Raw genomic sequence first — 72,089 nt, forward strand, 5'->3', positions numbered from 1 at the left:
AAAACCAAGATGTGCACTTTCAGGACCAAGCCCTTCTTCAGATAACACTCACAGTTCAACATCATTATTTTAAGTAAAACATAAACCAATCAAGATTCAGTATTGCACCCTCCTTCATTTCAATACCAGTTTTAAAGGTACAAACCCATTTAAACCAGGGGTTTTATACACTGCTAATTCTATTATCCGCTTTGTTTCATTAAATTCTGTGTGATTAATCATGTGCATGTGCATAATCTTTAGCACCATAAATTTAAAAGTGTGATCTGAATATTATGAAATGTGCTGATGGAGTGCTGGTTGACAGCTGAAGATGATAGCTGGTTTATGTTTTATTTAAAATAATGATGTTGAACTGTGACTGTTATCTGAAGAAGAGCTTGGTCCAGAAAGTGCTCATCTTGGTTTTACTTTTAAAACAAAATACTTGGAGTTGGTCATCCTGGTGGTTACTGCCTTATTTTCATTTTCTTTTGCATTTGAATTGGCGGGCAGTTAACCATTTGTAGAGGATTTGCAGTCGTTTCATTTGGTACCACTGAGAATGATGTCATGAATAGTATCCTACCACCACTGAGAATGATGGTATAAGCAGTGTCCTACCACCACTGAAAATGATGTCGTAATATAAGAAAAAGATGATTGATCTTAGTAATTACCTTAATTATTTTTGTCTAATGAAGCTCAATGTGTGTTAGCTTGGAAGGAGATGGCAAACAGTCTTAAATGTTTCACAAAGGATGGCCTACACCTATCTCCTCAAGGTTTTTGCATATTGGCTAAGACTTTCCTTACCCCCAAACTGTCTTTTTTTGGGCTGCTTCAGTCTACTCAGACTACTGACCTAGTAAATACAGATTCTAATATGGCAAGGATCTTAAGTAATGGATATTTGCATTGTCACTAAAATCTGATACTGGCACAGTGACAGCATTCCCTCCTTAACAGGCTTCTCTGTCAATGATTGTTTAGGCCTGTAAGTGTAGACAGCAGTAAATCTGGTGGTGGTTTGTCTGTCTTTACCTGAAAGAGCATCACCTCTGGGATAATCAACCAAAATAAGGACCTTGAATTCCTTCTTAGCCTAATATGGGTGACCAAGACCTCATACCATCTCCTGGCAAACTGTAGAAACCTGTTCATGATGCCTGCAAACAATGAAATATAGCTTTGTAAACTATATCCCCACTCCATTAACTCAAACACCACAGAGGACTTAAACTATCCCACCATACACTGGCACACCTACATGTCTATAAATAAATATGCCCAGTGCTTCCTTGACTTCATCATTGCAAGCTCTCTCAATCAAATAGTACCTTTTCGTACTGTAGACATTGATGTACATAATTTGTCTTCACAAGCACAGCCCCTGCATGGTTCTTGACCATTGTTATACCATCATTGGTCATATCAGATCACCATGCTGTTTTATTCACATATAGTCCCATTGCAGACCAACAGCTAACCCAGCCATCTTTAGAGATTTCTGCAAAGCCCCCTCCCTCATGCTTGATGATGGCTTGAGACAATTCAACAGTTCCCCGCTCTGCATTTATGCTATATCAAATAAAGGTTATACTCCCATCTCAGATCTTATATAGAGGATTATATTCTTATTCACCCAAATCCCAGGATTTATCTCCCTAAAAAAGCTCATGTATGAATACTGCATGTTGCACAGAGCATCTAAACACCCTGTCTATATTCTCAGTCTCCTGTAGACTCCCACAGAGTGATGCCTGACTGGTCTATAAAAATGTAAATGACCCGGTCCTTCTTGATATACTGCATAGATTCATAGGTGTGCATTATTCTAATGACCACAAGGTCCTTTATAAGTCTAGTTATGCATCCCAAATCTCTAACAGGTTCTGTTATCCTTGATAAGTGTAAGCAGGGGATTGGGGGATGAAACATTCACAGGCTGCCTGTGTCCATTAGAGACATAAGTGCCAAACCAGGGATGAATTTCCTTTTCCCCGTCAAATTCTTCAAGTTATACTTTATTTTTATTTTATTTTATTTTATTTTACATTTGTTGACCAGGCTAGTCTAGCTGGATATGTGTCCATTTTCAGTAGAGGCCCGGGGAGAAAAGCTCCAAGAGTTATAAAATACTAAAAACAGAGATTGACAATACAAATACAAGGATTTTACATCAGGACTAGTTAATACATGTATTACATAAATATAATCAGAGCAAAAACATAAGTATAATAAACAAATGATTTTAAAAGATTTTTTTTTTTTTATCAAAAGAGAATAAACATATGACTGTGTACAATATTTTATAAAGGGGGAGCTACGAGGCTATAGACAAAGGTAAATGCAGGAATTATAGGGAAAGAAAGGTTAAAGAGGTAGAAGTAGAGTTAAGCTGGGTAGGTGCAGGAGCACAGCCAGTGTTTATTAAGATGAATTTTCAGCTGTTTTTTAAAACTTGGGAGAGAAGACAAAGTTGAGATATCAGAAGGTAATTTGTTCCACATTTTTCCAACAGAATTGGAAAAGAGACAGTCACCTGCAGAGTTATTGGGTTTGGTTGAATTAATCAGTAGTTTATTGGAAGAGCGTAGATGTTTCAGATTATTGTATGGTGAAATGAGGTTAGAGAGTATAGGTGTTTTAGTTGGTTGGTATAGTATCTTGTGAGCTATTAAGAGCTGTTGAAGTATGAGTTGGTTCTGAAGTTCAAGCCAACCTTGTTTTCTTAGGTTGAGGCAGTGGTGAGTTCTAAATGGGGAGCTGCTGCAAATTGAGCAATGTTATGGTAAGATATTGTTAGTTTCTTGAGGTTGTTTTTGCAGAGATTAGTGTATATGGGGGAAGCATATAGAAGAGTAGAGATAAGGTGAGATCTGGCTAAGGTTGTCCTTGCTTCGGGTGTGAGGAAGGGTTTAATTCTGTAAAGGGATCCAATTTTTTTATTAACTATTTTTATTGTGTTGTTGATGTGAGTCTCAAAGTTGAGATTATTGTCAATAGTTATTCCTAAAAGTTTAGTAGTTGAAACTGGTGAGATGAGAGTACTATCAGTGGAAGTAAGAGTGAGGTTTAGTGGGGTAGATCTACGGGATGGTAAAAATAATAGCAGTTTCATTTTCTTGGGGTTGAGTAGTAGGCAAAGATCGGAGAACCATTGTTCAACAGTGGTAAAAGCTTTTTGGGTTATTAACTGTAGTTCAGTTTGAGACTTAGCAGTGCAGATAATAGCAGAATCATTGGCATATTGTATACAGGTGGTATATGGGATAGCTGATTGGAGGTCATTAATAAAGATGGAAAATAGAAGGGGGCCCTAAGATAGAGCTTTGTGGTACACCTAAAGAGATGGGGAGGAGACTGGATAGTGCATTTTTCCAGAGAACTGCCTGTTGCCGGTTTTCTAGGTAAGATGTGAACCAAGTTAAGGAAGGAAGGTCAAGTGAGAGAGATTTTAGTATGTGCAGAAGAAGTTTATGGTTAACCATGTCGAAAGCTTTAGATAAGTCAATGAAGACTGATGATGATAGATTATTATTATTACAGTTATAGTTGATTGAGTTGGTAAAGGAGAGTAGAGCTGTGGTAGTACTGTGGGAAGGTCTGAATCCATGCTGACAGTTAGCAAGTAGGTTGTTGTGCAGAAGGTGATTAAGAAGTTGCTTATGGATACATTTTTCCATAATTTTAGCTATAGGTGATAGGAGTGCTATGGGATGAAAGTTAGAGAAGTCATTTGACTTACCTCCTTTGTGTAGAGGGATGATGTGTGATATCTTCCAGATAGAGGGAAAAAGTCCTTCCTTTATGGATCTATTTATCAGAATAGAGATGGGATAGGCAATGGCTTTGGCTCCTATTTGCAAGAATTCTGCAGGAAGTTTATCTGCAGAAGGAGTGGTAGGTTTTAGTTTTTGGAGCAGTGATAAGATAAAGGAAGTAGATACAGGTTGTAAGTGAAATGAAGGAGGTAGATTTAAAGTAGGTGAGAATAGCTTGGAGGTGTCGGGTGTTAGGTGACTAGCAATAGTTTGAATAGTATTAGTGAAGAAGGAATTAAAGTCATTGGCTGTTTGTATGGGGTTTTCTGGGTTACAGTCCTGAAGGTTAGGTGTTATGGATTGGCCTGGGGATAAAAGATTTCTTTTTGGAGGTTTGTTGTAATTGAAGGTAATAATTCATTTTGTCTATTAGGATGGCTTGTTTTGTACTATTTCTAAGTTCTCTGAAGTTTTGATGGTCAGTTGGATTCTTCGTGGTACGCCATTTGGTCCAAGATTTGTTTCTGAGGATGATTTTTTGCCTAGTATTGTTGGTCAGCCAGGGTGCTGCTTTAGCTTTGGTTCTAATAGTGCAATTAGGAGCATAATGGTCAAGGATAGATAAGAATGTTGAATTAAAGTATTCTACCACTTCATTTAGAGGGATATATTTTAGTGGGGACCAATTACATTGTAATAATTCAGCTAGAAAATCTTCAGAGTTAAAATGCTTTTTTGAACATAGTGTTCTGTATATGGTAGGTAAAATTAGGTTGGTTTTATGCCTAATGACATAAGTAGGTGAGTGGTCGCTTAGATTATCTGGGAGCGTACCTGATTGGTAGGTTTGTTGAGGAGTATTAGTAAGAATCTAATATGGTATAATTTTTGTTGGTTTTATTTATTCTAGTAGGACTGTTTATGAGTTGGGTAAAGCCATGGAGGTTTATATGGGAGGTAGGATTATTACTATTACAGGAATACCAATCAATGTTGAAATCGCCTAGGAGTAGTGTTTCTTGAGGGAAGTAGTTGTAGAGTGAACTTAGAATGCATTTCAGTGTGTTAATGTTATTTCCTGGGGGAAGGTAAACACATATGATATTTATGGCCTTAGTAGAGTTGATTTGAAGTTTAGAGCTGAGTATTTCTGCATGATTATGAAGGCAAAGAGTCTGATCTATAATACTAATTTGGATTTGTGCTTTATAGAGAATTGCAACCCCTCCACCCTTTTTTGTAGTGCGATCAAGTCTAATGATGTTATATCCGGCTGGGGTAATTTCATTGTCTTTAATGGAGGGCTTTAGCCATGTTTCAGTTAAGCATAAAATATCAAATTGATATGTTTCTAGAAGGGCATGAACCTGAGTAGTTTTGTTACAAATACTTCGTATACTTCGTATACTTGAACTGGGTTAGGGAGGAAATTTGCTTCACATGGAGGAGGAGCCTCTTCCAGAGAATGGGGTAGTCTCTGGGATACATACCTGTCTCTCCAGCAGGTCCTTTTTATATCACAGGCAAGGTTTAAGTCTTTAGAATGGGTGGAGAAGCTCAAGTGCATTCTACTGTTTGACCGTCCTTGAGTAATATTTATTTTTGATGTAAATCAAGACACCTCCATTTTTAGTCCCTGTCTGTGTAGTAGCTGGTCAAAATGTGTTGAAGACATTGTAGCCTTGCACTGCTAGTGTGTTTTCTGTAGATTTAAACCATGTCTCAGTGACAGCACAGACATCATCATTCTCTAGGGTAACCTAGGGTCACTCACCTGTCCCAACCCGCTCCGTTCGCCCTGCGGGCTCACTCCGCTCCCCTCCCTACCCCCAATTCCCACCCACCCCCAGGGGTCCTCAATTTATTTTCACTAACCACACCCCCATTTTACCTATACCAATCAATTAGTTCTCCTTATTACCACTCCCCACCAAACTTATTCAATTACCTCTCCTAGCCATATCATATATCCACCCCACCTTTACAGTTTCAACTACCCAGCTGCTATTACTACATACCCCTATCTATCTTCACATCTTATACCAAGATCATGGCCAATGTTTCCTACCTAACTCAACTAAAATTCATAGCCTTTGTTTCGCTCCTACCTCCTCTAATAACTATCTACACATTAACCTCTTATGAACAACCACTTCAACCAAACCTTCTACTGCCCTCCAGGCCACACCACTACTATCTATCTCTCTTTACAGCTTTAACACCACAATTTGTCCCTGCTACCTGCAAGCCAAATATCACAGATTAACCCATATAAAATATAGTACTCTCCATGCAAGAAAAACACTTTTTTATTTCCTTAAATTTAACAACCCCACATATAAAATACTCCACCTAGCCCTGCTAGATGGAGACATTCATCCTAATCCTGGCCCAAACAATATTCCTGACACTGAACAAATCACCTCTAACATAACTCTTGCATATACGCTTAATAAGCCTCCAAACTCTCTTTCAATAGCACACCTTAACATTCGAAGCATTAAAAACAAGACTGCCCATCTTCATGCCCTACTAGAATTCTACCAATTTGATTTCCTATGTCTATCAGAAACATGGCTAAAACCATCCATTAATGACAATGAACTTACCCCACCTGCCTACAGTATCCTAAGAATGGACCGTATTAACAAAAAGGGAGGGGGTGTTGCAGTCCTCTATAAAAATAATCTACAAGTCACCACATCTAACATAAATCTACCTATATTTAATAACTCTGAAATCCTTGTCACTAAACTTCAAATCAACAAATTCAAATCCATTAACATCGCTTGTATTTATCTTCCCCCTGGTAATAACATTAATACCCTTGAAAGCATTCTTAACTGGATATCTATCAATCTTCCACAAGAAACTTTAGTACTTGGGGACTTTAACATTGACTGGAAGTCCTGCAGTACCCCTCATCCTACCACCCACATTAATCTTTATGGCTTCTCACAAGTCATTATCTCCCCTAGAAGAATTAATAAAACCAACAACAAAGAAAGTACATTAGATTGGATTCTTACAAACACTCCACATCTCACATACAAAGCAGGAACCCTCCCTGATGATCTCAGTGATCACTCACTCACTTATATCATCAGACACAAAACTAACATACCTAACCCTACTACTTATCGTACAATCCGGACTAAAAAATTCTTCAACCCTGAACTTTTCCAGCTAGTACTCAAACACTGCGATTGGTCACCACTAAAACACTCCCCCTAGATAAAGCAGTTGACTACTTTAATTCCACATTCTTATCCATCCTTGACCAACATGCCCCTGTACGCTCTATTAGAAGTAACCCTAAACCTGCCCTATGGCTCACCAAAGCAACTAGACAGAAAATTCTCCTCAGAAACAAATCTTGGTCAAAATGGCACACTACCAGGAATTCAACAGACCACCAAACCTTTAGACAACTTAGAAATACTACTAAAAAAAATCTATCCTGCTAGATAAAAAAAACTTTTATATCCAACTACAACAAACTAACCAAAGGAATCCACAAAAATTGTGGTCCAGCATCAACAAACTCCTACACCCAGGTCAAACTATTACACCTATCCCACAAGGCTCCAATCAAGATAATCCAACACAAACTGCCAATGCCTTTAATTCTTTCTTTACAGATACCATTCAAACACTAGCTAAGCAATTATCTCCAACTTCCCCTAATCTAACCACCTCTCCAACTTACTCAATTCCATTATTTCAGCTAAAACCTGTTCCTACATCCTTCATTTGCTCTCTTCTAGAAATACTGAAACCTACTACCCCCTCTGCTGACCATCTACCTGCTGAATACCTGCAAAAAGGTGCCGAAGCCATAGCCCTCCCCATTTTGATACTTATAAACAGAACTATAACCGAAGGAAATATCCCATCTATCTGGAAAATCTCACACATCATCCCCCTTCATAAAGGTGGTAACTCCATTGACATTTCAAACTATAGACCAATAGCCTTACTCTCTCCACTGGCAAAAATAATGGAAAAATGTGTCCATAAGCAACTGCTCACCCATCTAATTGATAATAACTTACTTGCCAACTATCAACATGGATTTAGAACTAACCACAGCACCACCACAGCCCTACTCTCCTTCACAGACTGTATAAATTCTAACCGTAATAACAATACCCTTTCCTCTTCTGTCTTCATTGATTTATCTAAGGTGTTTGATATGGTTAACCACCAGCTCCTTATTGAAATACTTAAATATCTTTCTCTTGATACTTTAGCATTACAATGGTTCAAATCCTACTTAGAGAATAGACAACAAGCAGTACTATGGGAAAGCAACCTATCTTCTCACCTCCCCATTTCCCTTGGTGTCCCCCAGGGCTCCATTTTAGGATCATTGTTATTTTCCATTTTTATTAATGACCTCCACCTAGCAATTCCACATGCAACCTGCATTCAATATGCAGATGACTCCACCATTATTTGCTCAGCTAATACTCCTACCGAGCTACAATCCCTTACACAAAATGCATTTAATACAGTTGAACAATGGTTTTTAAACTGTTGCCTTCTACTTAACCATAAAAAAACTAAACTCCTACTTTTTACTCCTACTCGTAGGTCTGCCCCTCTTCACTTCACTCTTACATCCAACAATGGGACTCTCATATCTCCTGACACAACCACCAAACTTCTTGGAATAACCATAGATAATAATCTAAACTTCGACACTCATACTAACATCACTATAAAAACAGTAAATAATAAACTGGGATCCCTTTACAGAATCAAACCCTTCCTTACTCCTTCAACCAAAATCGCTATAGCTAGAACTCATTTAATCACTACTTTACTCTATGCTTCACCCATATACACCAATCTCTCAAAAAACAACCTAAACAAACTTGCTACTACCTATCACAGCATTGCTAGATTTGCCACAGGATCTCCTTTTAGAACACATCACTGCAACAACCTAAAACAACTAGGATGGCTAGAGTTTCATAACCAGATACTATCTCAACAACTCATTATTATCCATAAGAGCTTGTACTACCCCACCTATACACCTATACTGACTACTCTCATTACCCCCTACAACAATCTTAAGAACCTACGCTCCTCTGATAAGCCACTTATTACTATCAACAAATCCAACAACTCAGCTGGAGATTCACTGTTCTCTAACTCTGTAGGCAAACACTGGAACAGGCTTCCCTCTGAACTCCTATCTCTGTCCTCCATAAGACTCTTTAAACTGAAAATAAAACAATTTCTCAGTACTCACTGGCTTTGCCCTTGTACTAACCCTGACTAACTGTCTTATCTTCTATTTCCTATGTCTTCTCTGCTCCTAACAAGAGTATATTCTACCTACTTACATCCTCTTGCTGCTTCCTATATATCTTTATTTCACTGTATCATATGATACATTTGTATAATTAATCAACTGTTTATACTTTTTTATCCTGCTTGCAATTGAAAACAACTATTTTGTTTCTATATTTATTGCATTGCATATCACCTCATCATGAGCTAGGTATGCTTGTAATGACAACTGTAGCTAATCTGTATGTCTGTAATCTGTTTAGACCCTTTTTAACTACTGTTATAATTCTTTGAATTTGTGATAATTATTAGAGTTATATATTGTGTCTGTGTATGGCTGTAACTGTTTAGAGCTATTTTACTAATGTTATACTTCTTTGAACTTGTGATTATTTTTTACTGTATAAAATTGTCTGTGTTGGAGCTTTTCTCCCCAGGCCTCTACTGAAAATGGATTTTATTCCAGTTAGGCTAGCCCGGTCAACAAATGCAAAATAAAATAAATAAATAAAATAAAGGGAGCTTGTAGGGAGTGGAGTTTCTTGTTTAGAATCCTAGCTTTGAACAGTAACACCTTTAAATTTTCTTGGTTTTGATTTGCTATATCAGAAATACTTTCAGATTGACATTGCCGAAAAAAGACACTATGGGGTAAGACATTATTTTATTTAATATTTTAAAGCCTAGAGGGGAGATGTGCAGACCATCCCTGGCAAAGCAACATGGTCTGTTGACCATTTCCCCCTTAGAATGATATCAGAAACTAAGCCACTTATTAAAGTCAGTCATGTTTATTTCTTATTATGACATCAGTCTTGGAGAAAGTAAAATACTGCTCAATTCTAGGCTAATGAGCTGCCTGGGACACATATTCCAAGAGCTCCATGATTTCACTCTTAATAGGGTCTAGAGAGGTACATCTCAGGTAATTTACACCCACATGAACTATGACCGAGTCATACTGATACTTGCTGTCCAGTAACCTGAGAGCATGCATAATGTGGCGGATCCCGGACTTGATAAGCAACTGACCGTGACTTTCTACTTAGTTAGCCTAGTAAAATGGACATTAGTATATCTTACAATGGAATCTCCAATGACCAGAATGTTGGATTGTGTGGTAGCTTGTCTTATATGCTTAGAGTAGAGGGTCCATGAGAATTTGTCTGTATGTGTTGATGTGGGTGTTGCTTTGAAAGAGTACATTTACGGCTGCTGAGGGTACTTGTTATGTGTATTTCATCTAGGAGGTCTTTGGGGTTTAGGAAGGTTACATTTAAGTGCCTCAGCATATGTGGGTCTATGTGTCTGCTTTGAACTGTGTGTGATGGGTGAAGTGTGTGTACTACTGACAACCTAATTGACATTAGGAGTGCTTTATGTGAGAACTTTGCTTCCAGTTACATTGTATAAATAGATCTCTGACATACCATATCAGTTTGTTTGAGAATTGGCTGATTGTCAACAAACATGAGGCAATTTCTACATTGCCTCAGGATGCCCATATTTACCAAGCTGGTAAAGGAGATAGTGGGAAAGTTCATTTCCATGATAACATATCATTTTTTATTGATTAGACAGTGGCAGTGAGAAATTAAAGTAGTGTTAGAAGTATCTGGCTTGCAGCTCTAGGGGCAGAGCTTGTCACTGCAAACTAGGTTTACTGTGTGCAACTAGGTATCAGTGAAATTTCAAGGGTGTTTTTACAGGAAAAATGCCAACTCAAGGTGTCTGCTTCTGCAGAGGGCACTGCCAAGCACTTGAGGGGAAACTAATAAGTAGACCCTGATGATTTATGGATGAAGTATTTAGGAAGATATTCGGAAGTTAGGTTAAACAGCAGTTAATCAAGCAGTACTTACTGAAAAGAAAGAATTAGCTTTATCAGGAATGATGAAAAGAGGGGATTCTCCTTACTGACTACTGCAAGTCTCATTACAACTTCACAGTGCAGGGATACGAAATGTCCCTTTACTTTTTCTCTCACCAGAAGCAAAATAATGGCACCAGTCCTAAGATGAGAGGTAGGCCACAGGCTCTTTGGTGATTAACAGTCTTGTCCCAGATGCCTGGGGTCTGTAGGCTTGTTGTAGCCTTTTCCTAGCAGATGCCTTAAATAGCAACCAGATCAATCAGGAAGGTTCAACACAAACACTCACTGCCAATCAGAAACAGTCAGGAAATAATGTCCTCTGATCCTTGTTTCACCAGGAGCAAAATATTAGCACAGATTCCAAGCTGGCACCTATGAAGCAGTTATCAGGCTTTCTGCTGATCAGCAGTATCCAGATAATGCCTGTATGCTCCTTCTCTCACCAGGATCAAAATAGAAGCACTGATCCCAAGATGACTATTAAGAGGCAGAATGTGGGATATCCAATAATCGGTGGTCCTGGACTAAATGTTACAGATTTTAAAGGTAAGATGGAAAAATGGATTCATTTTATGACCTGTGGTGTGCACTAAGCAGTTAGATATGAAAGGGTTAACTTAAGCATATGAAAGAGGGTTAACTTAAACTTTAACAATCTAAGTTGAGAGTCACTAATTTTAAAAGAACAAAATAAATTGGAAGGGGTTGGAAACTTTGCATTCTTGCTCTATGGAATACAGCGGGATGGCCAATGAATTTAAATAGCTGAAGGGGAGTGAGATCACAAAATGATAATTTTATGCTTACTCATAATAGTCAATGAAAGAGGAGAAAGAAGGAAATATGTGATCAAATTAACATAAGATGCAGGTAACTAGAAAAACAGTTGAGTTTGATAATACGACAGCACCAAGGTGGGATGGTGGGAAAAAAAAATAATTTCTGTGTTACTCACAAGAGACATAGATATGGGCTCTTTCCTAGTTTAAATATGCTACTAAAAGCAGAATAAAAGTAAAACAGAGTGTAAAGAAACTACACTACAATATACAAAATAGAAGAAGACAATGAAGCAATAAAAAATGCAAGAAAGCAAAAACAAACTAACTTTTCCTTTACAGCAATATATGGCAGAGTCTGAGTGAACATTTCCTGTAAAAAAAAAAAAAAACATATCCACAAAACATAAGATGAAAAGACCTAAATCTATACTGCAACATAAATAGGACTTGTTAGCATGATATAAAGAATTCTCCATCTCTGCAGCAAACTCTCATTTTCCGTAAAGTAAAGGAATCTTTCATCTTAAATCTTACTTAAATGACTGAATGGCAATCTGCAAATTTGCCCTAGGTCTAGCCCCCCCCCCCCTATTCCTTAGAGACTGGGTGAATAACTAGTTGGATGCAAAAGTGGGGCTGCAGTGACTAGGCTTCAAAACTTTTAAATGGTTCATTATCTTGAAGCAACCTATGAACCTATTATAGGTTCATAGGTTGCTTCAAGATATGAAGCAACCTATGAACCTATTATCAAGCGGACCTTTTGTACACAAAAGTGCAATTTCTGTTAAAATCATCTAGCAATGCTACACAATGCTACTATGGTGAATGCAAAAAAAAAATGGTCATTAACATATGATCAGTCCCATCTGCCGCCCGATAGTACATGTGACAATCTGACAAGTTTTCTGTTTATGCATTGGCATGCTGTTACATGTGTTACCAATGTGGATGAGAGCTGGACCACCTCCACCATACTACTCCACATGGTGTGACACACTATTACATTTAGCTAAAACTCAAATGTGGTGTTGTTAAAAGTGAGTACGTTACAGCATTAAAGGCATAGGTGGTACTACACTGAGGTAAGCTGGAGGCACACACTTCAGTTGTGAAATGCTGTGCCATGGTGAGTGTCCCAGTAAAATACAATGATGTGTTTTTTCTTTTCCTGTGTCCAATCCCAATAAGCAATTCTAGCAGCAGTATATGGTTTGCTAGCCCATTTGTTATGACTATACAGACTAAGCTCATGCAATTTGTTGCTTTAGCAACCAATCATAATGATTTCCCAACAATCTCTACCCAAGTAGTTTTATGACTAGAGATTACCTGCGGCTGTAAGCATATGATCTTCAGAGATGGTTTTTACTTTGCAGATATGTGCTTTATTTTCAATTTTGGCAGGAAGCCAAAAAGAACTGTGGGCAATGGTGACAGTAGTTACTGCTCACAATAGAAAGAATAGAGTTTTTTGTGACTGCCATGTGTGCTGGTAGAGGTCTCATACCTCTTAACTTCTCTGCTTGAGAATTTTGGACAAAAAAAAAATATATATTGAAGGGAGTGGGACAATTTTAAGTATTACTCTGATTCACTTAAAATGTTAATGGCAAACATTACATCAGCATGCATTTTCTGAACAACAATGAGTATAGAACTCTAACAAATTACATTATTGACATACCTCTCAACTTTGCTGCCCAATAATTCTGGATAAAGCAAAAAATAATGGGGAAATAAATGCCCAAAAATCAGGGACAATTTTTAAATATTATAGTAATTCACTTAAAAAGCTAATAAAACATGTTTTAAATCAGCATACATCCCTTGAACAATAAGAGATATGAAGTTCTAATCTATAGTAATATTGATTGTATTCCTCAGTAGTTTACCACAAAAATCAGGGAGATAGGGAAAAATCTGAGGCAAATCAAGAGTGTTCTGCAAAATCAAGGAGAGTTGAGTGGTATACTGAATGACTATAAGTCTCAGTGATGTATCAGAAATGCTTCCCCTTTGTCACCTCCTCTAGGCAAGTGTAATATGCCTTGTATCAGTAATCAAAATCCATCCTTCCTGCATGCAATAGCTTAACATGCAATCCTATTGTGCTCACTGCACGAGATTTTGTAACATTTCTTACATGTCCCTAAATCCCTTTTCCCCACTACTTCAATAAGCAAAAATCCATTTAAGATTTAATGTCTTCTCATTATTTTAAACACCTTTATTAAATCACAACTGTAACAATGGCACAAGTACACATACATTAGCAGAAAAGAAAACAAACATTAGAAATATTTCTCATTTTCATGCAGTATACACATTTTCTTTTTACAATTATTATTTACTCCAGGATTTCATAAATTGCTCAATTTTTGCTATCCATTAAATCCCATTCCTCCTCATGAGCATTATTTTGTGAGTATTGTTCCATTAATTCCAATTATATCAACGTAATTTGGCCCTTTCATTTTTGAAAGATTTCACCTCCAGCTCTTTTATCTCTTTTATGGTATTACATATTTCAATTATATATATATATATATATATATATATATATATATATATATATATATATATATCGGTTTACTGTCATTTTTATTGAAGTGGACTCAGCTGAATCTACTTTGTGCAAAGTCTGAAATTCAAACGTTGAAAATGTTTAACTCTGATATTGCCAAAGTACAAATCTAGCCCCTATCTCAACCCATGTAAATGCTTGTTCCTAGGTTGATTTTGGAATGTATTTTGGCTATATCGGAATTCAGCAATGTGACTTTTCATGGATGTGAGTCGATGATATGATAATTTGACCGAATTCACTTTAAATATCTATATATATATATATATATATATATATATATATACATATATATATATATATATACATATATATATATATATATACATATATATATATATATATATATATATATATATATATATATATATATATCCTTTTTGCTAGCAAATAGCATTAAACTTGGTAAGGCCTTACTATATCTAGGCACTACAGATCTTACGTCCCTGCTAAAAAGAATAATTTCCTTAGTTACAAACATTTAAGCTTCCAACATTTCTGACAAAGTACTCTATAGGGAATTTTTAAAATCAGCTAAATCATTAGACTCCCAAAAGACATGTTTCCAATTACCTTACCCTTTCCCATCATATCTCTAGCATTTGCTGTCTACTTGAATAAAAATTCAATGAAGTCTGCTTGGGGTATGAAAATACGATCATAAGATCATAGGAGGTTACTAGGCTAATGGCTCCAGGGCCCTTACAAGCCTAGCCAAGTTCAACCCGTGTTCCCAATGGTGTCTGGTTCAAGCAGACACTAAAATCAGAATCTATTGTCCCTGTCCAAGAGAGACTCAGATGGAAACCCTCAGGGTTAAATCTGGTTACCCACCCAATTGTCCAAATTGCACTTAAATAGGGCCAATGAGGGGCTTTGTTTAACATAAATAGGAAGCTTGCTCTAAAGGTGGGGCAACCTCTGTGACACAAATCTGTTTGTCCAACAAGTTCTGATGACATCAGATACCAGGTTAAGGTCCTTTGATCAAGTGACCTGCATGCCATTTGACTTGTGAATGTGCAACCTTTCCATTAAAGCTGGGTCAGAGATTGCTCTATACACAAGGCACAAGTCACCTCTGAGCAGTCTATATGACAAAGAGTAAAGTGACAATGATTTCAGACTGTCTGCATAACACAGATCTTGAAGACCCTGAATTGTCTTTATAAGGAACCTTTTTGGTCTCTTCAATTGCTGCAGGTACATACTAAAGTGAGTATTGTACTCTATTATTGGCATGATAAGGGAAGAGTACAGGGGGGGTTATTACCTCTTTTTTTCTGGAGGCAATGCCCTTACTTATGAGGTAAGCAATATAAAATTCCCTCTTACGACTGTGGAGACATGGTGATTGCAGTGAAGGTTGCTGTCAACCTGTGTGCTCAGATCTCTCACCACTGACTGTGTGCTTAGAGTATTGCTATTGGTGTGGTAGTTTACAGGAACATTACCCTTGCTGAAGGGGATGATGATGCAATTTTTTGCATTAAGTTTAAGACAATGACTTTGACTTTGGCACCAGTCATTAGTCTGCATAAGCCTTCTTGCAGGATGTTGACATCGCTAGGGATTTAAATGATCACACCCAGTTTGCGTTCATCGGCAAACTTTGCCAGCCACAGTCCTTTAATTTTAGCATGTACTTCAAAGAAGTAGATTCCAAACAGTAGGGGTCCCAAAACCAATCTCTGTGGAACACCACTGATTACAACACTACTGGAGGAGGTGGAGTCCCCTGTTTTAACTGTTTGAGTTCTATCACTGAGCCAGTTTGTACAGTTTGCAACCCCCCTGACCCCCTGATTGATTCTTAGCTGGCAGTGGTGGCTGGTGACTTCAAATTAAAAGAGGGCTGCAGGAGACAGCTGAATGGGTGGGGCCAATGGGAATGGGTGTGGCCAACTAGAACGGGGTGGGGCTAAGCTCAAAACCACAACAACTGGAACTTTAATTAAATACACTGCCCTGGGTGCCAAACAGTCATTATGAGAGTCCAATCAAGACAAAATGAAGTGTAGAAGAAAAAAATATTTCAATGCATTGGCTACATGACAACTTACTTAATATCCAGATGGAAACAGGCATGAAAAAATAAATTACTTTTTAAATACATTACTGGAATGCCAGTCAAAATCAAGTATATAAAACAAGCAGCACTCAACTCAAACCACTACTCATTGCACTGCAGTTCTAATTATAATTTATATTCAGCTTTATAAAATTACCAAGTAACATGCTGAAAGTATCAATCTCTGTGATACCCCCATTTGTAAAAATGTTTCTTATCCAAAAAAGACCTGCTGCCTGACACAACTATCTACTTGTTTCATGGGGAAGATATGATCAAAATAAAAAATGAACAGCAAACAAGAAACAAGCTCAAGATAAATTGATTAAAGGATTCCTGCACAAGTTATGGACCACACATGATAGACTGGCATTCTGTTTAGTTTACGGGTAAAGCCTGAAAAGATGACTGCAAGTCTCCAACAAATGTAATGAGCTTCTGAAAATACTGTAATCCTGTCCTTTTATTACAAATACTGTCATATGCATTTCAATACCCAAGGCTTATACATTATCTAGTTATGTAAATAGTCTCTGCATGGCAACAACAAAAAGGCTTTCAATGCTGGTAATTCTTTAACAGTATGCTTATTAAAGCTTACTTGCTTCTTACAATCTCCGACAAGCTTACCTGATGGTCATTAAATCATTGCTACTTAAACAGAGTAACAGGCCACTGTGACAGCATGCATTTCCTGAATAATAAGAAGCATAAATCAACAGTAATAAAATATGACAGAAAACCAGAACATTCTGCAAAATCAAGGACAGATGAAAATCCACGGTCATACTTGTGGTCTACCTTGGATGGGGGAGTACTCTGCACACTTACACTGCATAACTGCTCCTTACCTTCCTTGGACACATCCAGAGCCACTACAATGGGGAGTAGGGTACAACAAGTATGTCACAATTTGAAATGTCTCTGGCTGACGGTGATGGCTCTGCCACTCATACTTCTCAACTTCAGAGAGTCAAACAACTAACAATGGATTTATCCAAGTTGGAACAGAGTCTAAAAGAAAGAAAACTTAAAAATTTTTTTAGGGATGTAGGTGATTATGAGAGTGGAAAACCTTTTGATACATCTAAAAACGTTTCCTTTAGATTACCTGGTGATAATAAAAGAATTTCGACTCACAAGAGAAAGAGACCGAAATCTATACTAAAGAAAAGCTTTGACTCTTCCAGTTTTACTTCTGGGGAGGATACATCTTCTAATACTGAAGGTGAAGGTGAGGGGAACCATTTTGATGTTTCACCTAATGCCAAGAGGAAAAATTCGTCCCACCCTCTGGGTTCAGATTCAGACGAGGGGGGCAGAAACACAAAAAGAGACAAACCCAAACAGGGTCTGGAGGCTCTTTTGAAAATGATGACAGAACACTGATTAATAATTCCAATGTTCACAATATTTCCTCTGTGGAGCTTACTAGTACACAAATTAAAATACTTAATAAAGGATTACATTTTGTTCCTGGTTTCTTTGTTTCTGAATACTCCTTAGCCCAGGATGTGCCTAATTTCTGTCGGTTGTTAAATTTGAAATTTTTTTACACTGAGAGTGATTCTTCCCTACCCCAAGAATTTAAGTTCAAGAAATCTACTTTTAATCCGCGTATGACACATTTGGTAGGAGTTTTTCAAAATAATGTGTTAAAGGATTTACATTGTTACTTAAAGGATTTTCCGGTATCATATAATAATTTGTCCAAGGATGAAGTGCAGAGTGTGGATGAGCTTGTGAATAAAAAGAATTTAGTTATAACTCAGGCTGACAAGGGTGGGGCGGTTGTGGTCCAAGATAAGGTTAAATATGATAAGGAGGCCATGAGACAATTGGGGGATAAAGGATATTATATGCACATGCCCTTGGATCCATCCCCTCACCTCCAACTGAAAATTGGACAATTTTTGACACAAGCAGTAGATGAGGGTATTATCACACAGGCTGTGAAAAATCAATTTATTGTTTCATCTCCTAAGCAACAATATTTTTATTTGTTGCCTAAGATACATAAACATGCTACCAATCCACCAGGTAGACCCATTGTCTCAGGACATGGGTCTCTTACCGAACCATTGTCTGAATATCTTACTCTTTTCTTGAAACCATTGCTCTCTTCCATCAGAGCGAGGATTCAAGACACCACTCAATTTTTGGACATAATTAATGATACACAACTTGAACCCCATTGGCTGTTATGTACTCTGGACATCACCTCTCTCTATACCAATATTCCACATTGGGCGGGCATACAAGCCTTGGATTATTGGTTGGCTAGATCTGGTCTCTATCAACCTGGATTTAACACTTTTTTGGTACGTCTGACAGAATATGTTCTGACCAGCAATGTTTTTTATTATCAGAATCAATGTTTTTGGCTAATTAAAGGAACAGCTATGGGTGCGTCTTTTGCACCGATTTATGCGGACCTATTTATGGCCTATATCGAGGAGGTCATGATTTATGACCCAAATCACAACATCTACATGTGCAAGATGGACATCTGGCGACGTTATCTGGATGATTGTTGGTTGGTGTGGAAGGCTGATGAGAGTTATCTCCAGGAGTTTGTTGATTATCTCAATGACAATATATGGGGAATTGAATTCAAAATGATCTATCATAGATCTGGGATGTTATTTCTAGATGTGGAAGTTAATAGGAATGTGGATGATACTCTGTCCACTATATTATTTAGAAAATTTCCTGAGTACAATTCCTTGTTACACGCGACCAGCTTCCACCCACAACATATCATCCAGAACATACCTAAATCCCAATTTCTTAGAGCCAGAAGGATTTGTTCTAGCCAACAGTCTTTTGTAGCTATTCGGGATGATCTTGCTCGTAGATTTATTGAGAGAGGTTATCATCCAGGTACGGTCAACTTGGCTAAACATTGGGCTTCCAATTTAAATAGGCAGGATTTATTATGTTATAAAGATAAGAACAAGGATGTTGTTCAACAGCCTTTATGGCTGGTTACCACTTATGGATGAATTTCCAGAGTCTTTATGAATATTATCCATAGACAATGGAACATTTTGATGGCAGATGAAAAGTTATATCCCTTCTTAAGAGACAGATGTTCTTTCTCTTTCAGAAGGGGACGTACATTAGGTTCCATGTTCAGTCACTACAAGAGGCCTTTTTTTGATTCTATAGGTTCTATACAACTATCTCTCACTGGTGGACCGGTTCTGGGTTGTATTCCCTGTGGTCACTGTTCATACTGTGCTCGGGTCCAAAATACCCGGGAATTTAGCAGTAGGAATACTCCTGAGATTTTTTACATCAAATTTTGGGCTAACTGCAGTACTGAGTGGGTCATCTATTTGGTTACTTGCACTTGTTTTGCATTTTATGTGGGGCAAACCTCTAGACCTTTTTGTTTAAGAATTGGTGAACACCTTAGTGACATCAGAAACAAACGTCAAAACAATGCTCTATATAAACATGTTTTAAAGCATACATCAGCTTCTTTCAAGTTTGTTATTATTGATTGTATTAAGGGTACATGCAGGGATAAACACAATTGGCATGAGTTACTCAATTTTAAGGAAAGGAAATGGATAGTTAAACTTGGAGCCCTTTTTCCACCTGGTCTTAATGACCAATTTTGAATTATCTATTATCTGTTTTCATTGGTTCTTATATTATACTCTAGATATATATATATATATATATATATATATATATATATATATATATACTGGTTATTGGTTGTTCCAACTGTTTTTCATCCACTGAAGAAGGCTTTTTTGTAGCCGAAACCGGTTTGGATATGTGTGGTCAGGGGGGTTATTCCCCCTTGTCTTTTTGTCAATAAATTATACTTATATTTATGCATTTTCCACCTTTTGCTGGCTTTTTGTTTTTGGAAGTTTACAACAAGTATGTCACAATTAGAAATGTCTCTGGCTGACGGTGATGGCTCTGACACTCATACCTCTTAACTTCAGAGCAAGAAATCTGGACAAAGCCATACATAGAACTAGAAGTGGGACACAGGCCCAAAAATAAGGACAATTTTTAAATATTGCTCTTATTAGCTTAGATAATAGAACAGTAGTAGGTCTTGAATTAGTATGAATTTTCTGAAGGGTATGAAATCTGAAACTCAAATGTCTACCATTATTTTCTAACTTCAATCTTTAATGACTTGCCACTAATTTGCCAGAAAACCACAATTTTATGAAAAACAGACCAAAAATGTGATGCAAAAATATAAAGTTGCCACACAATACAGCTGGGAATCTGTCAAAAAAGGGACACCTTTTTAATATTAACACTGTTAACTTGAGCAGCTAACAAAATAAGAGCATCTACATGCATTTCTGAAATAAAAGTAATCTATAACTCTGATCATTACAGTTATATATAATTGTAAACACTCCACGTTTTCTTCCAAAATTGCCATTTTGAGGAGGGATTATTAGGGGAGAGCAACATTTTGAGCCAAAATTGGGGACAATTGAGAGGTTTGGATATTCCTAATTCTACAAAGCGATTTGCACGTACCTCTCAACCTCTTAATGCAGGAAATCTGGACAAGGCCAAATATATTGGGGGAACATGCAAACACTACTAAAAATTGCTCTTGTATAAACTTAAGACAGTTGATAGAATAACAGGTCTTGCATTAGCATGCATTTTTCTGAAGGTTATGATGTCTGAAACTCAATGTCTGTCATTTAGTGACTTCATTCCTAAATGATTTGCTAGAAAACCACAAAATTTATGAGGAACAAACCAAAAATAAGAAGCAAATAGCTATTAATTCCGCAAAAATATGGACAACTGAGAGGTATAGTTCAACCGGGGCTGTCTGAGTCTGCTACCCCCCCCCCCCACAAAATCATGGTCGAATGGAGCTTCCCCCCTGCAGCCATTCCAATGTCCCATTCCTTGGTTATTTTGCCCCATTTACCATAAACACTATATGTGCATACTGCTTTACTTCTGCGATGATTTAGATTTCATTTGAAAGTTTTATTTTGCATTTTACAGCACAGACCCTAATAGATATCTGTTAAACAAAGCAATGCAGTCTCACAATGAAAATAGACTTAGCATTAAAACTTCTCTGCCCTTGAAAATCACATGCATTGAAACAGCATTGAAACCCACATTCACAGAAAATACATTTTGTCAGTGGCAGATAAAGATTAACTTTGGGCTGTTTTCAAAATCATAGGCCCCTTGAACATGAAACATACACATGTTCTTTGATACACCTTCCTCACTGTATTGCATTATGTTCCTTGTAAAATACAATACAGTTGTTAGAGGACATTTTAAATTTATTGTTTTGAACATTTTTCCAGTAAACAATTAAACAAAATGCATGCGCCAATGACAAAACTGCCCAATTCAGAACATTTCCATCATAAAAAGTCTACTCAACCTTCTATAGTTCACCAGTATCAGTAAATATGCACAATCTCTGAAGTAGTAAAATCCACATTAAAGAAATCTGTAACTAAAAAAGAGGTTGCTGCTAGCAAACAACTTTATATGTCATTGTTTCATCTACAAATAAAGTGCCTGTTGCCTTTGAAGAATAAATTGCCTATGTTGCATGCATTAAAAAAATGATAAGCTAATAATACCGCAACAGGGAATGGATGGCAAACTGATAACAGGTTCATAGTTACTAGGTATCTTTGCCAAAAAGGACTGCAGCATCCACCCCCTTTACAACACAGTACAGTAACAGCAATGCATCTACCTACTGTGGGAGTAGAACCCACAGCCTTCTGCATCAAAAGCAAGTACACTACCTGTTGTGCTATTAACAATACAAGCAGACTTAGCATAAGCAGCACTAAACTTTTGTTCCCCTGCAGCTCTCAGCTCCTTGTAAAATCTACTCGACACTCAGCTGTATCTCTGAACTTTGCAGCACAAGAAATCTGGAAAAAGCCAAAATTTATTCGGGGGGAGGAGACAAAAGGCCAAAAACCAGGGACACATTTTAAACATTGCTTGTATAATGCTGGAAAGTTGCTAGAATAAAATGCTGTGTTACCACCATACATTTCACTGCCACGTCTTGAACCCAGGGGACCCTGTGCAAAACAGTCCACTATGCCAAAACAGCTGAAAGAGAGGAAGACAAACTTAAATGGCTACCATTTAGTGAATTCAGTTCTCACCATAGCTGTCAACCTCTTAGCAAAAAAACACCTGAAAAAAGCCAATAATGTGGGAATACAGCTGCCAAACATATTCAGTGAATTCAGTTCTCACCATAGTTTCAACCTCTTAGCAAAAAACATGTGGACAAAGCCAGTAATGGGGGTAATACAGCCCCCAAACATTCAGTGAATTCAGTTCTCACCATAGCTCTCAACCTTAGCACAAAATACCTGGACGAGGCCAATAATGGGGGAATACAGTCCCAAAAATATGGGCAAATTTCAAATATCCATGTTATAAACTTAGACAATTGCTAGAATAAAAGGTTTTGTTTTACCGTGTACTTTCTGAAGAATATGAAGTCTGAAATTCAAATGCCTGTTATTTTTAAACATTTGTTAACCAGGAAACTAGTCTGACTTGGAACAAAATAAAGCCAATTTTCAGCAGAGCAGGGAGAAACACTCCAGACACATCTTTGTAAGGGATGGGAGGCAGCCCAGCCAAGAATCAAACCAGAGAACCTGTAGCTGTTAGACAACAATGCTACCAGTGCACCACTGCACTACAAACCTTTGCAAGGAAAAATTAAGATACAGAAACCACAGATTTTATGAGGAACAGAACAAATATGAGGCAAAAATCTGCAATTTTTTACAAATAGTGGTGGGTAGAGAATTCAGGTCCTTGCCCTTCACAGCACCCGCAATGTGCCCATTTTTGACTTCTGAAATTTGTATGTAGTTACATGTATTGGTAACATATCTAAATACGATTGTAAATTCTTTTTTATAAGGCCCATTGCTCCTACTATTATTGGAACTGTCTGGGTATCTTTCTTTCACATTGCTCTCATTTCTGCCTGCAAATCCTGATATTTTATGACTTTGTGTCACTGCATGCAAGACACTGTAGTTACTGGGTGCAGCAATTTCAATGATCAATGCTACTTTTGTCTTCTTTTCATGGACCACTATATCTGATTTTCTCGCATCTATCTTTTAAACAGTTGGTAATGGGGGATCCCATGTGATATAGACTTCATCATTTTCTATGATGCTTTGTGGTTCATGTTTCCAGCATTTTTCAGCTACTTCAATATTATAATGTTTGCATAATCCCCAATTCAACAGTCTTGCCATATTATTATTATGCCTTTCAGTTTACAGTCCTTCTGCCATTAGTATTTCACAACCAGCAACAAGGTGTACAACTGTTTCCAGTTCTGTTTTACAAACCCTACATTTTTTTGTTTCTTCCACATGTTCAATGAACTTTGTCAACCAACGTGTATGTAGTCCAATATCTTGGCCACCAATATTAACCTTTCATCTTTTGGTTTGAATTCTCCTCTCCTAATCCATTCCTGATCAACATGGGTTGTTCCAGGAATTTTCTATACTTGCAACTATATTTATGCACTTTCCACATTTCTTGCCATCTCATCTGATCCTTCACTTTATAGTCTTTCTTTTGTTTTGGGCACATTCAGTTGCTGCTTGATTTTTATATACTTCTATATTAATTTCCATTCCCACTTGATGCTGATATGCTTCTGCTAGACTAAGGGGAGAAGTTATCTTAAATTTATTCTCTTCATGTTTCAAAACTTTCACTATGTTTGGGTCTTGTGAGGTCATCAGATATAAATGCAGTCCCATGATTGCAGATCTATGCATGTAATCAGTTTCAAGGAGGCCCATACCTCCTTCAGAACGGGAAATATATAACCTTGGTATGCATTGATATTTATAAATTATTTGATGTGTATGAAGCATCCTTCTTGTTTTACTATCTAATCTATCTAACACATGTTGGGGCCAGTCAATCACTCCAAAACTGTAAGTTAGAGTAAATTGGTTTATAGCTTGAACTTTGTTCCTAGATGTCAATGTTTTTTTCAGTATTAATCTGTCTTCTAAAATATTCCTTACTGAGTTTTATTCACATTTGTTCATGTTTTATTATTGATCCTTCATCAATTCCCATATATTTATACACCCCCTCTTGCTCAAGTTCTTTTATATCACATTCTTGTCCCAAACTGATGTTTTCTTGGTGCTGCAGCTTTCCTGCTGTAAATGTTGTTTTTGCACATTTATCAAGACCAAATGACATTCTTACATCATCTGAAAAGGTTTTGACAACTTGCAATTGGGCTTTCAGTTTGCTATCTGATGAGCTATACAGTTTCAAATCATTGACAAAGAGAAGATGAGAAGTCTTTGCACTTTGTTGCTTTCAAGGAGCCAAATTATAGCCTTGACCTAATCTGTTAAGCAGACAGCTTAATGGGTTAAGGGCAAGGCAAAAGAGCAGTGGTGAGACAGTCACCCTGGAATATCCCCCTTTAGATTTTTATCCCTGGAATAATAATTTGTCCTTTATCATGTCTTAACTGTTTTGCCACTGTTTCATTGTCATTGTGATGCAGTTTTATCAGTGTAGGGTGCATCTTATACATTTGTAAGCACTCTTTTATCCATGAATGTGGGATACTGTCAAATGTTTTTTTGTAGTCTATCCATACCATACTTAGATTCCTCCCCTCTTTGCAGGTCTCCACTATGGCTTTATTTAACAACAAATGATCCTTTGTTCCATATGGTGTTCTTTTATTACCCTTTTGTTCTATTGCCATAATTGAGTTTTCTTCTAAATGACTATAAACTCTGTTGGTATCATTTATATGTTGTCAGAAGGCAAGTTACTGGTCCATAGTTTTTAGGGTAGCTTGCAGGTTCACTCTTAAGTAGGAGCACTGTTTTTCCTGTTGTTAGCCAGACTGGTGTCTGTTCAGGGTGCACATATTAATAGTTCTTGCTCGTGGCTAAATCTTCATGCAAAGATGTTAATACTTTTAGCCATAAATTAGGTACTGCATCTGGGCCTAGGATTTTCCACTTAGAGGCTTTTCTTAACTTTGTTTCAAACTCTCTGGCCATTACTTCAGCCATTTCATGTCCTGTACATTTGAACTCTTATTCTTTCTTTTACCTCTTCTATCCATTAAGCATCTTTGTTATGTTCCACAGGATCTTCATAAATATTTCTCCAAAATGTATCTATTTCTTCTTTTTTGGTGGTCTTTCAATTCCTTTTACCTTGTTTCCGAATTCCCTAATAAACCTTTTGGGTCATCAATAAATTGCTTATTTTGTTCTTTTCCTTTATATTTATCTGTGTATTTTCTAAGTTTTTCTGCTTGTGCTAATATTTTTAGTTTATTATTTGTGAGAGTGCATGATAAATACTGATTTTTTATAATACTGTGCATTGCATTTATCATGTCTATCTTTCTGAGTATTTTTGTTGATCTGTTCCCTCTTCTGTACTCTTCTACAGTGACACTTCTTTTCTTAATTGCTTTATGATGATTCGTTCCATGGTTTTGCAGATAAGGCTGGTCAGGCTAATGGGTCTATAGTTCCCGGGGTTCCGTGGATGCACCCTCTTTGTGCAAAGGGATGACAGGAACTGTTTTCCATTCTGCTGGGATGAAGCCAGTGTTTAGGCTGTGCTTGAAAAGTGTGATCGATCGTGATGCTTTAATGGCCATTTTGGGCTAATTTCTATCTCTTTCATTTCTCTACTATAAAAAACGCTTTTGCACAGTTTTGCGCACTGGGCAGCACCGGTTAACTATGGTTAAATTCTTCCCGGCTCCACTAAGTCTACTCTTCAGTTTTTCCTTTGAAACTAGTCTAACTCTCAACCTAAGGACTCAAAAAGCATCCTACAACACAGCACTTCCTCAGACCTAATAGCAAGCACTAATATACTCTGACCCTGATTGCCCAGCAGGGCAAGGCTCTTTATTCACCCCTCACCAACCAAGCGACTAAGCAGCTCACCCTAATATTCAGACATGACCAAAGGGCGATTTCAGGTGTACTCTCCAGTCCAGCTGGTGAATCTGGGTATCCTGAGGCAATGTTACAACTGCCTCATGTACACAGACAACCCTCTCCTCTTACCGCAAAACACTAACATATGCAAGAGATACAATTATACAGCCAAACTTGAAGCTAAGCTGTCTCCACCCAAGACTGGAACAGACAATCAAGAGGAGAAGGTTAACACTTGCATCACACCTCTGGCTGCACACAGACCTACTAAAACAGCACTGGCAAAAGATACACATAAATACACAAAATCATACTTGGAGGCTCTAAATAAAAACCTGCAAAAGCATCAGAGACCTCCAAAGCAGACACCCAAACAACCAGCACCTCCCATCACAAACCAGACAACACATAAAACACAAAATCCGTGTGCCACACAATCACAGCCCTTAAGGCGAAATAACATACCTAACACCCTAGTAATATGTGACTCTATAGTCAGGCACACTGACATCCCACTCACTAGGCTGGACAAGCAGAAGGTTACTGTTAGCTGCCTGTCAGGAGCCAGAATCTGCCACATAACACAAGCACTCAGGTCATTCCAGAACAAGTACAAATATGACTCTGTCATAGTTCATGTTGGTGCGAATGACCTGAGACGTACCACCCTGGACTACATGAAAAGAGACATGGAAGAGCTCTCTGATCATGTAGCCCAGGATGGTATGACCCTGACCCTGAGTAGCATCTTGCCCTCACCAAGAATGATACCTCAGGATAAAGAAAAAAATGATCAATTTCAACAATTGGCTAAGCTTCTGGTGTCATTCAAAGGGGATCCAGTGTCTGTCAGCCTGGGAAGACATGCTCAACAAGCCTCGTTGCTTTGCAAGAGACAGCTTGCACCTGTCACCCCTAGGCTTTCAAATACTGGCCAAGGCTCTTGCTGCCCCCATAGTGCCTTTTTTAGGCAAGGCTCAAAAGTCAAACGCACCTCCGTAAACAGCACAAGTAACAAAAAACTGAGGGTTATGCTACTCAACGCCCGGAGTTTAAATCTCAAAATGCATGCGCTCAAAGTACTCCTCAGTATGGAGAATGTCGACCCAAGGCTCCAGAGAGCAACCCAGCACTACCAGGCTACAACTCATACCACATGTTTCGGCCAAAGAACATGGACTGAAACGCAAAAGAAGGGGTTGTATCCATACTCATCAAGGATACCTACACCTCCAGGTTAGTGGCGCAGCATGATACCTCTGAGATCATCCATGTGCAACTAACATCGGGCAAATCTGCAATGCAAATTGTGGCCTGCTACAGATCACCCTCCATGACCCAGGACCACCACTCCACCTTCCTGGAGACACTGAAAAACATGAAGGTCCTACTGAACACCCTGATATTGGGCAATTTCAATTACCCTACCATTCACTGGGAAAACTACTCGAGTACAAACTCCCAGGCCCAGCACTTCCTGGAATTCATCAACTCAAATGACCTGGATCAGCTGGTAAACTCCCCTGGTCATCACCAACATGGGAGACAGGTGTTCCACACCGGAGGTCAACCCATCACTGGTTAGATCAGACCATAAACTAATCACTCTGGATGTCTACACCACACCACCACAACCAACTAAGGAAACCACAGTAAAAACTTTTCTAAAGCAAACTTCACCTTACTTAAGACAGAGGTGGTAAGTTTTACAGCCCACACACTAAAGGATAACACTGCCCCAGATGCACAAACCTTTACAAATGCACTCTATAAGCACCTACAAGGATGCACGGATTGTGCCATCCCTAGCAAAATGAAGACTCACTTCTCAAAGAGAAGGAAACCAGTTTGGTGGACCCCTGCCATAAACAGGCTATACAACAGAAGGAGGACACTAGTTCAGAAAAAAAGCAAATCCCAAAAAAGAAAGACATCCCTGATCAGTATAAGTAAGAAACTAAGGTCCCTCATGAAATCATCCAAGGCTAACTTCGAAAGAAAAATAGCCAAGGATTCAAAAGATAACCACAAAGCCTTCTTTAGCTATGTTAAGAATCTAAGTGGCAACTCGCAGATATGCACTGAACTAGTGCAAAATAGCACAAAATATACTGAACCTACTGATATTGCCAACATCCTGGCAGACTGATTCAGTGCAAACTTCACCCCCCTCTTACCTCCAAAAGGGCCCACAACAATACCGGAAAAGTGTAGTGTCCCAAAAATCACAGACGCACAGGTGAAAACAGCCCTTTCAAAAGCCAAAAACACAGTGTCAATGGGACCAGATGGTGTCCCAGACTGCGTTTTGCACGAACTACAGAACAAACTAACCCCTAAACATGCTGTTCAACCTCAGACTCTCTACAGGCTATGTGCCCATAGAATGGCGCACAGTAACGGTTATCCCTCTTCACAAAGGAGGGGCCACAAATGACCCTGGTAACTATCGCCCCATAAGCCTGACTAGCCTGGTCTGCAAGGCTATGGAGCACATCATCATGGAACTCATTAACAAAGACATTGGGAACCTCCAAACACTTGACCTGACCCAGTTCGGCTTTGTTAAGGGCAGATCATGCCTACTAAATCTGGTTGACTTCTTCGAGACAGTCACTAAGGCCATAGACGAGGGGAAAGGTGGTTCACACAGCCTACCTTGACCTCGCCAAGACTTTCAACACCATTCCCCACTCGGGTATTACAGAAAACCTCCCCAGCCTGAACATAAACCGCTACATCACGAGATGGGTTGCCAACTGGCTTACAGACAGAACTCACACGGTAAGAAAAGCGGGCTCCAGGTCCAACTCTAAACCAGTCACAAGTGGTGTCCCACAAGGCTCGGTCATGGGATCCCTACTTTTCGGTATATACTTCTCAGAAGTACAGGCAAACACAGGAGGACTAAGGCTAACCAAGTTTGCTGATGACTGCAAACTGGGAGCCATAATTGACTCTCCAGCTGACACGGACATCCTCCAAAAGGGCCTTACTGAGACGGACACCTGGTGTCAAAGTCATGGCCTCAAGCTAAATGCCAAAAAATGCATAGTCATCCCGTTTGGGAAAAACTAAATACCCACAAATTACCACATAGGTGGCAGCCCCCTTAATACAGAAGATATAATAAGAGATCTGGGGACCCAGATGGATAGTAATCTCTCCTTTGACAATCATATTGCCGGAGTAGTTAGGAAATCCTTCTATGTGGCCCATTTAATTACTAAAGGGTTCACATCTAGAAATAAACAGGTTATAGTGCCCCTCTACCTATCACTCATTAGACCCATCATAGAGTACAATGCCCCATTTGGGATGTACCTCACAAGACACTTCCAACAGCTGGAAAGATCACAAAAATACCTCACCAAGAGGATTACTGGCCTCAAACATATGTCCTATGCAGCCCGACTGAAAAAACTCCGGCTGTACTGAGTGGCATATGACTTACTCAGAGGTGATCTCTGCCTGACTTACAAAGCCATGTCTAACTCAGAATTGATGGACATGCTCCACCTAAAGAAATCCAAGTCACTGCGAGCCACGCACTCTAGTGAGCTAAACCTCACCACAACAATAAATAGAACATGCTGGAGGGATAGATTCCTGTCAAAGAGACTCCCCATGCTTTGGAATAAAATTCCAAACTACATTAGGCAGATCCCCTCACTAACACTCTTCAAGAGAAACCTTGACGAGTGGATGGGTAACAGAAAATACACCCCTGGGATCACTTCATTGGCTCTGCTTGACAGAGGATCAGTTAATTAATCAATGGGGTGGTGAAAGCCGACACACTCTGTCTAGTCTTATAAATGCCCTTGGGCAGATGGCCTAGTACCTACCTATGAACTTATGCTAATTCCTGTTTTAACCCATGTAGAGCAAAGCCTGGGATGTTGTCTGTTCCCATAGAGGCTATGTTTTTGGCCTTTGAGAGGTCATTTAAGACCTGTTCCTCAGAGATACTAGGCGGGGGACAGGTGTTAGGGATGCTTTGGGGTATATGTGGCAGGAACAGGTGAGTGAAGTTTTCACCAAACCTGTCAGCCAGCAGGTTTGCGATATCCACAGGTTCTATATATGTAGTAATATTAAGTACGAGTTCAGCGCAAATCTAAGCCTTACCTTTGACATTAGAGGTGTAACTAAAGAACACCTTGTGGTTAACCTTAGCTAGAGAAACTAATTTGGATTCATAGTTAGATTTGGAGGACTTCGCTAGGAGTCTTATTTACTTGTTTAAGTTGAGGAGGGATGGCTTCCAGTTTTGAGACCGTTCCTTCCTACTCTTAGACAGCAATTTCTTTCTTCCATTGTATAGCCTATTAATGTCAGTTGTTAACCAGGCAGGTTTGTTTTTCCTTGCAGATCTTGCTTTTGTTCTATCATGCATGGCAAAGTCAATACAATTGTACAGGTGCTTGAATAAAGCATTGATGTATAACTCAGCATATGTGTCCGTTCCATCAGTGGGGGGAGGGGCTATGAAGCTATTTATTCCATCATGTAAGAGGTTGAAATTGGCCTCGGGGAAGTTTTTTAGTCTAGTTGTTGCTAACAGGGGTGGGGGTATTGTGCTATAGTTACTTCTAACAAGACTGCTTTGTGGTCAGATCTCACCAGGGATGGCCACACACTGGGGTGGAGCAGAGGTCCCCCATGTTGGTGAGCACTAGTTCCAGGATGTTTGAGCCCCTTGTGAGTGTGTCAACCAGCTGGTCCAGGCTATTGGAGTTAAAGAAGTCCAGGAACCTTTGGGCATGTGAGTTAGAACACATATAATTTACCCAGCCTATGGATGGGTAATTAAAGTTACCAAAAACCATGCTTATCAAACATTTCCATGCAAAAATCCTAAACCGTCTAGGGAACTATATAGATTTCCTCCCATTGTTTCTTTACAAATTATCTTTTCAGTCTCTCTTTCCAATCTTTTCTAACCTTCTCTGATTAATTATTATGGTTATCATGCAATATTTTATATACCCTACTAATATTCCCATTTTTAACAGCAGCTTCTGTTCTAAACTCAACTAAAATTCTACCAGAGTTGGTCTTTCATATAGCACTCCCCAATCCCTTTCTCTTTGCCTTATCTCTAATATTCATCCATGGTAAACAACGCAGTGTCTAACTTGTAGTTCAAACTTCTGTTTGGCTTCATGCTAGTCTATTATGTTTCCTTCTGTAATGATTTGCTTGAAATATTACCAATTTCTGCAGTGGCAAGATTAACACCGCAAGTAGCCATTTTAAATAACAGCAATTGTCCTATAGTCAAAGGTCAGCTGAAAGAAAATGCAGGAAATCTCAATAATATTTTGCCAATCTTTCATCAGAAAACAATATGTTTCAATTACATTTTATAAATGGTTTGTATCTCATGTGTATTCTGAAACACAAAACAAAACTTTTTAATCTCACTTGTTTATTTCCTCATTTCTTTCAAATTTATATGTTTAAACACATTTCTGTGTCCTAATACCTTTTCAAACTCTGTGTAATATTCACAGCTATAATTCCTCTCCTGTAGTCTGGCTTCCATATTCGTTGTTACTTTGTCACAATCATTAATGTTTGTGGTATTCCTATATCTTCTCACATATTCACCAGTACATAAATACCTTATTAATTAAAGAAGGTCACTAGATGCTTGAGGTTCTCTGTTTACCAAAGGAAATTTTCTAAACAATCAAGTACTAATACTTCTACTTTCCTTACCTTTTACAATAATATCAAGAAAGTTCACCTCTCCCAGCAACATATCATACACAAAATAAATGTCCCAGTTATAGTATTCTCATTCATTTTTAAACATTTTATTACATTATCACTTAAAACATAAGCATACATGCATCAGTAGAAAAAAAACAAACCATATTAACATTTTTCATTTACATAATTAAACATTGCATATATGTTTTTCTCTTTCTTTGTAACAACTGCCATTTAGCTCAGCATTACATAAATTGCTTGATCCCTGCATTCTTTTAAACCTCACTCCTACTCCTCCTACTCCTGAACTTTATTATGCTTGTACGGTTGCCACAGTTTCCATTTATTGCTATGTAATGTGCTCCCTTCTTTTTCAAAAGATCCAATTTTTCGTTCATTTATCACTCTTACAATAATGAATACTTCAAGCATGATTGGTTTAGATTTTGATTTCCATTTTCCTAGTAACTGCTCTTTAGCAGCCAACAGAATTAAATTCAATAAGGCTATATTATGTCTAGGCAATTCAGACCCTGTATCCCATCTCAAAGAGCATGAATGTTTTAGTTACAACCAATTGTACCCAGTGGCGGCTGGTGACTTCAAATCAAAGGGGGACTGCAGGAGACAGCTGAATGGGTGGGGTCAATGGGAAGGGGTGTGGCCAACTAGAAAGGGGAGGAGCTATGCTGAAAACCACAAAAACTAACTAAATACATTGCCCTGGGTGCCAAAACGTCATTATGAGAGTCCAATCAAGACAAAATGAAGTGCAGAAGAATAAAAAATATTTCAATGCATTGGCTGCATAACAGCTTGCTTAATATCTAGATGGAAACAAAAAGGTTGAGAAGCATGAAAAAATAAATTACTTTTTAAATATATTAATGGAATGCCAGTCAAAATCAAGTATAAAAAAACAAGCAGCACTCAGCTCAAACCACTTCTTGCACTGCAGTTCTAATTATAATTTATATTCAGCTTTATTAAAGTACCAAGTAACATGCTGAAGGTAGAAATCTCTGATGCCCCCACTTGTAAAAATGTTTCTTATCCAAAAAAAGACCTGCTGCCTGACAACTATCTACTTGTTTCATGGGGAAAACATGATCAAAGTAAAAAATGAAAAGCAAACAAGAAATAAGCTCAAGATACATTGCTTAAAAGGATTACTGTACAGGTTATGGACCACACAACTGGCATTCTGTTTAGTTTACGGGTAAAGCCTACAGAGATGACTGGATGTCTCTAAGTGTAATGAGTTTCTTAAAATAATGTAATCCTGTCCTTTATTACAAATACTGTCATATGCATTTCAATACCCAAGGCTTATACATTATCTAGTTAAGTATTCTCTACATTTCAACAACAGAAAGGCTTTCCATGTTGGCAGTTCTTTAACAGTATGCTTATTAAAGCTTACTTGCATCTTACGATCTCAGCCAAGCTTACCTGATGGTCATTAAAGTATTGCTACTTAAACACAGAGCAACAGGCACTTTGAGTAATAAGCATAAATCAACAGTACAAAAAATATGACAGAAACCAGACAATTCTGCAAAAATCAAGGACAGATGAAAAGCCACTCTAGTACTTGTGTCTACCTTGGATGGGGGGGGATACTCTGCACATTTACACTGCATAACTACTCCTTGCCTTGCTTGGACACATCCAGAGTCACTACATGAAGTGTCTCTGGCTGACTGTGATGGCCCTGACACATGTCATACCTCTCAACCTCAGAGCAAGAAATCCGGACAAAGCCATACAAAGAAGTGGGACAAAGGCCCAAAAATAAGGACATTTTTTAAATATTGCTCTTATAAACTTAGAAAGATAATAGAATAGGTCTTGCATTAGTATGAATTTTCTGAATGGTATGAAATCTGAAACTCAAATGTCTGTCATTATTTTCTAACTTCAGTCTTTAATGATTTGTCACTAATTTGCCAAAGAAAAACACAATTTTATGAAAAATGGATGAAAAATGTGATGTAAAAATATAAAATAGCCACACAATACAGCTGGCAACCTATCAAAGAAGGGACACTTTAATATTAGTACTGCTAACTTGGGCAGCTGACAAAATAAAATAATCTACATGCATTTCTGAAATAAAAGTAATCTTTAACTCTGATTATTACAGTTATTTCTTAATTGTAAATCCTCCATGTTTTCTTCCAAAATTGCTATTTTGCGGAGGGATTATTAGGAGGAAGAGCAACATTTTGAACCAAAATCAGGGACAGTTGAGAGGTTTGGCTATGCCTAATTCTATATAGCAATTTATTTGCATGTACCTGTCAACCTGTTAATGCAATAAATCTAGACAAGGCCAAATATATTGGGGGAACATATAAACAGTACTAAAAAATTGCTCTTGTATAAAGTGAGACAGTTGATAGAACAACAGGTCTTACTTTAGCATGCATTTTTCTGAAGGTTATGAAGTCTGAAACTCAGTGTGTCATTATTTAGTGACTTAATTCCTAAATGATTTGCCAGAAAACCACACATTTTATGAGGAACAAACCAAAAATAAGAAGCAAAAATCTATTCATTCTTTGAAAATCTGGACAGTTGGGAGGTATAGTTCAGCTGGGGCTGTCTTTAATTTTGCCGCCCTTCCCCCTCACAAAATCATGGTCGAATGGAGCCTCCCCCTGCAGCCATTCCAATGATCCATTACTTGGCTATTTCACTCCATTTACCATAAACACTAATGTGCATACTGATTTACTTCTATGATGATTTGGACTTCATTTGAAAGTGTTATTTTGCATTTTACAGCACAAACACTAAGACATCTGCTAAACAAACTTAGCATTAAAACTTCTCTGCCCTTGAAACCCACATTCATTGAAACAGCATTGAAACCCGCATTCAAAGAAAATACATTTTACCAGTGGCAGATAAAGATTAATTCTGGGCTGTTTTCAAATCATAGGCCCCTTGCATATGAAACATACATGTGCTCTTTGATACACCTTCCTATTATTTTGAACATTTTTCCAGTAAACTATGAAACAAAAAGCATGCACCAGTAATGACAAAACTGCCCAATTCAGAACATCTTTCCAGTAAACAATGAAACAAAATGCATGCACCCATGAAGACAAAACGGCCCAGTTCAGAACATTTCCATCATAAAAGTCTACTCAAACTTCTGCAGTCCACCATTATCAGTAAATATGCACAGTTCTACAGTCCACCATTATCAGTAAATATGCACAATTCTGCAGGCCACCATTATCAATAAATATGCACAATCTCTGAAGAAGTAAAAAAGTCATCTAAATAATTTCACATTAAATAAATCTGTAACTAATGAAGAGGTTGCTGCTAGCAAACACCTTTATATTTCATGGTTTGATCGAAAAATAAAGTGTCTGATGCCCCTGAGGAATAAATTGCCTATATTACATTAAAAATGATAAGCTAGTAATATTGCAATAGGAAATGGATGGCAAACTAATAGCAGGCTCATAGTTAACTTTTTCAGCATGGCAGCATTCACCCCTTGTGGGAGTGAACCAACAACCTTCTGCATCAAAAACAAGTACACAACCTGTTGTGCTATTAACAATGCAAGCTGACTTAGCATAAGCAGCACTAAACTTCTCTTCCCATGCAGCTCTCAGCTCCTTGTAAAATCTACTCAATACTCAACTGCATCTCAACTTTGCAGCACAAGAAATCTGGAAAAAGCCAAATTTATTGGGGGGTGGTCAAAAGCCCAAAAACCAGGGACACATTAAACATTGCTTCTATAATCTTGGAAAGTTGCTAGAATAAAATGCTGTGTTACCACCATACATTTTACTACCAATGTCCCTGTGCAAAAGAGTCAGAGCAACATACCACAATGCCAAATCACCTGCTTTGTGAAAGAAAAATGCTGTGTTACCACCATACATTTTACTGCCAAGGTCCCTGTGCAAAACAGTCAGAGCAACATACCACTACACCAAATCAGCTGCTTTGTGAAAGAGCGTAAGACTGAAACTTAAATGGCTATCATTTAATGAATTCAGTTCTCACCATAGCTGTCAACCTTGAAACTCTTAGTACAAAACACCTGGACAAACCCAGTAATGAGGGAATACAGCCCTCAAACATATTCATTGAATTCAGTTCTTGCCATAGCTATCAACCTTAGCACAAAAAAAACTGGACAAAGCCAATAATAGGGTAATACAGTCCCAAAACTAAGGACAAATTTCAAATATTCATCTTATAAACTTAGGTTGTGTTACTATGTATTTTCTGAAGAATATGAAGTCCGAAATTCAAATGCCTGTCAATTTTACTTTTGACAGAACAAAAATTTTCAGCAGAGGCCCAGGAAGAAATACTGCAGACATGTCTTTGTAAAATGGCAGCAAACCAGAGCAAATCCACACAAACACAAGGATAAAATGCAGACTCCACACAGAAGGCACTCCAGCCAAGAATCAAACCAGAAAACCTACAGCTGTGAGGCAACAATGCTACCACTGCACCATCAAATATGTAAGGAATTAAACATTCAAAAACCTGAAGTCTGAAATTCAAATGCCTGTCAATTTTATTTAACATTTGTTAATCAGGACAGTCTGACTTGGAACAAAAAAACAATTTTCAGCAGAGGCCCAGGAAGAAATAATGCAGACATGTCTTTGTAACATGGGAGGACACAAAAGCAAACCCACACAAATACAGGGAGAAGATGCAGACCCCACAAAGAAGGCACCCCAGCCAAGAATCAAACCTGAGAACCTGCAGCTGTGAGGCAACAATGCTATCACTGCACCATGAAATATCAAGCATTGTAACATTTAGAAACCACAGATATTATTTAGAACAGATCAGATCAAATATGAGGCAGAAATCTGCAAATTATTTACAAATGGTGGTGGGTAGGGAATTTAGGTGTTTAACACCTGCATACAAGGTACAGGGTTCAAGCCTGAGGTATTCCCTACCACCACCATGAGTCTATGAGTCTAGCCACCAGTATATAGCAACTGGGACACACAAGCATGCACGCACACACACACGCACACACACACAAACACACACACACACACACACACACACACACACACACACACACACACACACACACACAAACATACTTCCTTACCTGTAGTAGATCTCGTAGCTGCTCCAAATCCCCGTCCACACATATAACCAAACCGTGCCATAACATATATCCATAGCTGCCCGTCCACATTGCGAGATCTTCCCACCCATGCAGTGTCTACATAGCTCCAAATCCCATCGCGGGATTTTCTCGTCCACATAGCTCCAAATCTCATCGCGAGATCTTCCAGACTGCTGACTTTGCAGTCCGGCTCTGATGAGTTTCCCAGCGAGTTTCCAGGACAGTCTATTGCAGATACAACTGCATAGACTTCTGGGATCATGCTTACATGTTTCCTAGTCCAGACTGCTGCTGAAACAGTCTGCAAATGCTCCAGATGGTCTCAGCAGCAGTCCGGACTAGTGCGCATGCGCGAAAGTCCGCGAATTTTGAATTTTTTTTATCTTTTATTTTCTTTTTTATCTTTTATTTTCTTTTAATTTCTTTATTGTTTACAGCTGGGGGGGGCTGCAGTCCAGCAGTCCAATAGCACGGGCTGCCCCTGATTGTACCTCAATAGTTCTGACAGAGTACTCTGCAGGGGATTAATTTTTGTAGAAAATTAATGCATTACTTAAGCCTTCCTTGCATAAAAAAATAAAAGGGGATATGTCTAATGGATATACAGAACAGCATGATGAGACACAAAGTCTTTATTATTCATAAAAATATTTTCAAATACCAGCATAAAAAGAATGGCATATATTGGAGCTGTACTCCCTTTGAAGAAAAACATTACCAGAGGAGAAAATACTGTATGCAAAATAAGATGAACTAAAAATAAAATATAAAGAGAGTAAGGACCTTCTTTTAAATAATGCACCATTAAATTCAAACCTTGTACATATGGTATGGTGGTATTTAAATCTTTATCAATGCCTAACAAAAAATAGTGTTCATTCCAAACTATAGCCTTAATCCCGACTATTACATCGGACATATTTCCAACAAATTAATAAGTTTTACTTAAAAATCTTTTTAAATGTTATTCAAAAATAAGCCTATAAAACTGCACACATCAGAAATGTATAGACATTCTGAGCAATCCCATCTACCTTTATGCATTTTAGGATTGACATAAAAGAGTGATTTAATGGGTCATTTGACATATAATGCTGATATGTCTGCAAATGCTAAAAAACTACAAGATGTATTGGACTATTTTAATCAGTTTTAATACTTATTTATTATATTCATTCATGATGTCAGAATTAACCTTCTCATAGATTTTTCACCATTCAAGGTTTTACACATTTTATAAAATTCATTAAAGTACAGAATAACAAAAGCTGCCCCCTTGTCAGACCGGCACACCACATACTCATTATGTTTCACTTTTAATCTACTAATAGTTAACTTATTCATTATTCTTAAAGTCATACTTTTTCATCATTTGCACATGCCTAATAAATTCACAAACTAATTCCTACTTGCAAACACTTTCAAGGACTCTAACAGCTAAATTAAAATTAGAAGGAATAAACTGACTCACTTTTTTAAGTCAGGCATATTTTGGTACTAACCTCCCTAAGATGCAGAGACATTTTCATCCAAGGACAAAAAATGTATTTCATTTCACCATTTTCATTACAACTATAAAGAGACACATCTTCTGTATCCCAGTATGACTGTTCTTCTGCTGTTAAAACATGTTCATTCATTTCATTAACTGTAGCGTCAAACCACTGCTCAGTAAGCCAACACTTTAGTTTTAACTTTCTACACAATAAAATAAGTCAAATTGAATGTGCTCACAAATCACAAACATGTAGGGACAAAATGCAATCCTTTTTATAATTATAACAAGACAAGTTTAGCCACATTATTTACAAGATCAAATAAATGAAGTACCTGCAAATTAGTTCCACTTGAAAATAAACTGTTCTCAATGTCTGAAAACCAGTTCACTAAAAAATAGATTGTCCTCCTCCTTGATTGCCTCCCTCTTGTAGCTCCTCTCATTGCACTGGACAGTTCCGTACTAAAGCAGTTAGTCTCTCTCATAATCTTTGATGTTGTTCACTTCTCCTAAAGAGAATATAGAAATATGTACAGATGTTGATCACACCTTTATATTGGTGTTTCCTGCATTACATAACCACAGGCATGTTTGTCATTGCCAAAGAAACCAGTTCATTATCATTATACCCTAGGATTCAAAGATATGCTCAACACTCATGTTAGTTGTATAAAGTGAGTTGGTCAGTTAGAGTGACTGAAAAATGAGATTCAGAGACAGGTAATGGTGCAATGAAAAAGGTTTCATAATCAACTCATTATCATGACTATGGAATGAACACCAGCATTGTCAGACCTGACCATACTAGCATTATTTCTAGCAAGCCATGCATTATGTTAGCAGAGGCACAACCTTACACATACACACACACACACATGCGCACACACACACACACACACACACACACACACACACACACACACACACACACACACACACACCTGACTGAAATGAGAACAGAACCCCTGCCTATCTAACTACACAGACTACAGAACACAGTAATTTAGGCAAGTGCCAATGCACAAGTCTGACTTTTACAAGACTGCAGGCCAATGTATATTCCAAGACATCACTCACACACACACACAGTTGACTGAAATGAGAACAGAACCCCTACCTATCTAAATGCACAGATTACAGAACTCCGCAATTTAGGCAAGTGCCATGGCACAAGTCTGACTTTTACAAGGCTGCAGGCCAATTTATAGTGCATGAAATCAAGACTGGATGTAGGACATAAGATTTTGGGATGCCAGCATGAAATAGATGTGTAGGCATGTGCAAGTATCAGAATACTGTCAATCCATGGGATTGGAGCAGTAACTGTAAGATACATACTTCTGCTCTTCTGGCTAGACACACACACACACAAACACACACACACACACACACACACACACACACACACACACACACACACACACAGCTGACTGCAGTGAGAAGAGAACTCCTGCCTACCTAAGTACACAATCTACATAGCTCAGTAATTTATGCAAGTGCCATGGCAAAAATCTGATTTTTACAAGGGTGCACAACAACTTATAGTGCATGACATCAGCAATGGATGTAGGTGAGAAGATGATGGGGGACCTGCAGGGATTCATAGCTTCATAGGTTCCTAGGATGTAACTAGGTTAATGGCCTTAGGGCCTTTACAAGCCTAGCCATGTAAAAACCAAATTACTCTTAATGAACATAGTTAGATGTTTGTTAGCAGAGTGATTTTGTGATCAGCACCAATTGGACCTGTCCACATTGGACATAGGTGCCATAGGCACCACCCTGGAGTGAATTTATAGTCACCCATCCAGTTGTCAAATTTGCACTTGAATAGGGTCATTACTGGTTCACATGCAGTGGGAGTCTAACACAGAGGAGTGGCAGTCACTGGGAGATATATATGTCTCTCCAGCATGTTCTGTTTATGTCACAGGCTAGGGTGAGATCACTGGAGCAAGTTATTCTTGTCCCATTTGATTTGCAGATGTCCAGCATTTACAGTAGGCAGGGTCCGAGACTGCTCTGTAGGCCAGGTCCAGGTTGCTTCTCAGCAGCCTATATGATATTGAGTACCATGGCAGGCCTTTCAGTCTTTCCATGTATGTCATGTTTTGGAGGCCCTGGATTATTTTAGTAAGAAACCTATGTGATATCTCCAGTTGCTGGAGGTGGTTGCTGAGGTACATAGAGAAGGGAGCATTGTACTCAATTAGTGGCCTGATAAGGGTCAAGCACAGTGGAGCTATGACCTCCCTGATCTTGTATGTGATGCCCACACCTATGAGCTGGGCAATATAAACTATGTGTCTTACCACTATGGACACATAGTTACTGAAGTTTAGATTGCTATCAAACTGTATTCCCAAGTCTCACACCAATGAGTTTGAGCTTAGAGGGGGTGCTATGTATAACATAATTAGCAGGACTTCCTTTTTGCCGGAGGGGGCAATTAGGCATTTTCTTGCATTAAGTTTCTGTCTGTGAGTTTGGCAACAACCATTTGTCTGTGTCAGGCCATTCTGTAGTTTGTTAACATCATTGGGGGAACACTATATGATTACACCCAGTTGACAGTCCTCTGCAAACTTGGTATGTCACAGGCCATCTACCTTCACTTGGACTTTAGATAAATAGTTTCCAAACAGTAGAGGGCCTAGCACAGATCCTTGTGGTACTCCACTGGAAACTGGTCTACTGGTGGAGGTGGATTCCCCAACTTTGACAGTATGCATTCTGTTTTTGAGCCAGTTGGCTACCCATCCAGCAACGTATGGGTTAAGCCACAGATGGGAATGTTTCTCTATGATACCTGAATGGGGGATTGTGTCAAAGGGCTTGGCTGAATCAATATGGGTGGTATCACCTGTTTTCCCTCATCCAGGGCTTTAGAAACATTATCAAAGAAGTACACTAGGTTTAATTAGCAAGGGGTTCCACCTGAATCCCTCATTGACAGAGGTGACAGGTGCTAACTGAGGTTTCTTTTTGGGGGATAAACTCTTGACAAGGCTTGTAAGGACCCCAGGGCCATTACACTAGTAACCTCCTATGATCCTATGATCTAGCTTTGACAAAATCAATATGGGTCAGGTCAAGAGTGTTAAAGGTTGCCTATGTCCCTGTAGATAAGGTCCATGATGAATCTTTCCATAGCCTTGCAGATAAGGCTGGTTAGGTTATGGGTCAGTAATTCCCAGGGTCAGTTGATGGATGTGTAGGCATGCTCAACTGTAAAGATAGTTCTTGTTCTTCATGTTACCAGATTGATGTGCATTGCATATCACACAATGTTTGATAATAATTTATATAGTGTAGTTGATATATTTGTAAAAAAGTACTGGAGACACCAGGATTGCAGTGCATGGGGGAAGCAACACATAGTTGCATTGTAAATATGTGACATATTATTCAGTCTGTTAAGTTTCCACATGTGCTTTCATAGTATAAAGAGTAAACAGACAGTAAACAGCAGTAATACATGCTAAATTTGGCTTTGCATAGTGCAGCAGTGAACACTGGGTTTGTGTGATGGTTGCAAAATGTTTGCGCATGCGAGATATGCATTTCTAATTATTTTCACTGTTTGCATGTAGTTAAGTAATGCGGAAATGTGAGCAGCATTGCTAAAAGTTTGACAGTTAGTAATGAGTGTATGAAACATATCTGCTACTTAGCTGACTCTGTGGCATCAGGTGTAAATCCATTAACACATTTTTTTCAGCCCATATGACACTGGGTTCGAATTCAGGTGTATCTAATACTTTTAAATAAACAGTGATAATGCAGTAACATCAATTCTTTATAGTACATGTGTTGCTGTGTGCTGGCCACAGTGAGTTTAAGTGACATTGCATGGAGGTAAGAGCAGCATTGCACAGCCGCTAACTGTCGCTTGGCATTGGTGCACAATGCCAAACTCCAAGCAAGCACAGAGGCCAAAAAGTGAAAGGGTCTATTGCTTTTTCTGATACTTATGTGTGCTGTGTTAAAATGGGGTAGATAGGAAAGTGGTGAAATGGGAAGCAAGCAGGAGGAAGAACAAAGGGAAAGCAATACAATAATGCACAGGAGGGAGGTAGGAAGGAAACATAGCTATCCATTTCTTCAATAGTAGAAACTAATAATATATGCAGAATATTAGCTGAATTTGGACTGTCACCTACAGAGAGAGGTGTGACAACAACATAATCATGTTATATAGTGAACTGGACTGAATCAAGTGTGTCAAGAAGATGTGTGCAAAATTGAGAGCTATGTATGCAATGATATTTTTTGTGGGACAGGTGCCCATTTTTTTTAATTCAGTAAGAGAGGAGTGTTGTGTAAGGGATGTACACATGTCTGGCAGGTGGTTTGGAAAGGTGTGGAAGCAAATGAAAACAAACAAGACAAGAGACAGGGATGTGGAGGGACAAAAAAGGCTGGGGGACACCATGAGTAGGGTTAGGCAGGGGGACAATCATGCTGGTCATACCTGGAGGTAGTGAGAATCGACTCCTCACCCACTGGACTGTCATCACTGTCCCCTTACTCCACTGGTGGTCCTCCTATAGACCATGAGGGAGAGTAGCCTCTAGATCAGGTGTAGGTGTACACAATGTTTCAGTGCATGACCCTACACACCAACCCTGGCATCTCCTGTCAGGCGATGAAATCCCAACTCTACCACTGCTACCAGAGGGTACCACTACATCAGTTTCTGGGGTAGTACTACCTGAGGGTGCAGGTAGTACTTGGACAGAAGAGGCAGTGTTGCCAGGTTGGGTACCAGATGTTCTCAGCATTGGTGCTGAAGCCGGTGAAGTGGGGGCAGGATAATCCACTGGGGCTGGCCTACCTCGCTGGGCTCTGAAGCCTTTATTGATGTGGTACAGATGGATGACATGGGGACATTTTGATGACTCATAACAGAAAATAAAACAAGAGAGATAAGGGTTGGGGTGAGAGAAAAATAAGAGGCAAAATTACTACCATCATATATGACATACAATGCATTAATGCTATTATACAACTATTTTATCTGAAGTATGACATTTAAGTATGCACCCTAACAAATACGCACTATAACTACAGATTGTTGACAGTAATCCTTGAAATGCACATATATTGCACATATGTGTATTCCAATTATACAGATTACAGTTAAAAGCAGGGCATTTGTGCCATTTATATAGTTTAATTTAATGCAAATTTTATTAAAGAAATGCATTATTGTATAGTTGTGACTCATAGTATTTGAACCCAAAAACTCTGACTACAGTCTAATATTTGATTCCTAAAGCTGGTTTGTGCTACAGAGTAATGCATGCATGCCTGCTTGCTTTTACAGTTAGGATATGCATGCTCAATTTGCTACAACTGTATAAAAAACAAAAATATATCTCTAACTTTTAAAGCTACAATAACACTTGCCTTGTGCTGCATACATGCCACTTGCTTCTCTCAGTCTCTCCATTTGAGCAACATGAGCCTGTCTATTGAACTCATGTTCAGCATTATCTGATGAAAGAACAGAAAAGAACAGAAGAGAGTTATGTATACCAGTCATGCCTATATTTAGCTTTCTATCTATTACAAGTACTCTCTTATGATCATACTTACACAGCTGTGGGATGTCCACAGTATAAAATTCCTTCAACCAGTGGTTGAGGGCATCCCTTTTATACCTATGTAGGTCATTAAAATGATGCCTATACTACTCTCCAGGGTGTGGGATTCCAGCAGCAATGGATACAGCCTGATTCAAGCTATTCCATGCCTCAGTCTTGTACTGGGAGCCAAAACAGTCCCCCTGCAGAAGCCTTTGGCTATGGTGCCTTACCAGGAGACCAATAAATATCCTGGACTCCTGAATTCCCCCATCTCTGAGCCTTAAACTGGGCAGCTTTCCCTCTAATGCTAGACATGTCTAATATCCAAACTAGAGCAATGACAACTGATGCTTTCCCACCAATTCCAGTTATTATGTTTCCTGGTAGTGTACAAACCTGAACAACAGTGCCAACTGTATTTGCACAATGTTAAGCAGAGAGCAGCAGTGTCAAGCAGGTAGAAAATAAATACCTGAAATTGGAAGGTTAATATTATACTTGGCCTTAGTTTGAGAGGTGTCTGGTGATGTAGCTTGAAAATATATATTGGAAATTGAGAAGTAACTGTTAGGTGAGTTAAGTGTGCAGACATGCACTGGGCCCATAAATGTCATGATCTTACACATTTATTTTTGCTTTTATACACTGATAAGATTGATTTTTATAGTGTGAGATTCAAACTTAGGCATAAGGGGCAGGGCATTTTCTTCCACATCATTGATTTTCAATCTTTGCCACAGAAGAAGTGCTACCCAGAGAAAGTCAGGCATCATTCATTAGTACAGGTGACAAATTCTTGTGTATAGATACAGTTGTGTATGTGTGTTATGTAATTGTGAATGCCATGCAAGTCAAGATAGCAGAATTGTATTTAGAAATATAGTAGACAGTATACCTTCAGTCATACATCTGAAAACACAATAAGGGTGTCTTATCCCTCATACATATAATTCACATCAGCTCTACTATCTAAAGCATTATAAGTGACAGTGAATATAATGTGAAGTGGAACAACAGTAAAAATGTATGGAATATCCTGTATTAGAACCCAGGAATATGTGTATGGCAGTCTTATACTTACACCTGTTGCCACATGAAGATTGAAATAACACTTCTCTATTTTTCAGTTCCTTGTCATAAACCGCACTGCCACAACAGTAAAAATAGTTGCACACCCTGTACTAGAACCCAGGAACATCTGTACTCCAGCCCTACACTTACACCTGCTGCCACAGAACTAGTTACATGACATTTCCATAATTTCCTACTCATTTGTAAGTTCTCTTTGTTAACGTACGTGCAATGCTGCTTAGCGTCTTTATGCAGTGTCAAACAGAATTAATTGAATGTCTCTGTTTTCAATTATTGGCTGTCTGAGTCCTGTTTGCAGGTGTTGGAAAGTCTTGCTAAACCACTGCACAATGCCACTAACTGCAATTGCATGATAGAAAGCAAACATTGCTACAATATATTATTTTTGACCTTTAAACCTTTACAGACACCTTGCCTGCAGTTGTTTTGACTGCTTCCTGCATGGGCCGCTAGTCCAGGTTTTCTCACTGCTAATGTTCACACATACGAGATAAGCGCAATGAAACCTGACATTCATTTTTTCCGTTTCCCCTTGTTTGCACTAAGCCATGTACCATGCAAAGACTGGCCCAAAAAAAATAAATAAATAAGTAAAAGAAAATAGGAAAAGCAATCTATGACAATGCAAAATGTTAGTACACATGAAATATTTTGTACATAGGTCTGGATTTGAACTCGCACTCCAATGAACCTTCACAGCACATTAAGGGTGGCTTATCCCTCTTTGCAACACAAACACTTTTGCAGCAGGGAACTGAAATCATTCTGCATACAACCAATTGCAACATAATCTTCAGTACTATGAAATCATATAACAGTTTTTGTACATGTATTAATTTTGGATGTAGTGCACTGAGTGATCACGCAACCATTTATGAATATTACTTGCAAATATGCAGCTCTGTCTTACCTCAATGCGTTTGTTGCTCATGCTTGACTTATCTGACCAGTAATCTCAGACATGCAGTCTGTAAGCCATTGTATATCATTGTAACCAAGAACCAAACACAAACACCGGTTTAAATTTTGTGTCATTCAACAAGTTAACAATGATCCACAAGGTAGGGTGGTGGCAGAATACTTGGAGGCATGTGAACTTAGATGGCAGTTAAGTCTGAATGCCACCCCAGCTGCAGGCCTAAATGGTAACATAAGTATTAGTAGTATATTAAAAGTGAAAACTTATGGGTGTATTCTTCAACAATTTTGTTAAGTAATATCACTTTGTTTAAGGTACTATTTATAAGATGTTTGTTATAAGTTGTGTTTGTTAGGGTTGTCCCTTTAAGGGTATGACCAATTTTAATTATTCTAAATTGGTTAATTGCTTTTTATCTTGTGTATAAAAGGGAAGTGGTTGTTAAATAAAGTGTTCTGAAGAAGTCCTTACAGTATTTAGGACAAAAGCACTTAACATGGTCCAATAAAGTTTTAACTTGGTTGGTTTTTCGGTGTCTACTCCTTCCATATCCATTTTTCTTATTGTATATCATTGTCCTTAAAATGTGTGAGGATATTAAATGGCAATAATATAATATAGAGTTGCCAACAAATGAAGGGGAGGTTAAATGTTCCATTGGCAAAGGAAGCACACCAGACTCCTCCAGGAGACCAGGTATATTTTAATTTCTAAGCTTTTTCGCCTTCAATAAAGGCATCATCAGAGATAAAATCAGAAATGAAATAACACAGCAAGCAAATCTGTTTAAATCTACCTCTCAGTAAGTGTTTAACCAATAAAAACACTTATCAAGAACAAGTGCAGTAGCATTTAAATTGACAATGTATATACACAAAGCACATATAACACATGGATATAAAACAGATAACATATAAAACAGACACAAAAAAGACATAAACTACTATGCTACTTAAGAGTATAAAAATACATAAATCCTTATTTTAATATAGCAGCTCTTGCTTTTAAAATGTAGTTAAGATATAACATATCATTTAATAGTTGTATTCAACTGGATCTTGATTACTCAACTGTACTGTTTTCAGTCCATTCATTTCAATTGAGGTCTGCTGGAAGAGCCTGGTGTGTTTCCTTTGCCACTGATGTTTCACCTTACATTGTGTAATGTACAAGTGGTTACTAGTCTTTTTTGGAAGTTGCTACACCTGACTCTGCTTTCCACTACTTTGTGGATGGCCTAAGAGTTTTGAGTTTTGCTTCAGCAGCTCAGCTGGGATGCAGTTTGGTTTTTCACTGCTGTTAACACTTATGTGTATTGTTTTTGGCTAAGTATTTATTCTTCCCACAGATTTACTGTGTGTTATTAGCCAGGCTGCATTTTTCATCTGACCTTGTGGCAGCTTTTGTATTGATTTTGGCTACATATTCTTTCTTCCTACAGATTTACTGGGTGTTATTAGCCTGGCTGGATTTTTCATCTGACCTTGTGTCAGCTTTTTACAGGCTTCCTTGTAACTTTGCTGATCATTGGTGTTATAAAGCTTTGCAGACTGCTTCTTCATCATGTACTCTATACATGGAGATGTCACAATGTTAATTAAGCAGTTATCTAAGTTTGTTTCAACACCAGTGGCAGGAAAAGGAAATGAGTAATGTAATCCTATGGGCAGCAGTGTTTCTTGCTGCTCTACACAGAATTTATCTGTACATGCTAACCCTTTTGATAATGGCTCCCATTTTGACCTTAAAGCCTGGTTTTCCAACCTAGACCTCATAACACAGGAACCTATGGGGTAAGGGTACTTTTATTTCACAAATTAGATTGTTTGAACAGAATCTCATTAAGTATAGAAATTTATAGCTTGATAATATGTACTTAAATGAGTGTGTTAAATATAAAAGAGTACCCAGAAGCTTAATATTTTGAAAGTTTCCAGTTGGGTTACTGTCTAATTCCTCTTTACATTGTGAACTTATTGAAGTGTTTAATCATACAGGAATTGGGTTAGGTAAATTGCTTATTACAGACAATGAGCATAAAATCCAGTTCTTGGAGAATGAAGCACTGCAATTACACATAACATCGAGTCTGACCCATCTTTTTTAGGGTACCAACAAGAATATTTTAAGATTTTTAACAAGGATGACAATCTTGTATAAAACAATAAAATAAGGAAACAGAAAAAATATTTAGGGATAAACAAGGGTATGATGAAAACCGTGTTTATCCCAAACCTAAGCAGTACCATCAAAACAAGGTGCTTACTTCTTATAATGAAAGGCAGCAGGAGCATGCTTTTACTCTACACCTTATCCCTTTCATCACAAATGACACTGAGGTATTTGACAATGAAAGAAGGCCCAACAATAGATGTGTTCTTCAGAGTCCCCCATTTTGGAATCAGCAATTAAATTCTCCTAAGCAACTGAAACAGACCAGAAAAGAGAAGAAAAACAAGAAGAAAAATTAAATGGGACTTTTTTGCTCACTGCTTAGAGAACGACAATGGTTGTTGAAAATATGTTATGAATGATGGTTTTGAAGGGTTTAATTATAGTTATCTTGAACTGGACAGTACACGTTTTGTGTTTTATGAAATTATTTAAGTTTGTTCCTGTCTTTATGTAGGATATAGTACAAGTATTATTGCATTTTAAACTGTTAGACAGCTTAACCTTACATGTTTTGTTGTCCCCCCCACCACCACCTACCAGTAGTTCCTTGGTTTTGAAAAGGAAAACTATATACTGTCCAGATTTTGGGAGATTTCTTGTTTTAATTTTTACAGGATTTGTATGTTGGATAGAGTGGGAGACAGTGAACTGTTATTAGGAAAGAACGAAACTGGCAGATCAGGTTGAATGCAATTATTAAACCCAGATTAAATTATATGTTAGCTCTTAACTGCATTTTAAAAGCAAGAGCCACTATATTAAAATAAGTATTTATGTATTTTTACATCTTAAGCAGCATAGTGTTTTATGTCTTTTTTTATGTCTGTTTTATATGTATTTCTGTCTGTACTTTGTATATATGCACTGCCACTCTAAATGAGGCTACACTTGTTCTTGATAAGGGTTTTTATTTGTTAAACACTTACTGAGAGGTGGATTTAAACAGATTTGCTTGCTGTGTTATTTCACTTCTGATTTTATCTCTGATGATGCCTTTATGGAAGGCAAAAGCGCTTAGAAATTAAACTATACTTGGTTACACAACTGTGCTGTTTTCAGTCCATTCATTTCAGTTGTGGTCTGCTGGAGGAGTCTGGTGTGTTTCCTTTGCCACTGGTGTTTCACCTTACATTGGGCAACTTACAAGAGGTTGGATGCTAATGAATGGGACCTGTGAATTGTGTACTGCTTACTTACCTTTCCAACCTTGACAAAATTACTTCTAACACTTCGTAAGTCTAACCTGACACACCCACTGGATGTAGGGCAGTCTGCATTGCTGTTGTGTTTTCCTTCTCCATACAGTTATTATTCACAGTTGCAATCCATTAAAAACAAACACTGAAGCAGTGCATGCACTATGTTTAGATATTTGGGATTCAGCAATTCTAATGAGTTCACACCTGATTTGCATCTTCACCATGCCTGACAGCCCTGAATCTACACCATAAAAAGGAAACCATGTAGCCAGGGAACCTGAAAGTTAGGAGACTTGTTTATGTGGAGAAAACAGAAAAAAAGGCTATTACTTTGGGATATATCTACTCAGAAGATTACTGAACTTGAGATGATACACTTGTATTTTTCAGCTATATACTGCATATGATGAAATGTCATTAAGAAAAAAAATCTGTTTGTTACTTTTATATATATATATATATATATATATATATATATATATATATATATATATATATATATATATAGGTCTACTTCATATGATTGACAATTCATTTGATCGACACTCATTTGACTGAGACCAAAACACCTAAAGTTCAAAACAACTAAAACCCATTTGATCAAAACTCATAACACTGACACATGAAATTAAAAGCATTATGCAATTTTCCCCACTGCAGCACAATTCTGGAGTTAGTATATATAGTTGGGGGGGTGGGGGGCACAGCCCCCCACAATGGGGGTGTGGGGGGTGTAGCCCCCCACATACTTCATACATTGCAAACATACACATGGATATTTATAACTGAAATTACTAACTCTTTGCAGATAACAATATTTATCTAAACTATGTGGGGGGGCTATGCCCCCCCCAACTATATATACTAACTCCAGGATCGCTCTACAGTGGGGAAGAGGGCATAATGCTTTTAATTTCATGTGTCAGTGTTATGAGTTTCGATCAAATGGGTTTTAGGTGTTTTGAACTTTAGATGTTTTGGTCTCAGTCAAATGAGTGTCGATCAAATGAACTGTCGATCAAATGAACTGTCGATCATATGAAGTAGACCCATAAATAAATATATATATATATATATATATATATAGTAAACTTTTAACTGTATGCATTAGTTAGAAGTGCACTGATGGCATGAGCATGTTTGTCAGGGCATTTCACAGGTATACATGATTAGCAATACCTTAAAACAGAATGTTCTGTATTAAATCTGTAAACATGTTTCGGGACATTTCATTTGATAGCACTTTTAGTATTTCACTAATGGTTTGTTAGCAAAATGTGTCATTTTCCTGTTCTATTGCTGGTGGGGGAGGAAAGCTGCATTTCTGTTACAGCACAAACAACAAGGAGATATTGCTATTGTTACTCTCCCTTTTTTGTATGCAGCCTGTTATTCATATTTCAAATCTCTAGACTGTTTTATGTTTCTCCAGTAGGTAATACTGAAATGGTACCTTTTCTGTTTTATCTGGGAACAGTGATTTTGTAGTTATGTGATATGTATATGTATTATCTTTCTTTTGTCTTTTAGAATACCTAGGACTATGGAGTGTCCCAATCCCTGAAAACCACCCTTCAGTGACCCTGTGAATCAGGTTATTGTGGAAGCTTTTAGGTGACATGGTGCCTTTCTGCTTGAGAGATGACATAGAGATATTTCAGATAAAATATAAATTTAACAGCAGATAGTTGCAGATGTCAATGCAGTAGGTGGCCACAGCAGGACATATGATCAGATGCACTATAGGGTCACTGACATGATCTCATCGGCACAGAGGAAAGCAGCTGCAGTAGCCCATGATCAGATGGGTGGGGGGGGGGCTGCTACAGACCCATCACTAACAGTAAATGAGGAGTTACTATCCACTGTCAAAGATCCAGACAGTTCCTAGGAAAGTGCAGAACAGCATGTCCTTGACATTGGTGCTACCGTTTCAGGGACTGCAAGCATGTCCCAGAAGGAGCTTTCATGTAGGTTTATGTATCTCCATTGTTAAATACTCTTGTATAGTAAACTATTTACATCAATATGTTAGCTCTGTTTAACAATAAATTGGTTGGGAGGGATTGAAGATTGCTACAGTTAACAACACATTCTAATTGATTACACATGGGACTTAGGTTGGGCTTGTCATCCAAGTTCTTGTTGCAAGTATAGTTAATGGACATATAAACAGAAAAAAGTTTTGCCCCTTGTGTTACTGTTAATTGTGATGATGTTGTCCTGTTTTAGTGTGCGATGTGGGTGTTAGGACTGTTGTATACATTGCTATAATTTACATAATAGTGGCACCACTGTTAGTTTGTTTGCATATGTTGGACTATAGTAGTGTAGGTAATAATTTTTCCTGTGTTTGTTGTTTACTATCACAGGTGATCCTGACAGTGGAAGTGTGGAACTTTTACCACCTGATGTCAGACTATCAGCAGACTTTGATAATGATGGTGGCCAAACAGTGGCCAAACAGCTGCACAGTCAGAGGGTGCAGAGGGTGAATATAACATTGAGGTTGACATACAGCATTCCCCTGAAATTCCATCAGACACAGCGAGGTGGAGGGCAAGACAATCAATCAGGGAAGTGTGGTTGTTGCAGCTTCAGTGCCTGTTGACTCTGGTTGTAGCCAAAGTGTGGTTGAGGTACCACACAGGAGGGTTGTTAGAGGTGCTCAGAGAAGGCCTGCTGTCTATCCTCCACATAATCCAGGTGTCTCTTCCCATGCCTCTCAATATAGGTTTAGGGCCATCATGGAGGCACAGGCATGTTCCATTAGGTCCTCCAGAGAAATGCTTAGGGTTGTAGATGTGGCACAGGCTAACATGCGTGACTGGCTCCACCGTGTTGCTGCTTCAATGGATTAGATAAAGGATGCATTGGATCAGAAAGTGTCTGTGATGGAATGTTTGCCTGGAGGAGGATGGCATCCTTGTGGGCATAAGTCAGCCACATCATCTGCTTTTAGCTAATGTGGCCATGCCCTATAACACTCTCATAATGGCAGTACTTCCACTGCTTCATCAGTGGTTGAGCTGTCCACACCCAGACATAGCAGACCATGGGGTCCTGGTCCTGGGAATTCTTGTGAGGGGAGCTCATCCAGCAGATATCAGTAACATTCAGGTAGCAGCAGTGCATCTGACTGTGGGTGTGGACATGTCAGTGCAACTTCCAGCAGAGCCAGTTCTCGAGGTCAGGTATGACAATAATTAATTGCCACCATTACCATGCATGGCTCACACCTGTCTGGCATACCAAGACATAGAATTAACACAGAGCTTGGCTGTGTTCATGCAGACATTTTGTGTTATTGGCCATTTGTTACTTTATATGAATGTCTGCCTGCTTCTCTTTCTTACTCACACAGAGTCACTACCTTTTGTGTCAGCCCAGGCTTCCTTCTGCCCCTCCTACCACTCCCCACAACACCCTGTGCAAGTGATGATAACTGTGCCATATTCCTGTTTTCTATCTTTTGGATTCAGGGATACATAATCTTTGTGTTTGATGTTCAGGGTGCATAGCTGATTTAGTGCTTAGTATATCTGCATTTGTGAAGTTGAATTGGTAAGTGTACCTTTGACTTATATTGGTCTTAGAACGTTAGACAGTTGATAGCATTAAAGTTTTTTCCATCATCATTATTAATGATCTTGTGTGGGTTGTGAAGTCTGAAACTGAAATGTGTGTCATTGCTGTCTAACTTCTCTCTTTAATGATTTTCCAGTACAAGTGTATGGTTCTAAACTGAGGGCATGCAATCACCATCACTACTTTTGAGAAGTATGACTGTGTGAATCTTTGATGCCTGAGGCCTACTACTTAATAATAGACACATATAAGTCAAATAGGTCTCTGCTGTCACATGTTAAGGTCATTTCTGTACAAATCACTTACCTTTTACTTGCTTATATTACCAAGTAAAAAAATGCAAGGATATGTCAGTCATTCATAGTATTAGACAATACACCCCAGGTTCAACACTTACCTTGTAAATCCAGCAGTTGCAACAGTTTTATTTCAGAGCTGACTCTGATGCAAGCAGTACACAGCCATTACATGGGTAGGTAAATGTTGTGGGCCTTGCCTGGCATCAATATTACCATATGTATGTGCATAGGAGAAAAGTTTTAGGCCCTTAGGTGGTGAGTAAGTGTGCCATGCGTTGTCTCTTAGCCAAGGTGAAGGCATATTGAGCACACCTATGTCTGCCTATACCCCAGCAGCTGTTGGTTCCCCCTCTGAATCCTCACCTGCATTTGGCTGTGGTGGCCTTGCCATTGTTGGTGGGATGCATGCCCCTTCCCCTTGTTGATCCTGCTGAAGCTGTTTTCTCAGAATGATGTTGTGTAGTATGACACATACTGTGAATATTTCAGTACATGTACATGGATTGTACTGCAGAGTTCCCCCCAGATGTATCAAGACATGGGAACCACAACTTCAGCAGCCCAAACACGCGCTGTATGATATTTATGGTTTGAGCGTGCGCCTCATTATGGTGTTCTTCATTAGGTGTGTGCACATTTCTGATGAGCATTATCAGACAGTTCCAGTGCATAACATGCATCCCCCAGTAAATGACCCCATGGGATATCCCCCTAGTGAACATCTGATACAGTTGGAAGGTGTGCCAGATATGTGAGTTGTGGTAGCTGCCTGGGTTGCCAGCACATTCAAGATGATTCCCTTGGCATTACACATGACTTGGCAGTTAATACAGTAGAAGCCCTTTCTATTTATGTAGAGCCTTCCTTGTTCCCCAGGTGGTGCCTTAATTTCTACATGTGTTCAGTCTATTACAGCCAGTACTTCAGGGTAGTATGCTACAGGACAGAACTCCTGAATATTTCTGCCCGGCCCTATCCTCAGGAATATAGGAAAATATGTGGTCACTGCCATGTTTGAGCATAGACTTGATGGAGGATCCTGGATGCTGATGCCTTTGACACCCCCAGCATCTCCCCTGTTGGTCTCTGAAAGGTACCGGTAGTTAAAATTCTAAGTGCTACACATACCTTTTTCTACACTGTGATGGGTTCCCCTTGGTTTGCCCTGGCTCTGAGTTGAGGATGACAGACATTGTAGAGTTCCTGTTGTGTGTCTCTACCTACCCTGTAGCACTCTACAACTTACACATCATGTAGATTTTGATAAGTTAGCCTGGGTCTGAAAACTCTTTTCCTTCTTAGCAGTGGTCTATTAGCAGCAGCAGCAGCATAAACTTCAGCCTGTTGCACATACACATGAATTCAAGCAATAGCAGCCCCTAACATTCATTCTGTGTAGACTCCTTTCTGTGTCTGTATTCCAGTAGGTTTGGGAATTTGCAGGGAAAACCAGCACTGAGTCTACACAGTTGCTTTATGGCTTGTTGAATAGCTCCTCCATCTTGGATTGGTTGATTAGCATACAATTCAGCTGCTTATGCTGTAATTTGCTTGCCACAGTATTTACCTTGCTGACACAGCTCTGCACAGCTTTTCACACCGTGTAGAACTGCTTATTAAATCCAAATGGACAGTGTAGGCTTTATTGAATCTGGCTGTTACTCGTTTTGATATGACATATCAAAAAATGTTTCCAATTACCTCATTCATATCTGCAGATCAAATCCTTCCACTGACAATACCCTTGATTGTCATTACATCAGGGTGTGCTTCATCAGTTCTTTCAATTCTTTTTTTTTTTCTTTTGTCCTTTTGATATCATGTTTCTCCTTCCTTAAATATTTGTGTTTTTCTGAATCTTAGCTCTTGTTTTCATGTCATTATCTCTTTATAACCAGAGCAACACAGTCACTTTTGTATTTTTTCTTACACCTTGTATTACTAATCCAGAAAAAAATACCAAGTTCTTTCCTGAGTTACAGTATTCTGCCCTTTTCTGTTTCAGTCTCTGTCTCCTTACTGCTCTTGGAACTATATACTTATTTACCTCTACCATATTCATATCCCTCTGCAGAGACAAATATATTGATATACAAACAGCAATGCTTTGCTTTTTCTTTTATACTGCTCTTTAAACTGTCATCACTGCAGCTTCGTTAGCTATCCTAAGCAGTGATGGTTTAGACTTGGAGTTGTTAAATATTGTATCTGGTGGATTGTGGTTTGTCATTAGTGTAAACACCTGGCCAAACAGATACATATGAAAATGTTCACAGGCCCATACTCCTGACAGTGTTTCTTTCTCAGTTTGGGAATAATCATTTTTGCTCATCTGATAATGATCTACTGACTTAGGCTCAAACCCAGGAACACTGACTTGTCATCTATATTTAGTGCTGCTCTGTACTGCTTACCAAAATAATGCATAACCTACCCTGCACTCTTCCTTTAATCTTGTTTCCTCTCCATCCTAATATGAACACTCTTTCTCTGTCTCATACCAAGGTATCACTCAATTTCCTCCTCATTGTCTCTAATCATATCTCTTTTAAATATCTTATTAGTATTGCCTCAGGTCTCATTTATCGCATACTAATATTTTAAACAAATAATATGACTACTGAATTTTTCTTCCCGTATTTTTCTCCAACTCATTATTGTTTTTCATTGCACTCTACTATGAAGCACATGTTCTATGTTTTGCTGATTACAACGTTTTTTCACTCCTGTGCTTTGTAGTGTTACATACTTTGTGATTTAAAATATTTTTATTTGATTTTTGATTAATTATAATTGTGGAGCTTTTCTCCCTGAGCCTCAGCTGAATTTGGCCCAGTTGACTTTCCCGGTAAACAAATGCCAAATAAATGAATAAATAATAAAGGACTCTGAGTCACTGCTTTTCTCTTACTGTTTTAGGGCTCCTTGGTGATTTCAAACCACTCAAGTGGTACATGTTTATATAAGCTGTCTGTGTTGGGCTCCTTGGTGATGTCAGACCACTCAAGTGGTACATGTTTACATAAGCTGTCTGTGTTGGGCTCCTTGATGATTTCAGGTCACTAAAATGGCGCATGTTTACATAAGCTGTCTGTGTTGGGCTCCTTGGTGATGTCAGACCATGAAAGTAACACATGTTTACATAAGTTGTCTATGTTGGGCTCCTTGGTGATGTCAGACCACTCAAGTGGTACAGTACATGTTTACATAAGCTGTCTGTGTTGTGCTCCTTGGTGATGTCAGACCACTCAAGTGGTACATGTTTACACAAACTGTCTGTGTTGGGCTCCTTGGGGATTTCAGATCACTCAAGTGGTACATGTTTACATAAGCTGTCTGTGTTGGGCTCCTTGGTGATTTCAGACCACTCAAGTGGTACATGTTTGCATAAGCTGTCTGTGTTGGGTTCCTTGTTGATTTCAGACCATTTAAGTGGTATATGTTTGCATAAGCTGTCTGTGTTGGGCTCCTTGGTGATTTCAGACCAGTCAAGTGGTACATGTTTGCATACGCTGTCTGTGTTGGGCTCCTTGGTGATTTCTGATCACTCAAGTGATACATGTTTACATAAGCTGTCTGTGTTGGGCTCCTTGGTGATTTCAGACCACTCTAGGGGTACATGTTTACATAAGCTGTCTGTGTTGGGCTCCTTGGTGATATCAGACAACTCAGGTCGTACATGTTTACACAAACTGTCTGTGTTGGGCTCCTTGGTGATTTCAGATCACTCAAGTGGTACATGTTTAAATAAGCTGTCTGTGTTGGGCTCCTTGGTGATTTCAGACCACTCAAGTGGTACATGTTTACATAAGCTGTCTGTGTTGGGCTCCTTGGTGATTTCAGATCACTCAAGTGGTACATGTTTACATAAGCTGTCTGTGTTGGGCTCCTTGGGGATTTCAGACCACTCAAGTGGTACATGTTTACATAAGCTGTCTGTGTTGGGCTCCTTGGGGATTTCAGACCACTCAAGTGGTACATGTTTACATAAGCTGTCTGTGTTGTGCATTAAGGTTATTTTTTTCAAAACTAGATCTACAGTTAGCCATGCCTAATCAGTCCCTTACTTACCTCTTTTCCATATGTAGGTTATAACACGTTATGTACAAATTTTATCTTAACAAGGTCATCCGGTAGACTGTTGCCTGAAATATGAAAATTGTCATATTAACGTACCTTCTTATCAAATTCACATTCTCATTATTCAAGGTCAGCCTATTTTCCCTAAGTCTGTTAAAGTGTATTGTCTACTTTCTCAGTAAAGCACAAGTTACAAATTCTTGAAGTTGGGTATGACTTCCTTACCAAATACAATACCAAATTATAAAGTTTTAATAGAAAAATATGTTGTTTTCGAATTGTATCTTATCGATAAAGGATGGTCCCTTGAAACTTTTTTCTCAGAGCTGAAAACTCTGACCATGACATCACAAAAGGTAGATCCCACAATCCCTCCCTACCTAATGAATGCATATGCTACTGTGTTTTTATGCTACATGCAACAGCTGTTACTTCTTACATCTAGATATGCAAATTATCATCTAAGTCTTGTAGGTGACACACCTTACATCAAAAATGAACATATGTGAAGTTTTACTAATGAAACCACAATATAAAAAGTAGCTGCTCTTCTAAAGAACTAAGTTGGGTGGTTGCTTATCCATATGGATGTAAACCATTGTCTGGTGTCTATAATGGTATTATCTTGTGAGTTGTGGTTATAGAGAAAAGCTGGGCAAGCAAGCAATAAAAGTAGCTAACTAAGTAGTGAACAACAATCTTCATTTGTTGCAAAATCAACTGCAATTTTTACATGAGTTGGCCAGGAAATTGAATTCATTGCAAAACAAGATGATTCAAACAGTGACCAGTACACTTTAAACATTCTCCTTAGTGCTTCATGTTCTTTTCCAGTGTTTCTGAAACGTATTTACATTAGTGTGGTTATCTACACTTTTTACATTTTATGTGACTTATTCTCTGATATGCTAGAACAACTCAGATGCAGAATCCTCCCAAAAGAAAGAAAAATCAATTCCTTATGTGTGGCTAAAAGGATGTATTGCTTCTGCTAAGTGTAGCTCAAGATAATGCAATCCTGATTTCATATATAACCTACGATTCTTTCTTTTGGGGTGTAACTATAGGTGAGACAGACTAATGGAGTCCGACTAAATACTCTTCATTTTTTCTACATTTTTCTAAGTTTGAGCTAAAACTGTATTCCTCTGTGGGTGGGTTGCAAGTGTTATATTAGAGTTTATTTTCAGCTTAGCCTATTATTTATATAACTTCCTAACAGCTTTAAACAAATGATTGTATTAATTTAACAGTTTGTCTTTTTTTAATTTTGTTTCACTTTTACTGGATCAGCCCTAGTGAAATGATTACAGAATAAATAACTCAAGAAATTTGGCACAGGACATTGTAATGCACTGAATGTGTCACTCTGTCATACACCTTTGCAGCTCATTTAAAACAACTTGTCAGAGGCAGTGTCACTGCTGAGTACAAAGGGCATATTTTTTCCACTAGTTTTCTGAAACATTGAGCCTTAATTTTTTGTAAATGCTACTTAATAATATCGTAGAAGATGCACCTGAGTCTTTTAACTTCCTCACCTCTAGGCCCATAGTCTTTATCTATATCTTAGCTCTTGTGCTGTTCTCATTTTTGTTTACTGCATCTATGCACATTGTTGTTGTTTACTGCATTATGCACATTGTTGTTGTTTACTGCATATAGGCAGATTGTTATTCTTTTATATCTCTACTGCTTTCTAGCTAATATTGATTGTCATCTGACATGTTCACTATATGGAATGCACTCCATCTATTTCAGCATCTTTTCTTTCATACATCTTCTTCTGTCTGCACTATGGGTTGCCATTTCTACTGCTTTTATTATGCACATTTGGCAAGTGATCTGGTATTTCACATTCATTTTACACTTTTCCCTTTATTGAGTGCAGCACTGAAGTGGGTGTTGTCCTATACAGTACCTACACACAGATCTGTTACTGTCATTATTATCTGCTGCATTCATATCTTTTGATTCATTGTTCTTTATTTTTTTTTTTTCTCAATACGATAACTAACGCTGGCTGCTTTGCTAATGCCTCTTATTTTATTATTCTGCCACCTTGTATTTCTGACATTTCTGGTGACTTTGTAAAACCTAAGAGTTTCTCTGATGTTATACCTGGCACTAACAGTACATTTTCTTACTCTTCCAGAGCTTTATGTCTGTAGTATTTGTGCTTTTATTTATCCTGTGACATGGAATTCATGATTCTTTGTTTGTACACTCCACCTAGTATAATATATATGTGTTTTCACCCTACCTATTCTACATTTGTTAACCAGGTAAGCTCACTACACACACGTTACTTTTCAAGGGTGACACAGGAGCACTGTCTGGTCAAGTGACTTGTTTAGAGTAGCACACTAGATAAATGGAAAGAATCAAACCCTGTACCACCGACTGTGAAATAGCTTGCTAACTGCACAGAGCCTGAATATTCGTGCTAAATGCCATATTCCTACTGTACAGTGTCTCTAAATTAAAATATTTCAATCTGCACATTTCTTTTTTGACTGGAAGCGGTAAGTTTTAATTTCCATTTTTAAACTGTTATCTGGGTCTGCCATCATCTCATATATTTGGTAGACCTTATCACCTGCCACGTATACTGGAATCACATTCAGTATTTCATCTGTGGGACTATGTTAAGGGCGTGGCATAGTTGTTGAACCAGGCTACCTATCTCCTCCACTGTGGCCTTATATTTTGTATTCCAGTATCATTAGCAAAAAATGAAAGGCTATATATCTCAAGGGCAGTTTTTTCATGTTTTTTTTTTTTCCATGTGTTTTCGTTTTAATGATGCTAGCTGTTTGTATTTTGTTTTGCACTCTCAAGATTACTGGCTACCTCTCTAATTTCTATGCTTTTGTTTAGTTTTGTTGCTTAAACTGGGGTGCTTCTGTAATGTAGTCTATAGTTCACTTCCAGGGCTGTAGCCTTCAGGGCCGCATCTATGATGCATTTTTAATAAAGTAATAAGGCAGTGTTTCTCAGCCACAAGGTTATTGCCATCATGTATGTGGCAATGTGCAATTACTAAAGCTCTGCTTTGACAAGATGAACCATAGAACCCCATGTACATAACAGGATATGTCAGTTAACACATGCATTTGATAAACTACTTCAAAGACAGGTGGAATGTCATAATGTCAAAACTATGCTCATCTTTGAAGTGGGGATTTATTTTACTTAAGCAATCTTGCAGGTATATGAATGGTTGAACAGGATGAGAAAACGCTAAATACTTTCTTTGAAAAGCAGGTCTAAATTCCAGCAAAGATCAAAACTTATCAGTTATGTATTAATTAGTCTATGCATTATTTTTCAGGCTTTCTGAAACTCTTTATTTAGATCTAAATCAGACCTCTATGTAGCATGCACTCAATATAGCTAGCTAGTTTATTGGTAGATACTACATAATATTAGATCATTAGATCATTAGATTTGCTACATTAACAAACAGGGCGGAGGGGCTAGATCAACAAAGTTGAAGTATGCAGACTATGTGGCATTACAGGCAGACTCTGAGCAAGAACTTCAGAAAAGGATGGGAGAGTGGAATGCAAAACTAAAGACACATGGGATGAATTTGAGTATAGGTAAACAGTTGTAATGGCAACAATTAGGGGAAATCAGAAGAAGGTGAGAATCGAGAAGGAAAGGGGAAAATAGTGGAAAAGATTAACAGCTTCAAGTATATGGGAGGGTTAATTGAGGACTAGGAAAATCTGAATGGGGAGGTCAAAGCTAGAACCAAACAGACCACAGCCAGATGGCACAGAGTGTCAGGTGTAGTGTATGACAGAAGAATGCCAAAGAAGTTGAAAAGTAAGGTGTACAAAACAGTGGTGGGACCAGTACTACTGTATGGTACAGCAAACTGGCCTGTAAAGGCAGAGCAGTTGAGGAAGCTAGGGATGATGGAGATGAAGTGCCTGAGACAAGTAGTAGGATGCACACCATGGGCAGATGAAGAAATAATGACACCAGAGTAGAAGCCAGAGTAGCTACAATTGCAGGGAAAGTCAAAGAGAGCAGATCAAGGTGGCTTGGACACGTGCAGAAAAGAAGAAGGCAAGAGGAAAACAAAAACATCCAGTAAAGAGATAGAAGGATTGTGTGAGAGAAGACCTGCAACATTCAGGCATGACTGTCAAAGAAGGTAGGAGAGTGGCATTGAACTGAGAGATGGTGACAGCTGACATGACACCTTCACCCCATGTGGAAAATAAGAAAAATGGGGCTGATGATAATGATGACATGGTATTAGATCAGGCTTACAGCAAAAGAAGCAAGTTGCTCTTTGAACACCAACCACATATAGGTGCTTGGCCCTGGGGAAGGTGGCAAGTTGAGCTATCCACATACCCACCATGCTAGATTACTGAATCTGGCCTTCTAAGTTTTAAACTAATATGTTTCTAGGCTGACAGGATAAATCAGTATCACCATTAATGGCTGACAACAGGTAGAGGAACAATCCATTTTGGTTCTAGACAGAGTTGTGGACTAGAGCCCAGTAATGTCTAAAATTCTGAAGTTGAAATATCATAGAAACATATATTGGTGGTCTGATAAACAGTGTCAAGCTGATTTGTAAAAGATCAATGAAACATAAATCTTTAAAGAGAGAAATATAACATTTTAATCCACTCTAATACTGCAATTAAATGTGTATCTACTCCGGTAGACAAATAGAAATAAATAAATAAGTAAGTAAGTAAGTAAATATCTCACAACTACTATACTTACAAACTAACTCACATTGGCTCGTGTGATGTTATCCAGACATGTAACAAACAATTAAGAGAATTATTTTTAGCTTGTATTTCATTTAGGTGCAACATATCTGACTGGAATAGATGGGAAATGGTAAACTGACAAAATGTTAGTCCATTTGTGTTTTAGGATATGGAACTTCAAAAGTAAAATGAACAGGGTCATAACCATAAGAAAGTTAAATGTGGAAGAAGTAGGCTGGTTGCACCTGAGGTTTTATCCTCTTTTCATCTACCTGTGTCATTGAAGAGACACATCCTTCTTGTCTATCTAAAAAAGTAGGGGCAGTGTTTCACTCTGATAATGCTGGGGTAAGGGATAATAGCATGGCCACTTTAGAAAACTTGTTGATTATATTCTGTTTACTTGCTTCTATGCTCCATCTGTGGATACACTATTGCACTGAACAGTAGGTTGATGGGTAGATTCGGTGCTACCCTATGCAAAGATGTGTCAGTATGCCCATCTTTGCTGGCCAGACCATTGTCATCCTGTAACCCATCTCTAGAAAGCAGCATAGCAGCTTCATCTTCCCTCAGCCTATTCCCAAAGATTGATCGTCTTGGGATGTACAGGTCATCATTTCCATGCTATCACCAGTCTCTAAAGACATGCTCACTAACTGAGCCTGGGTCAAACAAAGAACAGATTCAAGTCCTTCAGTTGCAGTGCAAGGCCAGTGCCTTTGTGGTATTCTGCAGTCAGAAAGTTAAATATAAAATTGGGAACATTTTCAAATGACAGTAAAGGCCTAGTCTCTACAGTGCATTTCCATGAATGTCCAGACTTAGTTCAGGATAATAAATCTGAAAGAATGGATTGTATGTACACCACTGGATTATTTTCTCTGATTGTAATTCTGAATGTTTTGTCTTGTATCTTTCAGAGTCAGTCCACCTACCTAGTCAACAAACTAAAAATACATTTATAAGCAAGATGGGAAATGGTAAACTGACAAAATGTTAGTCCATTTGTGTTTTAGGATATGGAACTTCAAAAGAAAAATGAACAGGGTCATAACCATAAGAAAGTTAAATGTGGAAGAAGTAGGCTGGTTGTATCTGATGTTTTATCCTCTTTTTATTTACCTGTGCCATATACTGCCAGTTGTTCATCGAAGAGACACATCCTTCTGGTCTATCTAAAAAGGTAGGGGTGGTGTTTCACTCTGATAATGCTGGGGTTAGGGATAATAGCATGGCCACTTTATAAATGTTGTTGATTATATTCTGTTTACTTGCTTGTATGCTCCATCTGTGGCTACACTATTGCACTGAACAGTGGGTTCATGGGTAGATTCTGTGCTACCCTGCTCTACAGCAATGGTTATTCCGCGCCACAAAGGTGAAGCCACAACAGACCCTGGGAACTATCGCCCTATAAGCCTGACCGGCTTGGTCTACAAAGCTATGGAGCGCATCATCATGGATCTCATTAACAGAGACATTGGGAACCTCCAAACATTGGACCCTACCCAGTTTAGCTTTGTTAAGGGCAGATCATGCCTCCTAAACCTGGTGGACTTCCTTGAGACAGTTACCAAGGCTATAGATGAGGGAAAGGTGGTCCATAACAGCCTACCTAGACCTCGCAAAGGCCTTCGACACCATAACCACTCAGGTATTATAGACAAGCTCACCAGCCTGAACATAAATCCCTACTTCACGAGATGGGTTGCCAACTGGCTCACGGACATAACTCACATGGTACGAGTTGTGGGAGCTAGGTCTGACTCTAAACCGGTTACAAGTGGCGTTCCCCAGGGCTCAGTCCTAGGACCCCTGCTGTTCGGCATATACTTCTCAGAGGTACAGGCAAGCACAGGAGGACTATGGCTGACCAAGTTCACAGACGACTGCAAACTAGGGGCTATAATTGACCCTCCGGCTGATACAGACATCCTCCAAAAGGGTCTCACTGAGACAAAAACATGGTGTCAAAACCATGGCCTCAAGCTAAATGCCAAAAAGTGCATAGTCATCCCCTTTGGAAAAAACAAAGTTCCCACAAACTATCACATAGGTGGTAGCCCCCTAAATATGGAAGACGTAATAAGGGATCTGGGGACCCAAGTAGATAGCAACCTCTCCTTTGATAATCACATTGCCAAAGTGGTTAGAAAATCCTTCTATGTGGCCCACCTAATCACAAAAGGGTTTGCATCCAGATCGAAAGAGGTCATTGGGCCCCTCTATGCATCACTCATCAGACCCATCATAGAGTACAGTGTCCCATTTGGGATGTACCTTACAAGACACCTGCAACAACTGGAAAGACCACAGAAGTACCTCACCAAGAGGATCACTGGCCTCAAGTAGATGCCCTATGAAGCTTGACTAAAGAAACTCCAGCTGTACTTGGTTGCATACCGCCTACTCAGAGGTGATCTCTGCCTGACATACAAGGCCATGTCCAACCCAGAATTGATGGACATGCTCCACCTAAAGAAAACCATATCCCCTTGAGGCACATGCTCCAGGGATCTAAACCTCACCACAACAATAAATAGGATGTGCTGGAGGGATAGATTCCTGTCCCAGAGACTTCCCATGCACTGGAACAAGATTCCAATCTACATTAGGAAGAGCTCCTCGCTAACCCTCTTCAAGAGAAACCTTGACGAGTGGATGGGAAACAGAAAGTTTACTCCAGGGATCACTTCAATGGCACTGCTGGACAGAGGCACAGGGAGCTAATCTAAGGGGGCAGTGAAAGCCAACACATTCTGGCTAGGCTTATAAATGCCTTTGGGCAGATAGCCTAGTACCTACCTATGAACCTATGAACAAATAATCAGCTTTCAGACAGTGGATGCAGAATGTGACATGTTTGTATTGGCTGGATTTCATGGTGGGTGAGCCTCAGAAAAATGACTCCAATATCATAATATGCAATCCCTAGTGCAACATGCAGAGAGGCACACTGATGTAATGGGCAGCTTTGCTGCCTCCCAGCAGGAGGATTTATGGATTTCTTCTTGGCTGTAGTACGTACTGTGTGGAGTTTGCATGATCTCTCTGTGTTAGTTTAGATTTTCTCCGGGTGATCTAGTTTCCTCCAGTATTCAAAAAACATGCAGTAGGTCGATCATGGAATCGAAGTTGTCCATACTTGTAAGTAAGTTCATATGTGTGATACAGAAGAAAGCCGTTGCAACTTACCTGTGTTTCTCCCTTTGCCTTGTAAATTCTCTTGATGGTGGTAGCTGTCTATAAGGTCACTCTAGGAGTTGGTTGTGACTTGAAAGAGAGTACACCTGTTTAAGACATTTCTAAACTTTGTATCACACAGAAATCCCTTTCTCACAGGATGCCTTTAACTGAAAGGAAAATTGGCGGGTATCTTGAAGGACCTTAACCCCATGGCAGGTCCTGCAACCATCAGGATACATTAAAGGTAAAAAACATGTGATAATGCATATAATGTATGTGATACCCTGCTTCTAACAGTGGAATGCAAGATCCTTATGTCCACTCCATCTTGAAAATCTGCTGTACATATACAGTATATCTGTATATCTGTGTATATATGTATGTAAAAAAAAAAATATATATATATATATATATATATATATATATATATATATATATATATATATATGGATTCGTAACTCTTCACTGAAAGACCATTTCACTGAAACCCATTTCACTGAGACCAAATCACCTAAAGTGAATTTCACCTAAAACTCATTTTACCTAAAACTCATTTCACTGACAAGTAGTACTCTAAGGCAAGTTAAAGGTATATGTCCTTTTCCCCACTGTAGTGCGATCCTGGTGTTAGTATATATAGTTAGAGGGGGTGTGGGGGCATAGCCCCCCCCACTTAATTTAGTTTTCTGTTGTCTGATTTTGTTTTACATTATTTGGTAAAACTAAACTAGGTGGGGGGCTACGCCACCCACACCTCCCAATGTGGGGGGCTGTGCCCCCCACACACCCCTAACTATATATATATATACCAACACCAGGATCACACTACAGTGGAGAAAAGGACATATACCTTTGACTTGCCTTAGAGTACTACTTGTCAGTGAAATCAGTTTTAGCTGAAATGAACTTTAGGTGATCTGGTCTCAGTGAAATGAGTGTCAGTGAAATGGTCTTTCAGTGAAGTGATACGAATCCATATATATATATATATATATATATATATATATATATATATATATATATTATATCTATATCTATATATATATATATATATATATATATATATATATATATATATATAATGCATCAGAAGAGCAACTGTGTTCTGACAGAATCTACTTGGAAAGACCCAAACAAAATAAAGAAATGTGTACAAAAGTACTCGCCTACCTTTCTAAGGGCATCCTTGGGATATGATAATGTGAGGTTTGACAGTATCTCAATACATGTGAACATCAGAATAAATACTGCATCAAAGAGTAGTAAAACAGATGTAAGTCCTTTACACTTGCCTAATTTTATTGAACTGAAAATGCCAGGCAGCCATTTTACATTAAATGAGCCCAAATTAGTACCTTAAAGGTGAGTGCTTAAGTCTGACTAATTTGATTCATTTTAATGAATGACGTGGTGGACACACTTCTTGCTAAATGAAACACTGTGTTAATATTTTATAAAAAAAAGTGGTTTGTTGATCTTATCTTTAAAAATTACATAATGTTTTCCTTTTCTAAGCAAGCTTGTTTGCTACCTCATCGATCCAAAATCTGATAGACACCAACACAACGTGAACAAACTGCTATGGCCTGCACTTTTTTCCTTTTGAGTCATTGCTCATGTTATGTCAACAGGTATTTCCAAATCAAGGTTTATTTCGCTCCAATACAACATCAGTAAAGCTACACATTTCCATACTTGATGGTATTCTAATATACATGCTAATGTAACAGTATTACAAGAAAATTAAATAGTTCTTCTTACCAGCAATATAATCATTTACTACTTATACACATAGCTCTCAACCAATCAGGGACAAATCTTAACAGAATTAGGGACAGACCTAGAAATAATCAGGGACAATCAATATTAGTACTGTTAAGTAGAGACATTGACAGAACAAGAAAATGTGAATTAATATCCATTTTCTGAAGTAAAACAAGTTTATAATTCTAATTATTGTCATTATTTATTAAGAGCAATTCTCTACTTTTTTTACAAAGTCACCAGTTTTAGGAAGGATTAAAAAGGTCAGAGCTAAAATTTGAGTCAAAATCAGCGACATCCCTGAAAATCAGGGGCAGTTGAGAGGTGTGCTATATATATATAACAATGACACACTCATTCGGTTCCTGACCATCTCAGGGTTAACTATGTGTCTTGAAGCAGCTGTACCATCAAAAAATCTAGATGTTTTGTGTTTTTGTCCTTCTGCCTGCCTAACATTGACCTCCTTAGCTGCTTACTCAGCCTTTCATTCCCACCACCACTGAGCTATTTGCAGTCCATTTGACACCGAGAGGAACCTTCCCTGTCTGCAGTAGAAATGAATCTGTTAGTGACTCATTCTCTTCAACAATCCATGGGTTAGGATGAAAACCAAGAGGTGAGACAGTCATCAATTAGCCACATATAGGAGGTTCTGTGTTTTCCCCTGACCTGTGTACTTGTCCTTGTAGAAGTCTGCCCTCTTCCACAGTGGTACCTTAAGGCATACATACCCTCTTCTGCATTTGCTAAATGCTGCTACTGTGACATGCACAACTTTAATACTTTCTTTGAACAGTTTTAAATTCCAGCAAAGAACAATGAAGCACATTTTTTTCTTTGTCCGGAAGTTGATTGAACGGTCTACTGCTTCTGTGAGTATCCAGTCATACAATGAGTCAGACTGCTGACACCTTCCCCACTCAACCCCTGTGGAAAGATGAGCCAGTGTTGGCCATTCACACTCTTCTCAGCGGCTTTTCCAGTTCCTGGATCCTCAATCAGCCCCACATCAAATGGGTTACAGTCAGGCCTTTAATTCTGGGCATAACATGTCAGTGTGGAGTGCAGCAGACAGATAATTTGTATTGACTGGGGATTCTGAAATCATACATATATAGGATAGTGTGCTATTTCATGGTTTTATGCTGCACTTGTTTCCAAAACTGATTCCAAACTAAGGGTTTGCTTAGTCCTCAGGTCATATAGGTAAATGTAGGTTAGAAAAAACACATATGTCTTATTCCAAAAAGGGAATTAGGCTTGCTACATAAAAGTAGTACTCTGGTATTAGGTCAATGTAAACATTCTAAGCAGCAGAATAAACCCACTGTATTCAATAGGGCTGGGATGTACAGAAAGACCTCTGCCTGTAAGACGGATCTGGAACTGCAGGCAATAGATAGGTGATAGCACTACTTCCTCTAATACACACACCATTTTAGTAGTGGAGCTGTTCGCAGGCAGAGGAGTTGGGGTTTGACAGCTAAGGAACACACACTTGTGTAGATATGTAGTTTGGAGCCATCCCATTCATACATGGGAGAGAGAGCTACAAACTTATGTTTCAGTTTTTTGACCTGCCCTTGAAGACTGCAGCTGCACAGCATGTCCTCCATGTAGAGTTAGACTTTACAATACATGCAAGACAGAGTCTTTGCTTGTACTGCATAGATTGTTATAGACAGGTGTTACTGAGATGCCGGCTGACTTTGGGGACTGTAAGCACCTCTTATATGTCAGACCTGGTGCAGGAAGCAGGGTGAAAGCCTGTATACTGGCCAGTGTTAAGAATGTTTGGCAGTTACACAGCAGGCTGGGCAATTTTTTTAATATGTCAGGAAGAGGTAATGAGGTTTTATAACACAGATTGTTAGTAAACCTCATTACCTTTTCCTGGCATAGTAGTTATACAAAACAGTTGCTGGCATAGTAGTACATGGTATAGGTAGCACTCAACCCCCCCCCCCCCCCACACACACACACACACACACTTCTTGACATACTGGGGGAAGAGTTGGAATTTAATATCTATAATAATATATAATTAATATATATTGTTCCAGAATTTAGAGGGTCTTCTCTAAATCAGAGCCATATCTAGGGCAGGTCAAATTGGGCAGCTCCTGTGGTGCAAGCTGTTGGGGGCACAATCAACAGATGTCAATGGTGCAGAAGTGTGGAACCATATTTAATTTCTGAAGCCATTACTTTGCAGCTTTAGCTCTGATTGCCAATATGGCATTTGTCACTGCAGCTGATGCACTGAATCACTAGAACTGTGTGGTAGATGACTGTAGGAAGCTGCTTGTTACGTTTATAGCAAGCAACTTGCTACAAATCGAGTAGAAGGAGAACTTTTTTTTACTCTAACTCAAAGTTGAGGAGGATGCCAAGTCAGGGAAATAGGTCAACAGATGAGCTATCTGAGGTTTTTCTCTTCCTGCCCCAGATCTTTTAGAATCACTCCTTTAGTTTACATTGAGAACAGCAACATGTAAAGAACAATGCAGACCTAAAGATAGTCATAAATGTGTACTTAAATGGGAGGAAATAAGCAAATATGTAATCTTAAATAAGTCCATATGGAGGCATTCTGATAAAATCTGCTGCTGCTGTGTTAATAGCATCATGCTTTCAATCAAAGGCACTATTATATCATATTGTCAACTTACACAGCATCAACCTTTTATAGTATGAATTTGTAAATAATGAAATACATTCTAAGTTAATAACACAAATGATTTTCTCTTCTCTATCCAGGCTTCAGATCTACAAGGAGAAGACAACCCAGCTCCCACACAGATACTACATGAGGCAAAGTCTCTAAAAGCACAGCCACCAAACATTTCAGGGAAAATTAGAAAAGCTTTTCACTGTACTGGAGAAAACCTCTGCACCTTCCCATGATCATGTGATTTAGATGAATTTCTTAATTTTTTCCATGCTTGCACAACATCAAGGAAAAGTATAAACAAAATGATAAGGGTGAAATACAGTTCAAGCGACTGAAGTTCTCATGGCAGACGTGAAAGTGTCAAACCATTACAGTAGCTGACAATTTGAGATGTTTGACCTGGGCACTGGTTTTAAATAACCATCCCTTTTGCTTCTCAGTTGGATTCTGTACACTACTCTAGAAACATGTCATGCCTTTTCAGCGCCATCTTTCTGCATTTAGCCCATAGCTGCATAATGCAGTGTGTCTGGGCAAGGGACTCTTTCAGCTAGCTGTTGTATAGTTTGTCCCCCATGTAATCATATATAGTCATGAGACATGCTGCTACAAACGATCCTGACAGTGCACAATTATATATGCATAGTCATGAGTCATCCTCATACAAACGGTGTGTGTGTGTGTGTGTGTGTGTGTGTGTGTGTGTGTGTGTGTGTGCATGCGTGTGTGTGTGTATGTGTGTGTGCCTCTGTTGAGAGGGAGACATTTTATTTCTAAGTTTACAGTCAATATTATTCATTTTCTGGCAAGGTGTTTACTAATATTGTTCTTTGGCTTCGAAGTTCGGCTGCTATACTATACTGATGTTTACTTTTTCATCAATGTTCTTACTTCAAGTAGAAACAAAGTCCTTTAACGAAGTCCTTGCTCTTTGTTTTTAGAAAACTGTTCATAGGGAAGCAGGTTCATTTAATGAAAATGCAATTTCAAGTTAAAACAGGTTAGACATTTTTTATTTCATAAATAGTAACTTTAGTGAAGGAAAACAGAAAAATAAGTGTGATAATGCCTTCAATCCTGAAAAAGCATGTACCATTTACATGGGGGCCTCTATTCAAGGGTCTCCAAGAGCAATCTAAAAGTAATCTTTTTATAGCTATGATGGATGCAGCTGATTTATTTTAAATTAAAATGATTTAGTTGAACTTCTTCATTAAAATTGTCAACTTTTTTAATGGATCAGAAGACAAGTGACTACAGCCAACTAGTCACACTGTGGTGGGTTAGATACTGTAAGGTTAGTACTACCACTGTAAAAATTGTGCTGGGATTGAAGAAGTGAAAACTATTGTGAAGAGAAGACTGTCCTTATATAGCCATTAGAATATGACTAATTGGGTTTCTTAATACCTCAGGAATAAATATACCATTGCAAAGTACAGGACATAGAAGTTACATATTAATTATATTTAAGAAAGCTAAGTATAACGTGCTTGCAGTAATGATGTTGTTCATAAACACTATGTACTGTAGAGTAGTGATGGTATGCTCTGCAATACAAATTAAAGCCCTGTGTGACCCAAAAATCAAAGAGTATTTAATTGTGTACATGGTCTTACCCCACTGCATAGCCCTAGTACTCTATGTATGGAACACATACAGTATACACATGACTCCCCTTTCAATAACATGCAATTTACACATGCACTACAATCTGTGTAAAGGCTGGTCCCAATGGGGTAACCTATGAGAGGTCTGCTATATGCAAACAGATGTTGTTGCATTTGTCAGTTGAGTATCTTCCTACCTTGTGGAGTTACATTTGAGCATGTAGTAAGCCAAAAAGGACAGGGTTATTTGAAGCCTGCTTTCAATGCAGGTTCATTAATGAAGTAAACATTACTTTTGAGAATGTTCCAAGAGTATTGGCCCTGAATGTTAAGTTTGATTGTAATACATGGGGGTTGGGGTATACTTGCCCCTCTGTGCCTCTTGTCCTGCTTTTTATATTAAGAAGACTGAGGGACTTTGGTGAAGATTTACCA

Source organism: Protopterus annectens, chromosome 2.part2, assembly GCF_019279795.1.
Source record: "Protopterus annectens isolate FY-2018-M chromosome 2.part2, PAN1.0, whole genome shotgun sequence".
Lineage (NCBI taxonomy): Eukaryota > Metazoa > Chordata > Ceratodontiformes > Protopteridae > Protopterus > Protopterus annectens.